We start from the raw sequence: 72,089 nt of genomic DNA, 5'->3' as shown, positions 1-72,089 counted from the left end.
CATCTCTAGATTACCTATAATAACTAATATAAATACTATGTAAATAGTTGCTGGCATAGGACAAATTCAAGTTTTCTTTTTTGGAACTTTCTGGAATATTTTTTCAGTATTTTCAATGCACCGTTGGTAGAATCTGTGGATGTGGAACCCACAGATATGGAGGGTGGACTGTGCTAAGACATGGAATTGCCCACTCTTCCCTTTCACACACTTAGGTTTACACTGAACAAACCACCTACCAGTCCTTGAACATGACTCGTGATTTCCTGTTCCCAGAGCCCCGTATATACTGATCTCTCCACCTAGAACACCTTTCTTCTCTCCTCCACATCGCGAAGTCCTCTCCATCCATGTTTGGTAGAAAAATCCACCCCCCACCCCGCCAAAGATATAGTCATTTCCTAATCTCCAGAACGTTGAATATTACCTTATATGGCAAAAGAAGTGATGAATAATAATCTTGAGAGGAGCACTTTATCCTGGATTGTCTGGGTGGGCCCTGAATGCAATTACATGTATCCTTGCAAGAGGGAGGCAGAGAAATATTAGACAGACAAGCACAGAGGAGAAGGTGATGTAAAGACAGAGGCAGAGATCAGAGAGATGCAGCCACAAGCCAGGAAATGTCAAGGCATCCACAAGCAGCTAGAAGAGCGATGAGTGGGGTCTCCCGGAGCCTTTGGAGAAAGCACAGCCCTGTCAACACCTTGATGTGGGTTTTCTGGCCTCCAGAACTGCAAGAAAATTAATTTCTATTGTTTTAAGCTCCAAGTTTGTAGTAATTTGTATGACAGACCCGGGAACTATGCTATCATCTTTCAAGTCCTTCTCAGACCTCACCTTCTCCATGAAGCCTGCTCTGATTACCTCTGCTGGAAACTGCAGCTCCCTTTTCTGAGCCCATTTACTCTTTGCCTGTACCTCTTTATGAGACTCGTCATAATCTGTTTCGTAACGTGCTTATAAACGTGGATGTCTGGATTTTAAAATCTCTAAGAGCAGGCACCAAGCCTTCTATACCAAAGTGTTTAATTTAAATTCACACATTAATTACTTAGCATGAGCCAGGCTCTGTTCCAGAGACTTAAGCCCTCCATTTGGAGCACATATGTTTTTTGAATTTTTTTATTTTATAAATAATTCATTCATTTAATCAATAAATATATATTTAACACTTACTGTGCACCAGAAACTGTTTGGGGTTCTGGGGGTTCAAAGGTAAACAAAATAGATGTTTCTGGTCCTTCACATCCCCTAAATAGTTTTCATGTCTTCATGAGGGAGACAGAAAATAAACAAATATGTATACATTTGTAAGTATTTAATGACAAGAAATGAAAAATGTCTTGGAGAATTTCAGAAGTGATGTATAAATACATGCTCATTGTGAAAAGAAGTAGAGAAGATGATTATAAAGTAAAAGTATAATTTAGTATCACCTCTAACTCCACTCTGCTCCCAGAAGTAACCATCATTAATAATGTACGTCCTTCCTTTCTCCATGCATTTACCTATACCATATAAGCCCATACACAGTTATTTTTTCATAAATAGAATAGTACTTTATGCATCATCCTGTTACTTGGCGTAGAATTTCACAGAGAGTGAACGTCTGTTCTACATATAGTGGCTGTTTGATGAGTATTAAATTTCTTAAACTTCTCCAAAGGCCCCCCTAAGGCTGAGCATCAGGGCTAGGTCTTTCTGGCCCCTCTGTTAACGGGCATGTGCTCTGGCGAGCCCCTTGGGTACAAAGAAGGGGTGTTGAACAAGGCAGCAGTCAGCTGCCTAGGAGAGGTCTGGGTGGCTCCTCCTGAAAGGGCACCCGGACTTCACTGTGTAGAGTCTTTTCTGCCCACCCCCCACAGCTCTGCCCTGGCTCCAGCACTCCATCACTCAGTACTCCCTGGAGATGCAGAAGACTGTGTTCAAGATTTGGGATGGCCCCAGACCAGCTCTCAACCCTGTTCTGAGAAGTGTCATTTATTCCCTTAACAGACATTTGCACAGTAGGTTATATATTGGGTTGGCCAAAAAGTTTGTTTGGGTTTTTCCATAAAATGTTACAGAAAAACCCGAACGAACTTTCTGGCCACTTGGCACTAGCAGAGTGCCAAGCTCTGGTCGTGTCTGCTTACAGAATATTCCTAAGAACGGAGCAGAGTGGCATACGAGACAGATAAAGATCCAGGAGTCTGCATCCTACTTGTTACATGGTTTCATCTGCCCTGCACAGACTCAGACAGAAAACAGTGGCTGCGACGTCTGCAGTTGCTACAAATGATGCACTCCTACATGGTTGGAAAACCCGAGCCAGGCCTGCTCCACGCTGTGGGAAATGTTCCTATTTCCACCGAAGCCTCTCGTTCTCTCTTCTACTGCATCCTGCGGCACTGCCTAAATGATTACATTCTGCGTGTGCCTGTGTACGTGTGAGTGAGTGCTTGTGCACAGACTCTCCACACGCTCCATGCTGTGGCACCCATGAGAAGGTGGAAAGGCCCTGAAGAATCATTGAGTTGGAAGGGACACCCCAAAAAGCATTCCTCTGCTTCCAGGAAGACTGTGTCTAGGTCATGGACAATAGCTGGGTGTTTTCCAGTTTTTAAAGCTCTTTGAGGAAATGGAAACATGCCTGATCCCATCCTGGACCAGATTTTAACATACATTTTTGCAGACAAATCAACATCCTAGTGTGTCACCTGACTTTCTCCTAAACCCCGCCGCCTCCCTGCACTGACCATGTGCCCCCAATAGAAGATTTTGCCTTCTCGTCATTACTGAAAAATTTTCAACTTTGCTTCCAGCTCATTCCTCATATAGGACTAATTTACTCTAGACATTCGACAATTCAATTTTGAAAGGAGAGCTGCAAGTCACTTTAAAAATATATAGGAAATATTGGTTCATTTTTGTTCAACTTTCATCTTTGCACATTTCCACACTTTTTCTCTTTCTTTTTTTCGTATGTGAATTGGTGCTCTGCAACCCAACTGATGCGCTCCTGAGTCAGCGTCCCTGTTTCTAATTATTGAACATCTAGAAGCAGTTCCAGACAACTGCTCGGCATTACGTTCCCACCACCAAAACCTGAGGGACAGAATTCTTGGTTACAAAATGTCGGAGTTAAGGGTTGAAAGACAACATCCATTATAACCTTCTGTTTTCACTCACTCATAACTGTCCCCAAATTGTCCTTTTGCTCCAAATCATTCTATGCTCTGTCTCCACCCCAGGGATGAAATTGCTTGGAAAGGCTGAACAAAAGTGGTTTAGCCAGTTTGGAACCAGGCAGCTTGGGGGGAGAATATTTTTCTTCAGCCTTAAAACAAAGTGTGTCTCCGGCCACGGACAACCCCCAAACAGCTGTCCCCTTATAACATCGGCTCTCCCACGTGGGTGGTCAGTTTTTCCAAGGGAGGAAGTGTCTGTGAGTGGAGAGGAAATCCAGAATTTCAAGACAGAAATCATAGGCAATGAAAGTATGGATTTGTGCTTTCTGTTCTACAATTTGGCAATGGTGGGGCGGGGGGAGGCCTTATGTTATATTATCCGCCGAATGCAGGCAGTCCTCTTTCCCTGGGATCAGCTGTCTTATTTCAACAGTGTCTACGTAGCGGTGAATGGTATGTAATTTAAGTGAAGGCGTTCCTGAGTTTGAGTTTGGGTTCTGTCCCTTACTAGCTATGTGACCTTGAGTTAGTAATATAGCTTCCCTGAGCTTTGCTATCCTCATCATTAAAATGAGGCTCATGGTGGTACCCACCTCACAGGAGTGCATGGAGGATAGAGTGAGGTCATGTATGTAAAACCCTGAGCCCAGTGTCTTGCATGCCGTGTGTGTGCAGCATAGATGCCTGGGAGTACAACAGAGGCAGTCACAGAGAAATAACATAGGTGACTGCAGTTTGCATTTGCCAGTTTTGTTGACGTCTTGCTCTTTTGGCCTCTCAGCATCCATTCCCACCTCTTCTGGTGACCATACCTCATTTTCCATTTCAGCTTAGAAAACCACCACTGTACATTCTCAACCCCTGTGATTCAGGTGTCGCTGTTCCTACCGCCCTCCCCATGTGTTGTTCTGGAACTCGATCCCAACCAATTAGAGGTTGTGAACGCCTGCTCCAGGATTTCTGCTGGAATAGGGGAAGAGAGAAATACTCTTCTCTTTCTGCCAGGGTCGCTGGTCTGCCAGGATGCCCACTTAGAGCTCCTGGTGAGTCCTCTTCGGTCAAACTTACCAAGAATGGCTCTAACAGAGCGAAAGGCAGACCCAAGAGATGGCACGTGAAATTCAAAAGACACCATCCAGGTGCATGGATCCTGCTGTGCCTAGAGCTGGACCTGCCTTTAGACTTTTCTGTTTGGGGAGATGATACATTCCATTTCTTTGCTTAAGTCAGTTTGAGTTGGGTCTCTGTTGTTTACATTGGTTTCATTGGAACGGAAGCTCAAGGCTAAAAGCATCCAGCAATTAGGCAGAATGCTTCATGACATGTTTGGAAGACACACATCCTCTGCCTCTGATTTGCTGGCAGCTTCAGACAAGTCCCTTTACTCTCTAGGTTCTCAGCAGTAAGATCAGGCCACTGTGACAAGTGACCACCGAGGCTCCAGTATCCAGGGAGGCAATGTTTTGAGGAAGATAGAGCATGGAGGGGATCAGAGTCCATCCCTCTGTTTGGGGTCACGGAAGGGAAATTAAGAGCTAGTTTTGAATTCTGGCTGTACTATTACTGTGTGACCATGGACAAGTTATCAACCTCTCTGAGCCTCATTCTCTTCAACTGTAATATGAAGATATTCAGACTACCTAATGAGAGGAATTGTTACACTTCCCTTCTCTTCCTAATCTCACGTTGCCATCTCAGCCCAAAGCTGAAAGGCATCTGCTTCTCGACTGGAGATAGAAGTACTGGAAAAGCCATTCAGCTTCCCTCTCTGTCCTGTCACTTGTTCCTACTCATGGAAGGGAAGGCGACTAGTCTGACTGGTGGGAATGGAGCGAGCAGGCAATCGCTCAGCCATGTTACCCTTCCGGCAAAGTGGGTCAGCACAGCCCTGACTTGCTGCCCAGTCCTGTGTGTGTTCAAGTGCGTGAGCCACGTGCTCCAGGGACCCATGGGATGAACCCTCGAGCAGGGCCACTCACGCCACTTCAGGTGCCCATTCTCCAGCTTCTCCACCCGGGAAGGGGCTGGGGTGAATCAAGTTAGCCTGCACTGCAGATCTGGACATCTTTAATTCAGGAAGAAAGGCCTGTCATGTCTCCAGTCTAAATCTACCCCTTACAAAGCAGACACTTGGACCCTCGCTTGACTCCTGGAGTCTGTGGTGAGGTTAATTTACTACATACTTTAGAATGAGAACATGTTTCTAAAACTTTGGGACAAAAGAGATTTCTCCCACAAGACTCCAGATTTGCACACCATAAAATGGGAAATGGATGGATTTGACTGCATCAAAATTAAAGATTCTATTCAAGATAATAAATGATATTAGATTGGGAGAACACACTTGTAACATCTACAGTTTTCAAAGGTATAACACATAAATTATTTAAGGAACTCCTGCCACTCTGTAAGTAAAGGTCAAGAAACACAATAGAAAGCTGGACGAGGGACGTATATATTGGGCACTTGCCAAAACAGAGCAACACGCCCCCCACAGGCCAGGCCTAATTTTTTTTTTTTTTTTTTTGCGGTACGCGGGCCTCTCACTGTTGTGGCCTCTCCCGTTGCAGAGCACCGGCTCCGGACGCGCAGGCTCAGCGGCCATGGCTCACGGGCCCAGCCGCTCCGCGGCATGTGGGATCTTCCCGGACTGGGGCACGAACCCGCGTCCCCTCCATCGGCAGGCGGACTCTCAACCCCTGCGCCACCAGGGAAGCCCCAGGCCTAATTTTTAATTAAGATAGGCAACAAAGTGGAAACTTCGAGATCCTTTTAAATTTTAATTGAGTTTCCTCTTTAGTCACTACCCAACACATTATCATTCAACCCAGAGATTTACCATTTGTATTTCAGTCCTCGTCTTGAGATTGACTTTTTCTTGTGCCCAAGCAAACCTGGACCCTTCCCCCAAACAGTTTTAGGGGCCTTACCTGTACCTATGTGTCTGCTTCAGAATGTGAGAGATGGTTATTCCAGCACCCTCTTAGGCTGGCAATGACTGGCAGTGGTAACAATTAGTCAGAATGCAATTGGTCACCTGAGGCTCCTTAAACAGGCAGCCTCCTCTCTGTTCTTTAGCAGCTGCAATGAACAGCAAGCTGGCCCACATTCTGAACAAAATTTCTCATAGGATCTTTGCATGCGTGATGTATTCCGTTTGTTGCCAAGACGCGAAATTTATCTCTTGGAGGAAGCATATAAATCTTGCTGTAGTCTATTTAAGTAAAGAGATAACAGGGACAGCTTACTGAGCCCATTGGTTTCCAGTGAGAAAGAAAAAAATCATTTGGGGAATGTTGGGGGGCTTTGGGTCACTAAAGAGCATTTGGTTGAGTCCCTTAGAACACTGTAAATAGGAAATTCGTGGAAGAGGAAATCTGAATGGCTAAGAAGAACACTGAATGAAGCCCAACTTTTTCAGTAGTTAGAGAAAGGAAATTCAGAGAATTAAGACGAAATTAAGAATTTGACCAAATGCAAGGAAGGATGTGTAGAAATGGGCCGCTCAAGCACCGGTGGTAGCATATATTGGTGAAATTCTTAGAGAGCAGTGTGGAAGTATGAGTGAAATGAACGTGTGACTACTCTACAATTAGGCAAGTACTGCCCCTGGAATACGCCCCAGAGAAACTCCCATACAGGTAAACAAGGAAACTCTAAGCAAGAGTGCCTGTCATAGGGCTTCCCTGGTGGTGCAGTGGTTGGGAGTCCGCCCGCCGATGCAGGGGACACTGTTCCGTGCCCCGGTCTGGGAGATCCCATATGCCGTGGAGCGGCTGGGCCCGTGAGCCATGGCCGCTGAGCCTGCGCGTCCAGAGCCTGTGCTCCGCAACGGGAGAGGCCACAATAGTGAGAGGCCCGCGTACCGCAAAAAAAAAAAAAAAGTGCCTGTCATGGGAAAGGATTCTAGACCACTGAGGACTCTACTGGAATAGTGTGCAGCAATCAGAAGGAATTGGCTAGAGTTACATAGAGCATCATTGATGGGTCTCAAAGCATAATGCTGAGTAAAACAAAGAAGAAGGAATCTAAAGGAGATTGATAGCAAAAACATCATTCATGTACATTTAAAAAAACTTTATTGAAGTATAGTTGATTTTCAATGTTGCATTAATTTCTGCTGTACAGCAAAGTGACTCAGTTATACATATATATATATTCTTTTCCATTATGGTTTATCACAGGATATTGAATATATTTCTCTGTGCTATACAGTAGGGACTTGTTGTTTATCCATGTACATTTTTAAAACATACAAAACAATACTATATATTTCCCATAGACGTCATATATAGACATAACAACTGGAAGGTGGATTTTCAAGGACCTACTATAAATACATAAGAAGAGGGTACCTTTGGGAGGATTTCGATTTGAGATAGCAGATGAAGGGGAAAAAGAAACAAAAGAAGGGCCTTGAGTGGTCTTCTTTGCCATCTATTGAGAAGGATAAACTCATTTATGTCCACTGGGGTTAGAAACCAGCTATATAGCTCTACCATTTGACAGAACACTAACCCATAGCACAGTAGGTGCAGGTGCTCAAAAAACAATTTTTAATCTATTTGTTTTATCCTTTAAATTCGGGACTTTCTAATATATAGGATCTTTCAGGATTTTCTCTGGAATCAGTGCTGAGAGCTCAGGGTGATCCCCTGGTCCTTATAAGGTCATGGAATAAAACATCAATCAATTTCTAAAAGACATTATTGATTCAGTGAGGTAGAGAGAACCTTAGAGATCTTCTTGTCAGAATCTTTGACCCTGCCGAGGAGGGATATTAAGTCCTGAGGGGTCCAGTAACTGCCCAAGGTCAGACATGGAGCCTGCTGCCTGTGACCAGAGGGGGACCCCAGTCTTCTGACTCCTTTTCCTTTGCTTTTTCCACCAGGTAGCCTGACATTAGCATTGCTACCTCCAAGTGTGCCACGACTTCCGCTTGCTCTGAACGTCCATATCTGTCTCTGCACATTTGGGAAGGGTCGATCTAGCACTTTAACACTCTACACTGCAATTGGCACGTGGCCTCTACAGGAAAAGAGCAACAGACCCTATAACACAGTCCCATTGAAAACTCACATTCAGTCACTCTCAAAAGTCCCCAGTTCTACCTCTGAGAAAGAAGTCTAATTGTCAGTGTTGCCATGGAAACGTCCCTTGTTGCACTGAACCAGTCCTGATGTGGCCTTTTCCTTGGACTCCATATGTAATATTGGTGGTTTAACAGTTACAGGTCTGTGTTTCCTTTACCCAGAAGATTGTTCCTTCCCAGCTTAGATGGACTCCTGTTTCTAAGCATCCTCCATGAGATTCTCCATTCTTTCTTCTCTGAGATTCCTCTTCTGAGCCCATTTCTCCGGAAGCTAAACCTCCATTGAGTGAGTACCTATTTGATCTTCTGAGTCTATTTGAGGTTCATTTTTCAAACTATTATTTGTTTTCCATTTTAAAAATCCCGCCCCTCCTGGAAGCCGCTTTCTCCGGAAAGTGACTGTGATGCTCCGAGCCGGCAGCAGAGGGCGCCCATGCCTAACAATCTTGGCACTGAACGTCCAGCTGGGGCTGAGCGGGTTACAAGCATCCCGCAGCTGCGCTGACCGAGAAGATCCTCCCCTGGGGGCCTGGACCTGGGCCAGCTCAGTGTGGTTAGAGATGGCTGTGCGCTCCAAAACTGTCACGAGAGACATTTCCATGGAGTTTTCCATGGAGAGGGATGAGGGTCCTTTCCCAGATTCTCCTTCCCTGCCTGCCTTGGGGAAAGGGGGAGGGGAGTGCTTTCTATTCTCTTCCCTGCTCAGTCCCTCCCAGGAACGTCCTAAATTAATCCTGTATCAGGGGCCCCAATCTTTCTCCATGGGGGGAAGGCATTATTGGTTTTTTGCCTGAAGCCTTGAGATCATTTAGGGGAAGCATCCTCCAGGGCCTGAGTCCCAGTCTTTTGAATTACATCAGTGGTGACAAATTAGTACTCACATAGGGTATATTTGATTTTTTTGGAAGCAGCCAAATCTATTAAATAAGGGATGAAATAAAGCTGGAGGTACAAAAGTACAGAGCCCAGAACCTAGTGTAGAGTGGGTTCTGGGTAGATGGGGGTGATGTGAATCTGGGTCCGCTGGTAGTTATTGCAGTTGTCATTTAATGAGTTTTTGATTTAGAACCATGAGACCATTTTTCTTAGGTGACCTCTAAACCAGTTCTGAAGACAAATGTAAAAGAGAAATACCCAAAGGATATATCATTGCAGCAAAAGTTTCGCAGATTTCAAACATAAATGTGATTTGTTAGCCCAAGTTCCACATTTATTTTTAAAAAAACCTTATTATTTTATATTTGCTTATTGTATGTATCAATCCCTTAATCTACGTGTATTTCTTGGGCAGCAGATACAAAGGTAGTGCTGAAGATATAGGACCAGAGAGCTTGGAGTTCAGTGGCACTTGCTCTGCATTGGCAGTGAGGGTGGCTGAGGTCCTTATACTGCCCACCTGGAGGTCCTGGGGCAAGTCATGTATCTCTAGGGTCTCAGTTTCTTCATCGTTAAGATGGAGATAACAAGAGCTCCCCTGCCTGTTTCTCCAAGGCCAGATTACAACTGTAGACCTTTACGTGCTTTGTGAACTCCAGAAAGCTACAGACATTTCATTCCTTAGTATCCCGTGATCCTTGTGCTTTCTATTTTCTCAATTATAAGTTCCTGGAAGGCAAAGAATGTGCCTCAACTTCCTGGTCACTGCCCACCATGCCATGAAGAGTAACTCGGAAGACAGTGGGGACCTTATACCTTCTGTTAACAGTCTACCCAAGGCTGGTTTTCTGACTCGTGGCTCCAGTGGGGAGGCTCCTGGGCTTGCTACAGGACTTCTACTTGCAACGGGCTGCCATCTATTGGGAATGAAGCCAAAGGTACCAATCTCACTAAACATGCTTTGAACACCACCTTGCACTCTGCTCAGAGTTGTTGTGGATACACAGTTGAATCAGACATGATCTCTGCTCTCAAAGAGTTTACAAGTAAAGTAGATAGTACCTACAAATGGCCAATAATGCAGAACGCCATGTTATTATAATCAAAATGGAGGCCCCAAATAACAGTAAAATTACAAAGACAGAGAGACCAGGACAAGCTTCCTAGGGATGTTGCGTTTGAGCTGGCCTTAGAGGATGAGTAGGCCTTGGATAAGTGCAACTGGTGCAGAAGTCGTGCCAGGCAGAGAAGACAGTCTGAGCAAAGACATAGTCAGCAGGTTGTTGGAGAAAGATTACACTGGGGGGAAGTGAGCGCTGGGCGACGTGTAAGAAAGAGAAAGCTGGCAAGTTTTGCCTTGGGACCTAGCCTTGGGGAGCCTTGATTGTCCTGCCAGAAAGCCTGGGCTCATCTCAGAAGCGAAATGGCATCATTACAGCTGATGCACTCGGCCGAAGGGCTCAGATGGGCCATCTGGGCTGACTCCGAGGGGAAAGTGGGCATGGCATTGCCAAGGCAACCAAAGAAGGCAGAGTCAAGGTGGTGCAGGCCTGGCCCCAGTTTTGACCAGTGCAGTGGTACTGTGAAGCCTCTAACGTCAGTGGGATATAGACAGGAAAGGGCCTTCTTTCTTCCAGCCACAGCCTCCAAACTGCCCTGTGGTATCTCCTTTCTTTGCCCATTGATGGTGCCTCAGGCAATGCTTAGAATATTTCACTTTGGTCGTTAAAACATCCAGTCGAATCTGAACTTCAGTCTTACACTGAATTCAAAGTCCCTTCCCATTGGCCCGGCCGCTGGCCCAGGGACCTGCTCTGGGAGCAAGGTGAGGACTATTCCTTCACTCTTCCTCCACCTTTCTCCCTCCTTCCTCTCCTGAGTCTTCCTTCCCTCTCTCCACCAGGGACTCGGGGCCCTGGAGGAAGGATGGGAAGACAGGGCAAGTTCTTAAGAAAGTTCTTAAGGATGGAGTGCTATCAGTGCCTTCGTGTAGCAAGTCCCCGCCAGATGTCTCTTGTTAGGGGCATATGTGAGTTCTTCAAGAGCCCCCACTGGGATGTTACGCTGCCCAGTAACCAGGTATGGCCAATGCATGCTCAGCTTGACCTCCAGTTTGAGACAATGTCAATCTCTGTTTGACCCCTAGTCACTGCCCATAGGAGTTCAACCAGTGGCCTCTTACTAAGGGGGGTCCCTTGAAATTGACTGGCCATTCCCTTGAACTTGGTACCTTTAGGGTATTCTAAGCATGACTTTCTTCCAGGATATTCACTTGACTGAAAGAAAATAACGCATCCTGACCATACTAAGTATGGGGGGTAAGGCATGCACTGCTGCCCTCTCTCTCTACCCCACCATCATCCTCCAGATGGACTCCTGTCTTCAGAGTGCTCTAGTCAAGAAGAAGGCATCAGTCTGTATGTTCACAGGTATCTCCTCTCCAAGCACTCTCTCATCCCCATCAAGGTGGCTCTGTGTTTCTGCCACTCAGCAACCATCCAGCCAGGAGCGAGGGACCAGCCTCCCCTTCTCGTAGGTACCTGCATCCAGTCTCAGTGAAGGGGTTCTTTTCTGTCCTCTTCACTTGGCTTGGATATGAGTGTCCCTTCCCTCTCCTGGGCACCCTGAAGTGGTGGGGCAAAGCCACAGCATTGCCCCCGAGTACCCCTTATTCTTACATTTCAATCCTCTATGAATATTGGCTCAAGAAGTATAGGGTAAAAGTCACAGAATCAGCTCAACATTTTTTTTCTTTTATGAAAGTATAGTTGCTGTACAATATTATGTAAGTTACATGTGTAAAATATAGTGTTTCACGAATTTTAAAGGTTATACTCCATTTATAGTTATTAGAAAATATTGGCTCTATTCCCTGTGCTGTACAATTAATATTTGTAGCTTATTTTATACCTGATGGTTTGCATCTCTTAATCCCTTACCCCTGTATTGCCCCGCTCCCTGCCACAGCCACTGGTAGCCACTAGTTTGTTCCCTATAGCTGTGAGTCTGCTCCTTTTTTGTTATATCCACTAGTTTGTTTTATTTTAGATTCCACATGTAAGTGATATCATACAATATTTGTCTTTTTCTGTCTGACTTATTTCACTTAGCATAGTGCCCTCCAAGTCCATCCATGTTGCTTCATATGCAAAATTTCATTCCTTTGTATGGCCAGTAGTATTCCATTGTATATATACCACACCTTCTTTAACCATTCATCCGTTCATGGACACTTGGGTTGCTTCCATACCTTGGCTGTTGTAAATAATGCTGCCATGAACACTGGGGTGCATATATCTTTTCAAATTAGTGTTTTTGTTTTTTACGGATATATACCCAGGAGTGGAATTGCTGGGTCATATGGTAGTTCTATCTTTAAATTTTTGAGGAACCTCCATACTGTTTTCCACAGTGGCTGCACCAATTTGCATTCCCACAAATAGCATACATCAGCTCATCTATCTTAATAAGTCCTGTGTGGAAGCATCTAGTAGTTCCTCTTTAGACTCTGAGGGGACCTCCTGGCCTCACCTTGGGGCTTGAGCCAAAATTGTAAAACAATAGGAAAATTCCATTCAGTTTTCTGTTCCATTAGTGATACCTGAGGGCAGAGTCCCACTGTCAGCACGACTGACATTTTGGGGCTGATAGTTCTTTGTTGTAGGGGGCTGCCCGGTGTGTCATAGATGTTTAGCAGCATCCCTGGCATCTACCCAATAGATCTCCCCCCCACCACCGTTGTGACAATCTCTTCAGACATTGTTAAACCTCCCATCCCCTGGGGGGCAGGGAGGTAGCAAAATTGCCTCCTGATGAGAACTAGTGCCTAACAGAAAAAAAGAAGTCATTGAAAGTTTTTGAGCAAGGAAGTAACATAAGATTATCATCAAATATCATTTGATTAGTTTCACTGAATGATATGAACAGGAGTGGCCAAGGCCAAGAAATGCTTGCTGTGCAAGTAACACCTTTTTAATAATCCCTCATAATGTACAACATTACATACATTACATTATCTCACTCGTTTCCACAGCCTCCATCTGAGGAAGGTAGGGGACTGTGTTTCACTGATGAAGTGTAAACACAGAGAAGGAGGCTAATATGGAGGGCCATCAGGCTGAAGAATAAGTGTGCGGAGGAGAGACGTGGAGAGGGGGTTTTCCATGGGGTCTAGGACTTTCTTTTCAGAGCAGGAATCCTGTAGAAAATATCTGGATCGGTCATAATAGGTACTGTAGCTGAAATTAATTGAGAGCCGACCATGTGCTGTGTGTCTCATAGATCCCCTCACTTAAGTCTCTCAATAAGCCCCATGAGGAGGTAATATTATTATTCCCAGTTTCCAAAGTCTAAGTTTGCAAAGACTAAGTTCCAGGAGGTTAAGTCATGTGCCGAAGGTCACTCAGTGATCAGAGATGGGATTTTAACGGAAGCCGCTGGGCTGACTCCAGAGCCCTTGTTTATAACCACGGCAACATCCTAAACTAGTTTCCAGCGTGTAACTCAGAACATAGTCTCTACAGTTTCCAAACCTCTTCCACTTGTGTCGCCTTCGCAGCTCACACAAGGCTCTCCCATGTGATGTGTAGTGTCAGCACTGATAGGTAAGTGGAACTTTAGTCCCATTTTGCTGATGAAGATACAAACTAGAATACAGGTGTTAAACCAAAACTAGAAACCAGAAGGGTTTGATTCTTTGCCCAGTACGTTGGATGATACTGACCAGAATGTGGAATAGAATGTTCTGTAATCTCAGAACCAGAGATTAAGTTTTAACTACACTTCAGAAGAAAATTCACTAATACTTTTGCCCATCTTCTATGGCAGATACTGTGATAAAAGCTTTGCACACATTATCTGTATCATCTTGGCAAGAATCCTAGGGCAAAGAGTATAATTATCCCAATTTACAGATCAGGTCATTGAAGCCTGGCAAGACTGATGTCTACGACGAATGGCAAAGTCAGGACTCCAACTCAAGTATGTCTCGTGCCAAGGCACATACATGCTCTTACACTGGGCTTCCTGCATCTTTTTACCTTTTATCCTTATGAGGTGGGTATTATTATCTGATGTTTGCAAATAAGGGAAAGAAAGAAGAGCCAGAAAGGTGAAACAACTTCCCCCCAAACACAAGACCTCCAGCAGGTGGATCCAGGAGCCAGGCTCTGGCTGGCTGTGTCCAGAATCCATACTCTTCACCCTGGAGCCTTGGGTCCCGGCTCCATGAGAACTCTTGGGAACACAAGACTGACTCCCCTGCTTTTGTTATCTGTGTAAGTCAGCCTGGGGAGTATGGGGCTGTGAGTCTCAGGGAACATTAATCAGCATTGTTGGGACAATCTGTTCTCTCCACGAGCTGACTCCTCTAGTTGGTGACGTGAGCTGAATGAGGAGGTTCTCTCTTCAGGGGTGTAGGCTCTAGAAGCTTCTCATGGCCGCTGTGGATCAGAGCCTTCAAGGATATTGAACATTCACTCAGTTTGCTCATCCTGGGATGTGAGGGGGACCAGGTCAGGAAGGAGGTGGCCTTAGGGACCCCGAATGTCATGGGACCAGCCTGGGGAGAGATGCCTGCCCAGCTCCTGCCTAGCTCAGCGGGTTCTGTGGCAACAATTCCAGGAGACACCACATAATCTATGTTCAGACGCCCTGCTGGGCATTCATCAGCCTGAATTTTGCTCCAGGCAAGAGCTAGGGTTCAGTGAGGAAGGGATCAAATATTGGAATGGAACTCGGTTTACCATACCTGGGGCATGATGGGTTTCCATGGAAGCCCCATGTTACCTATAAGGCAGCTGAAGGTGTCCAGTGAGTTATGCTGGCAGAGGGAAGAGGTCAGGGAGCCCAGCATTAAATTCTAGTCTCCTCCCACCCCAATCATTTTCATCATGGTTCACAAATAAATGCAGATGAAAAACAAAAGAAAAAAACAGCATAATTGATTTTAATTCCATTGCTTAATGTCCAAGTCTAAAGGATCCCTAAACTTTTCTTTCCCAGGAATAATGCAATTTTTATTTCTTAAAAATTGCATGATCACTGTTGAATATATTTGGACTGGAGAGTTAGCCCTGGGGTTTTTCTGAGAGGAGAAATTGCTGCCGCGGAATGACGCATCTGCCATCACAAAAACCTTTAGGGAATTCCTTCCAGTTGTGTGGAACCCAATTCAACAACACGCTTTTACTATGTGCCTACTGCATGCCAGACCCCAGGTCAGGTTCTGGTGGTATGAAGAAGGTAAGCCATGTGCAGCTGTTCAGGTTGTATACTCTACCCTAAGGGGCATAGGATTGTGTATCCATTAAGTCCTGTTTCTGCAGATGGCAGGAAGGTGACTTGAACAAGATGGGCTGTATAGGCTGGTTGTGATGTCACTTAGACACCGTTTCTACCCTCAAGGAGCTCACTGTCCAGCAGACAGCAGGGCTCTAAGACACTAGGTGATCATAGGCTAGAAGCTGGAAGAGCTTTTCTCTCTTCCCCCCACCTTTTTTTTTTTTTTTTTTGCGGTACGCGAGCCTCTCACCGTTGCGGCCTCTCCCGTTGCGGAGCACAGGCTCCGGAGGCTCAGGCTCAGCGGCCATGGCTCACGGGCCCAGCCGCTCCGCGGCATGTGGGATCTTCCCGGACCGGAGAACGAACCCACGTCCCCTGCATCGGCAGGCGGACTCCCAACCACTGTGCCAACAGGGAAGCCCTCTCTCTTCCCCTTTTAACACATTATTGATCGGGGGATTTTTGCAGAAACTAATGCCTGTGGCCAGCAATTTGTTATGTAAGTGAATATTGAAACACTCCAGTCAACAACGTTTGGGTAACAAAAGACATATTAATACATCTCTGGTCAGTAAGTTGTTAAGAACAGGCTACATACAGTCAGATAATGATGGAAAACAAATTTGGTGCACTCTGGTCTTTTTGTTATTGTTGCTAGTTAAGGACAGAAAATCCATTTCTTTACCATTACCAAAATCCATTACCACCTCCCACCAACTCCCAGGACCCGTGTCTTCCCCCATCAAGAGCACATCTTCTCTAACTTAAATAGGAAAAGAATTTGAAGAATAGATACATGTGTATGTATAACTGAATCACTTTGCTGTACACCTGAAACTAACACAACATTGTTAATCAACTATGCTCCAAAATAAAATAAAAATTAAAAAAAAAAGAGCATCTACTCTTGCCCTTATACTCCATTACCCCCAGTCAGGACAAGGCTGTTAGTACTCATTATTCTTAGGAGGAAAAGAGCAAAAAACAAACAAAAAAACAAAAATCCAGGCTGGCTCTGAAAGACAATGTTTCTTCCCAATCTCTCCAGGGGCTACCCTGGGGCAAAGCTAGCTGTGCCCAGCTTAGACATGGGGTATCTAACTGTGGGATTTATTGGTGCAGGACCCCAGCCTCATCCCCCATTCCTAACCCCCCATACCTTTCCTCCTACATCTGAGATAACTGCCCTGCTGCACAATAATTCACCCCATGCTCCATGCAGTGCCAATATCACATATATTACTTTATTATTTGGTCATTGGCTTTCCAATGCAAGTGAAAAAATAATTTAAACTAATTATATGTACAGAGGCTTGGTTAGTTTTCCCAAGGACTTCCAGAAAGATCCCCAGCCCCTTAAATAGCAAAGAAGGGTTACCGTCAACATCTATACAAAACTCCACCTATAAAAGTCGCATGTGTAGAAAGGTTTCTTTATTATAAGCATCACGTTTGGGGAACAGGAAGGGTTGGGGGTGGGGGGCGGAGGAACGTGTGCAGGGGGGTGGTCCACACACACCTGCCCTGACTAGTCCTGTGTAGGAGGCTGTGGCTGGTGAGGCTCAGGTGATCTGCAGTGGGGTCTCCAGCATCTCCATTAGGAAGGTGTCAATGGGTGTGTCCCCGATGAGCTTGAAGAAGAAGAGGTGCTCCAGGCACTTCAAGCCGATGGAGCGCAAGGCTGGGAGGCGCAGCAAGAGCTTGGCAAACCTGTGGAGAAGCAAGGAGACATTAAGGACTGGGGAGCCAGCATGCACGGGGCAGCTGCTGGCCTGAGGCAGCTCATTTGGTCTTCCTGACCAATCTGTGATTAGAAGAAAGAGCCTCGTTGGGGAGACTAAGGCAGTTGGAGAACCTCTAATTCTGGAGAGCTTCAGAAATAGGCTAGAGGTCTTGCTATGCTTCTTAAAGGTGGAAGTTGGATCCTGTGACCTCTTGAGAATCTCTTGAATTCTGTGACCACATCCCAGAATTGCCCTCAGCACCCCCATTCGTGGTGGGCAAGAGGAAGAGCTAGCCTGCTGATGCTGACTCACATCTCCAACCCTAACCAGCTGGTGCTCCTTACACTCTCTGTGCCTGGGGATTCCTGGGAAGATTTGCCAAAGCATTTAGAACAGCACAGCGCGGCGGATGTGCAGAATCCACAGGGGCTCTCGCCACTGGCTGAACGTGTTTGTGTACAAACCACGCACCAGGCAGTGAGATAGGTTCTGGGATCCAAGAAGAGCCCCCCACTCTCAGGACCAGCAGTTCTCAGCTCCTCGCCAGACTCTGCTTTCCCTCATACCACACTTACTTTAAGCAATGCGACCTCAATGTGCCTCAGTTACCACATTTCTGTTACCCGTTTATAACCACTTCGTACATCAGCTTCGTAGTCTGTGCTTACTTTTATTTTGTTTTGTTTTTTAATTTTTTTTGCCTAAGTGTGACTTTCTTTTTTAAATTTTTTGAAAATTTTTATTGAAATATAGTTGATTTACAATGTTGTGTTAGTTTCAGGTGTATAGCAAAGTGACTCCTATATATATATATATACATATATATATATGCTTTTTTAGATCCTTTTCCATTATAGGTTATTACAAGATATTGAATATAGTTCCCTGTGCTATATAGTGGTCCTTGTTGGTTGTATATTTTATATATAGTAGTGTGTATATTTGAATCCCAAACTCCTAATTTATCCCTCCGCCCCCTTCCCCCTTTGGTAACCATAATTTCTTTTCTATGTCTGTGAGTCTATTTCTGTTTTGTAAATAAGTTCATTTATATCAATTTTTTAGATTCCACATATAATCAGTGTCATATATTTGTCTTTCTCTGTCTGATTTACTTCACTTAGTATGATAATCTCTAGCCACTGTGGAGACTAGTACGCAGGTTCCTTAAAAAACTAAAAATAGAGCTACCATACGATCCAGCAATCCCACTCCTGGGCGTATATCTGGAGGAAATTCTAATTCAAAAAGATTCATGCACCCCAGTGTTCACTGCAGCACTGTTTACAATAGCCAGGTCATGGAAGCAACCTAAATGTCCATCAGCAGACGAATGGATAAAAAAGATGTGGGGAGGTTTCCCTGGTGGTGCAGTGGTTGAGAGTCTGCCTGCCGATGCAGGGGACGCGGGTTCTGTCCTGGTCCAGGAAGATCCCACATGCCGCGGAGCGGCTGGGCCCGTGAGCCATGGCCACTGAGCCTGCGCGTCCGGAGCCTGTGCTCCGCAACGGGAGAGGCCGCAACAGTGAGAGGCCCGCGTACCGCAAAAAAAAAAAAAAAAAAAAAGATGTGGAGGGTGTGTGTATACACACACACACACACACACACACACACACACACACACACTGGAATATTACTCAGCCATAAACAATAATGAAATAATGCCATTTGCAGCAACGTGGACGTGCTTACCTTTCAGTTAGGAAGAGAGAGAGACAGAAAATAGTAGCCTTCACCCCTGAGGGGCCCCCAGTCTGGAGAGAGAATACACACACCCATGCATACACACACACTCACATATGCCTCCCACACATGTGCACACAGACCCCCTCACCACTCTCACACATACACACACTTGTGCACACACATTCACTCACACTCTTATACACCCTCACACACATGAGCTTGCACATATTCACACGTGTAAAAGTATACACACACATTCTCCTCCATTCTCACCTGCCCTCACACACTGGTACACCCACACACACAAATGCATGTGTACACACACACACACACGCACACCTATAATTAAGGACCTTAGTTGTAAGGCTCATCAAAGGGAAAGAGACTAGTGTGTGAAGGAATTAGCCTCACACATACAGGGTCCTTTTCAGGCTCCTCAATCTGCCACATTTCCAACATGCTTCTGTGGTCTTTCTTCACCTCTCAAAATTCTTTTTGCCAGTGAAGCTTATTTTTAATGTTATTACTGATAATGACTGGAAATCAAATAACTCTACTCACAATTTCCAATAAAAAGTACAGGAATCGAAATCTTGTTAGTCACGGTGGCCTTAAATCAGCAACCTCCAGTTGGGCCGGATCTTCACTGGACGTCACAACATTATTTCACGAGAAGTTTTCAAATTGGAGTTTTAATACTCCTTGAAAATGCGTCTAGGTCTATATGCATGCCGAGAGGAGTTTTAAGGAAATGTGGCAATATAAGAAGAACAGAGTGGCACCATCTAAAAAGGTAAGAATTACCTCCCTACATGGAAAAATTAAAGGTCTATACCAAGGCCAACACACACCTTCAAAACATTTGATTAGAAAGCCTCTGAGTGGGACTTCCCTGGCGGTCCAGTGGTTAGGGTTGTGCGTTTTCACTGCAGGGAGCACAGGTTTGATCCCTGGTCAGGGAACTAAGATCCCACAGGCCTCTCGATGTGGCAAAAAAAAAAAAAAAGGAAGCCTCTGAGTGCATCTGAATGGTATCACCGTTAGATAAGAACAAGGAGGCTGAGCTCCTGGTCAAGGCTCTGCCACGAAAGAGGTTTCTGTAATTAGGCAAAGAAAACGGCTTCTTTATAAAGTGTGAAGTTAGGCTGACGTTAGCTCTGAAAATGTATTTTTTTACTCTAAAAATGCCAAAGTTTTACAATGTGTAAAATGCTAACCGTTCTAGACACAAAGTATTATATATAGTATGGATAAACAACAAGGGCCTACCGTATAGCACAGGAAACTATATTCAACACCCTGTGATAAACTATAATAAAAAGAATGTGAAAAAGAATGTATATATATATATATATATATATATATATATATATATATATATAACAATCACTGTGCTTCACAGCAGAAAGTGACACATTGTAAATCAACTATACTTCAATAAAATGATTTTTTAAAAAATGTTAACCATAAGCCTGCTGTCTTTGCTGTCTGTCCCAGGTTTGGGAGCTAAGATCAGGATGTAGAAATAAACACACCCCCTAATAGCCACAGCCACAGGGTCGCATTCCTCGCTCACATGTTTGGCAACAAGGGGCATTCACAGCCTTTGAAGGCACCTGCTGTGTGAGAGAAAGAAGGTTCCTGCAAACTCTGCCCCCTCCTGAGTTTTGATGTCTGCTTCTGGCTAGAGGAAGCAGAACTCGCCCCTGTGAGGTGTACTTCTGAAAAGTCTCCACGGAGTGGCAGCCCTCCACCACCAAGAAAACGGCCTTGACAGGGCTTGTGTGCCACCAGGGACCCCCTCAACCACTTTCTGCAAACCAGAGGTGACCAGCCTTCGGCACACTTGCCCACCTGGTTGAGCCAAGTGACACCCCTGATGGACCTGCTCAGCATCTGGGTGGTCACCCACTGTCCAGGCTGTACCGGATGCACCCAAGGGACATGCGGGGACCTAGTCCCTGCACTCCCTCCCTGAACGCCCAGGCCCTGCCCTGGGCCAGGCAACAAGTGTTGGCATCTCTGCCTAGTGCCTGGGGGCCGCCCAGGCCCCTGGCTGTCCCCTTCCTGGGAAAACAGGCAAGTTCCAAAGTTTTTAAAGTGTTATTCATTAGAAACAATCTAAATGTCAACCACAGAACGATGACTAGATACATTAGGATACACCCATCCTGTGAAATATTACAGACTCATTGAAAATAAGAATTTTGTACTTTTCAATATCTGATAAAATGTCTAAAATAGCTAATGGAGCAAAATAATACGGCAAACCATATGATTTCAGATCTGTAAATATACATTTCTCTGTATACATACATTGATACACAAAGCTGCTGGAAAGAAATATACCTCCCAAATTTACAGGCAGTTTATATTACCCTATTTATTTAAAAACACTTTCCTTATTTCCTACCAAAGCATGCTTGGTTTTTATAATAAGATAGAAAAGAGTTCTGGTTTTGTTTTTTTTTTGGGGGGTACGCAGGCCTCTCACTATTGCGGCCTCTCCCGTTGCGGAGCACAGGCTCCGGACGCGCAGGCTCAGCGGCCATGGCTCACGGGCCCAGCCGCTCCGCGGCATGCGGGATCTTCCCGGGCCGGGGCACGAACCCGTGTCCCCTGCATCGGCAGGCGGACTCTCAACCACTGCACCACCAGGGAAGCCCTAGGAGTCTTGTTTTTTAAAGAGGTAAACAGCACTACCTAGAGCCAAGTCCAGGAAAAGGATGAATGTGAGCCTTCCTAGTCCTAATGCCCTGTACACGATATGTGCACACAGACACACACACACACACACACACACACACACACACACACACACACGAGTAATGCTGCCTTACAGCTGGGAGATTCAGTGGATGTCATCCAGCACAGGGCTTTCAGTCAGCTCTCACTGGCCAGAAGCTGAGCTGATGCTGGCAGCCAGGCCCTGCTGGTTGGGTAGGGCTCTTTCCACCTCACCCACTTCAGATGTAGGAGAGACTGCCAGGTGCCTATCAAAATCCATTCTTCCCTTCTTCCTTGGCATCCAGCTGCACACATTCTCCAGTCTCCTTCTTGGCTAGCTGGTCCATGTGACCAAGTTTTAGCCAATGGAAGTGAGTAAAGGGAGGGGGTACCCTGTCCAGATCAATGTGTTGTCCATATAGCCTCACCTCTGTGCTCCCTCTCCTCTTTCCCTTCCACCATCAGCATACAAAACACAATGAGAGGGCTTCCCTGGTGACACAGTGGTTGAGAGTCCGCCTGCCAATGCAGGGGTTTGTGCCCCAGTCCGGGAAGATCCCACATGCCGCGGAGCGGCTGGGCCCGTGAGCCATGGCCGCTGAGCCTGCGCGTCCGGAGCCTGTGCTCCGCAACGGGAGAGGCCACAGCAGTGAGAGGCCCGTGTACCAAAAAAAAAAAAAAAAAAAAAAAAACACAATGAGACTCGGCGACATGGTGGAACCCCAGGAAGGAAGGAGCCTGGGTCCCCGAGCGATGGTGTGGAAGAAAGTCACCACACTAGACTGATTACCCATCCAGGACTGATTTGTGAGGAAGAAATAAACTTGTGTTCAACCATTGACATTTGGGAAGTCTGTTGTCGCAGCTTAGTCTCCATAAGACACAAGGCCTGCACATTTATTGTATCAACTGGCTGGACCCCACTCACACAGATGCACTCATTGCCTGTGATAAGAAATGAGCTCAGCCTCTTCCAGACAACTGAGAGATAGTGGCTTATGATCCAGGAAAAATGGGCTAATGGAAATGAGACTCCACAGAGGAATAAAAGTCATCAGTGAGAATTGGGAGCATAGGTAATTAATCCTAAACACAAACTCATGCCTTTAAAGAAGTTTCTTTCAAGTTTCATTTTCCATTTTCTGTGAGGTTTGAGGATCATATTCTCTCTTTTTAACTAGAGTTAGTGGAGGAGGAAAATTTTATTCAGCTGTACCTGGGGGAAACATTTGGGAAAAGAATTTTTTTAACCACTCAGGAATACGGGTAGATGGCCTCAGAGATCCTCTGACCGATATCTTCCTTTTCAGACAAGAAGCCCAGACCCAGGACCTTGCCAGAGGCTACAGACGGCACCCTCGGGGCTAGCGGTCACCTCTCCTGGCTACCAAAGCCTGTACCTTTTTCTGCAGGGGGGCTTCCATGAGGGCAAAGCAGAAAGCAATGCAGTCACACTGAAAAGCACAAGCTCTTCGAAATCAGACAAACTTGGGTTCCCAACCTGCCCCACCTGCCCTTCCCAACCTGCCCTTGCCCGGCTCTGTGACCCTGGGCAAGTTTCCTTTCTGAGCCTTGGGGCCTCTTTAGAAATTGGAGCTAAGGATTCCCACCATCGTTCGTTCACTGGGGTGTTCATTCAACATTTAAAGATGAATACTAATTGTTAGGCTCTGATGCCAAAGTGGTGAACAGTGGGTGAACAAGACGGGCGAGACCTCCGGTTTCACGGAGCCAGTGTCTGAGTAGCTTTGAGACGGTTGTGAAAAAATCTAGACAGTGCCTGCTGCATGTCGCCATTCATTAATGGCAGATCAGAAGAGTTGCTGCAGTTGTTACCATTCTTCCAGGACTCCCTCACCTGCCTGGTTGTTCCGGGTACTTCTGCTTGGTGTAGGCCTCGAGGGTGGCATAAACCTTCTCTCGCAGAGTCTCCACCTCAGAGGGGTTGGACAGACCCTTGGCATCTGAAAAAGACAGTTGATTCAACCTCTCCTTACACACCTCTGCGGGACACCCTTCTACAGAGTCTGTCCCCATTCACACAGGCCACGTCCTGCAGAGTTACGAGAGACACGCTGGATGGGGGACACTGTGAAATACACAAAGCCAGCCCTTTGTGCCCTCACACCTCCTTCCTGTGCCCAATCTACCCAATAAACTCTTGGAGCAAAGGTACGCACGGCTGACTGCAAGGAGGAGAGTTTTCTTTTATCCGGGCCATTCTAGGAATACTACCTTCACACATTTATTGAGTGCTTACTGTGTGCTAAGCATGGACTGAATAAAGAGATGGGGTACAAAAACCGGACAGACCCACATCCTGTGTCAATTAACAGACCACCTAATTCAGGAGACGAAGCATGTGCGTCAATTACTATGCAATTCTGAATACTCATCTTTCTTGACCCACAGCAGCATCTGAAGAAGCTGATCACTTCCTCCTTCTTGAAATGCTTTTCCTCCCTGGGCCCCCCAGGACACTACTCTTTGGCTCTTCCCTGTCTCACTCACTGCCCCCTCTCAGGCTTCTTTGCTGGCTCGTCCTTTTCTCTGCAACCTCTAAATATCACCATGCCCCAGGGCTTAGCCCTCAGCCCTCTGCTCTGCAATGCCTCTACTTTTCTCTCGGTCTCAGAGCCTTGCACGCCAGGTCTAGGCTGATAGCTCTCAAATGTACATCTCCGGTCCTGCCTCTTCTCTGAACTCCAGACTCACATAAACAATTGCTTCCGGGAGAGCCACTCTTGGACGTTTACTATCCATCTCAGATTCTCACGTCCAAAGTCCTGATTCCTAGCCACCCACCCTTTGAACCGCCATTTCAGTAAATGAAACCTCTGTTTTCCCAAGTGTTCAAGAAAACAAAATGAAAAATTCTAAGAATTATATTTAATACCTCTCTTTCTTTCACACCCTATCAGCAAATCCCATTGGCTCTGTCTAAAAATATATGTAGAACCCGACCACTTTTTACCGCCTTCTTTGCTACTACCCTAGCCCTCTGGCATCTCTCGTCCTCCCCACTTGCCCCCAAACATGCACACTCCACGTCCATTTGAGACCCTTTTCAAGATGGCTCGAGGAGCAGAGGCCATGAAGAGTTGACTCCTTGTCCTCCCCAGGATAGGTCTCCTGGCCCTCCCTTATCTGTCTCTGCTGAGCTAGAAGACTAGAGAACATCAGAGCACTGGGGGCCGACCATGGAGGAGAGCTAAGCACGACGCACTCACCTGGGTTAAAGAGCACAATGGCTCGTAGGCACCCCAGCTCCGACTTATCCATCTGCATGTCTTTCATTTTGGAGACCAGCTCAGTCAGAACTCTGCTCACAGGAAACAATGGCAGGTGATGAGAAAATCATGAATACCAGGCCAAGGGCTGATAAAATGAATGCAACCAATATTTATTGTGTACCCACCCCATTTTCCAGTAGATGCGCCAGGTACTAGGGGCACAGAGATGAATAAGATACAGTCCCTGATCTCAAAGAGCTCACAGTTTCATTAAAGAAACAGACACAGAAGCAATACATAGCAGCAACACAAAGCCAATAACTGGCATGATCAAAGTCCCAGGGAACACCGAGGATGAGGCAGTGAACACAGAGAGGGAGCTGGAAAGGCAGCCTAGAGGATTTGGGAATTGGCAGAAATGCAACGGGCAAAGCAGGGAGAGGGCATCGCATGTCTGGAAGAACACCGCAAAGGACGGCGTTCCGTGACAGGGCAGAAATTTCTAGACACCATCAAGAGGGCTGAGTCAACTGAAGACCATGATAGTCTCCATGTGGAACATATTGTGGGAAAAGGCAGGGAAGGAGTAGGGACATCTTAGATGGATATGCGCACGGCCCTGGAAGACCATTTATGGTGGGGTTCGGAAGGGACCACAGGGCCCTGGCATTGGACAGAGAGGCTATTTTCAATCTTACTCTTCCTTTCCCAGTTCTCCGTCCTTTCACCCGCCCATTCATCTCTCATCTCTTTAAATCACCTGGCTTAATTTTCCTTTAGAACCATTTAAGGCACAGAACCCCAGACTCAGGCTGTTGCTCTTATAGCAGAATTCCCCCAGAGAGCCTGATGCAGAGACCAGCAAAAACCTCAGCTCATCTTTCCCAGATTCCTAAAGTCAGATCCTAAACCCTCATTCCCATCCAGGCCCCCTTGGATAAGCAGTTCAAACTCCCCACTCCCACCTTACTAGGTAATGTCAACAATACAGTCTCTTCCCTGGAAACCTTTAGGGATAATAGGGTCTTTCATCTGCCAGCAACTCTGTTGGCCTCTGATTGACCCCATCTCCTTGGATAACCGTTTCTTTTAATCCCTTTCTCATTCCCCAGGTTTATGTTTTCATGTGCTGAACGGTCTCTGCTTCCAGCCAGTACAGCTGATTGGGCTGTCCATCCTACATCCCAGCACTACCCACAGGTACACACACACACATGCACACATGTGTACACACACACACATACAAGCGCCGGAAGTAGAATAGAGCCACCTGTCAAAGATGGAGCCAACCCCAGCACTGTGGGCACTGCTCCGGTGGACGTGTAAACCCGTGGCCAGAAGGATGCCATCCTGCACAGAAACGGAGCGGTGGGAAAAGGAGGCGATCAGCAATTCATTCCACCCTGCAAGAATAAGAAGGAGGCCTTGAGGGAAACCTGACCACACCCTTGCTTCATTGATAATCACCCAAGGCATGTACTGTTATCCTTTGGAATAAAAGCAGAACCAGAAATCCAGGGAGGTCAAAAACTAGTTCCAGACGACACCACTAATTAGTGAGGGAACAAAGGGTAAGACTGGGGTCCCCTGACTCGTGGGTCTGCTCCTCCCCCACAGTCTCTCCAATGCAGCGCAGAATGGCAGCTTGAGGGCAAGGACTCTTTTTTCCCTCCAGTCCATCAACAAATATGGATTGAACACTTAACGGTAACGGTCACTGTGTTAGCTGCCATGGTAGATAAAGCGAGTATACCCTGCAGTGTCTGCCCCCAGGACATGACAAGCTGGTTTTACTTCTTAGGCGTTGTTTAGTAGCACCCAGCACGGCATGTAGCTTTCCATCGACACTCAGGGATCGCTCATTATCTAATAGGGATGAAATAAGTGGACTGGCTCCCCAGGCTCAGCGAATCTTCATGAAATGTCCCTGCTGGCTCCATGACAAAGAGGAGATTTGGCCTGTGTCAACTGCACAGTGTCCCAGAAATGGGAGGCTAGAGAGATGATAGCATGTAGAATCTTAAAATAGGAAGGGACCCTGGAATCTTTCTAGTAAAAGCCTGAGCAAAAATCTTTGGCTTCCCCTATTTCACCTGTGAAATGGGAATATCTATTTTCCAATTTCATAATAGTTAATGAGGCACAGCTTCAGATTGTCTTGAATAACAATTGTTTAACTGTCTTTGAAGATTAAATGCAAATTATAAAGGCTGCATAAAATTTGCATGGAAAAAGAGCCTTTCTTGGTCACTAAAAGGATTCTAGGAAGCAGTTTAAGAGAACCAATGGACAGAAAAATCTCATTAAATAGAAAATTCTCACCTTCTTGTAAACCTGCCTTGTTTTTTTAATTATGTGTGTGTTTAAAAGTTATTTTTCTCTGATAATAAAATGCATGTAGGAACTTATAAAAATTTCATTAAGTATAAAAGAGAAAATTTAAATATTTAAAAAAAGAAAAAGAGTCTTACTCCTCCATTAACAGTGTTTCATTTGGAAATGAAAGTTTTGGGGGCGGGCCATCCAAATTTCAGAGCTTACCAATAATATAAAAAAGAACAACCTCGGATAGGGTTATCCTGTCTCAGCAATGTGCACAGGTTGGATGGGTTACGGCTCCATCAGGTCACTTGTTTTAGGATCCCAAGGGTAATTTCAAAATGGCAACCCAAGAAGAAAGGAGCCCTGGTATCCCTTACCTGCCCGGAGCAGAATGACCTGGTCCTCCAAGGTGAGGTCAGAGAAGTGGGGAATACGCTTGGCCCATTCAACGAGAGTAAAGAGCTGCTTGTCAGCAGCATGGCATATGTTGGTGACAGGGTCATTTGTCTAAAAAAGGAACAAAGTACTCTGAACGGACAGGTTCTAGGACTCAAACATACTCCTGCCCCATCTCCAGCCCCCTCCAAGAAATAGGATATGGATGGAGATCTAAGACCACCTACCGAATTCTCCATGTTCATGTCACCGTAGGATTCTGTCTTTGGTTCAACAGCAAGTTCAGCCTCCAGAATCCTCTCCACGGGCATATCTTCATGGCCACCACTGGCACATTCTGCCTCACTCTCAGCCCGCTCCCGGCTTCTCTGCCTTTCTTCTTGCACAGCTGGCAGGGACAAGGACGTGCAGACGTTACCATATGCCCAGGACAACTGTGGGAAGGTTAATTACATCCCTAAGCCTCATTTTCCTCCTCTGTAAAATGGGCATCATGGTGGCAATGAATCAGAGATGCTGTCATGTTAACAGATGAAACCAAGAAAGCAGAGCTGAGCTGTTTTCTTATGCCTGTGCCAAACTATGGGTTTTTTCAGTCCACAGTCTTTCCAGTTCATTATGGTGGCCACTCTAAATGTGCCTTTTAAGCTTTAATAACCTCCAATTCTGCCCTTTCTTTTAATGAGCCACTGTCTCCTTGCATGCTGTCTCCCCTATCCTTCCTCCACCTGCTACCTCTAATAAACCGGGAGCATGCAGTAGTTAAGTAACGAGCACATTACTCTAAAAATTCCCTCTGTCAGATCCTGCGCATCACTCTTGGCATTCGCGTCCCATTAGGTCTGCCCCTAGTGCACCGGCCTGAACACAGCATCACCTGATCTGACTTGTCAGGGAAGATCTTCAGGGAGCCGTGTGGGTATTTAGTAAGAGAAAGGGTGGAATAATGTCACCTAGATGACATTTCAGAATCAGCAGCTGATTTGGGGGGTGGGGAAGGGTACACAGGCAAAGGTGGAGGCTAGAATTTTCTCAGATTCCCCAAGTTTAGGGTTTTCATCAAAGAACCCTCTGGGTCTATACATTAGAATGTCAGGCAGACTCCTTTCCCAATTCTGTGCTCTTCACTGGGAAGAGGGTTAGTTTCTCTATGGCGTTAGTTTCCATCCTCTCGAAAGCTTCAGTTTCCATCTTCTTATTCCCAGTAGCGATAAGCAGAATTCAGTATTGGCACACATTTTCTAAATCCCAAGAATCGAGAAAATTTTCCTCTAAGGAGTGGCCCAGAGGGACCTCAGTGACAGCTATTCCACGAGCAACTTCTACGTCTCATCTCCTCTCCTTTCCTCCCCTTTGTCCACTTTCCAAGGCTCCTCCTACTCTCTGAGCCACAAGGCTGCGGAATGAACTGGGACTGGATGCTGGACATCTAGTTTGTCACGCAAGTGATATTATTGATCTCTCAAAGTAGGTCAGAGAAGGGTCTGACAGCACAAATCTGGCTGATACATCACTGTCTCTAATAGAGACACACCAAGAAACCTCAAGATGAGAATGATATTCAGGGGTTGAGAGGGAGGGAGGGTAGGAAGGAAGGAGTAAAGGAAGAAAGGAAAGAGAGATTAAAGCAGGAGAGTAAGAAAAAGAAGAAATGGACGAGAAAAAGAGCAGAGAGGACAAAATACGAGAAGAGCAAAAATCATGTACCTTGGAGTCAAAGAAATCTTTTTCAAAATGGGCCCGACCGCTTCCTAGATAGTAACGTCGGACATGGTACTCAGCTTACAAAGCCTCGGTTTCCTTATATGTACAGTGGGGATTATAGTACTTACCTGAGATTGTTTGATGAAGATTAAACGAAACAATTATTTTAAAGTTTTTTGAAAAGTAGCATTTCCCCTCCCCTTGGCCTCTCTTTACACTCTCGGGCTCTGCTCTGGTCCTGTCTCTATCCCTGCTCTTGGCCTCTTCCTCCCTCTCCCTGTTTCTCTTTTCCCCTCATCCTTTCTTTCTGTCCATTTGGTTAGCCTTCATTCACCGACAACATACAGAAACTCTCATATGTGTTTTTATCATCAGTTGGATTTGCTGGTTAAAGTTGAATGCTTCTTGTATTAATTTTTTTTAAAGGTAGGTTAACGGGCATCTATTTGTCTTGATTTGAAAAGATGGGGGAAAGCAAACCAAATTCCTCTTGTGGCCCTCAATTGATTTCTTCTACAGATTTGTAGAGGAAAATAACCTTCACGCTCCAAAGAAAATAATCTTGACTTCAGGGAATTAGATTCTAATTCCAATTTTGCAATTCACTGAGTGATCCTTTGCTATTCAGTTCTCCTTTTTGTGACATAAATCTTACTGTCGTCAATGAGGAGTCACGTATCTGTTGTTGAAGCAAATCTTCTATGGCGCATTTTGAGCTACTGCTACTCAGTACATCAGGGTACATTGAGGGGCCAGTGGGACCTAAAACAGGATTTTCCATTAGTCCAACATACATTTATTGTGATGTATTAAAATAGTCAAAATGTATGGAGCCCTTTCTCTGTGTCAGAATTATGCTCAACACTTTTCATAATTAACGCCCACAAGAACCCTCTGAAGTGCTATGAACCACAGAGAAGTTAGGTAACCTGCCTGAGGTCACAGAGCTAGGAAGTGGTGAAGCCAGCATGTAGACCCAGGCTGGCTGCCTCCTGAGCTTACCCCTGACTCCAAGGCTCTGGGCTGGTTGGATTAATAGACCCAAGGAATGTCAAGTGCCGACCACAAATTGCCTCAAAAATAATCCATTCTCTTACTACCCAAACCACATTATATGATCCAAAATTATGGAAATAGACTCTCCCAGAACCCCTGAGGATCGTTTGGTGGCCTGGAAGTCAGAGGGTCCCAGTGCTACACCCACTCTGCCATTAGCTTGCCATGTAAGCTTAGGCAAGACCCCTAGCCTCTCAGAACCTCTGCTTCTTCTTTCAGGAAATGACTGTGTTACATCAGACACTCCAGCTTTATGTCCACTCCAGCTTCACCATTATGTACCCTGGTTTTAGGCAGGTGAATTCTGAGCCCACCCCAATTTCATCTCTCTCTGTCTGTCCAACTCTCTAGGAATGTAAATTCCATAGTATCACTCAGTTATCTGTTCCAGGATTTTATTAGTCTTGTCCTCAAGAAAGTGCCTGAACTGAGCCCCAAATTCTGTAAATGAAGGCCAGAAATGATAGTGGCGAATGAAAGGCTGTCCAGTAACTTTTTAAAAGTGACCCTCGATATAGTGAGATGAAGAACTGATTCGCTTTTTGCCTTCTCTTTGTCAGGGCGAATAGTATCAATTCCTTTAGCAATTTCTCAGAGAGCCCCTTTCCCCTTCCTAATCTTTATTCCTCAGCTTTTCATCATTCCTGTTGCTCCACATTATTTGTTTTTTTTAATGCAGGAACCAAAACCGGACCCTACTTGCTATGAAAGAATCATAAATAATACTAGGTTTAAAAGAAGCACTGCCCATGCTCTTACAATCCACATGTCCCTGTTTGACTTAAAATAAAGAACCACGCTTCCCATCATTTGCTCTGTGAACCACTCTGACCCTAACTGAGCCAGAAATATTCAGGTTGAGTGGTTTGTTTTGTTTTGTTTTGTTTTTTTGCGGTACGCGGCCCCTCACTCTCGTGGCCTCTGCCGTTGCGGAGTGCACGCTCCGGACGCGCAGGCTCAGTGGCCACGACTCACGGGCGCAGCCGCTGCACGGCATGTGGGATCCTCCCGGACTGGGGCATGAACCCGTGTCCCCTGCATCGGCAGGTGGACTCTCAACCACTGCGCCACCAGGGAAGCCCTCAGGTTGAGTTTTGAGAATCAGAATTAGACTGTGAGGCAGGAGAATCGAGTATAGGTGATTTGCAATCTGCAGCAATCATGCTCTATGCTGATGAGAGACACACTTTGGGGGCATTAATTTTATGTTTTGACTATCACAGTGGTGGAAGCTACAAAGAGTATCAATTCTATCCCAGGGAAGAGGAGACAGTCTCCACCAGCTGATTTTTCACATCACATGCTCCAGTCTAGAAAATTGTTGACCCCTCTACAGCAAGTATGACACAAGCACGAAGTAGTCACTCAAGTCATACTTGATGAATGAATGACTGAGTGAATGAATCCTTTTTAGAAGCTCCTGCATTACTAAAACTTATGATTCCGATATTTAGTTTAAATCACTCATCCATTCTCTCAACAGTTTTTTCTTAAATGTCTACTATGTGCTAGTCACTGGTGATATAGCCTTGGGGGAACAAAAGGCAGGAAAAATATCCCTGCGTTCTTGGAGACAGACAGCAGACAAAAGTTTAAAGTACGTTAGATAGTGGTAAGTGCTGTGGGAAAGAGACTGGGAAGTATGAGGGTGTTTGGGGCAATCTGAGACAGTGTAGTCAGGCAAAGCTTTATCAAGAAGTTGACAATCAGGTAAAGGTACGAAGGAGGAGAAGTGAGTCATGCAGGTACCTGGGAAGAGGGCAGTCCAAGCAGACAGAACAGTAAGTGCAAAGGCCCTAAAGTGGGAGGACCCCTGATGGCCCAGCAAAGACACTAGGAAGGCTGGAGCAGAGAGACATGGGGCAGCCAGACTATGTATGACCTTGAAGTCATGACCAGAATTTTGCCTTTCTTTTCTGAGTAAGAAGGGAAGGCATCAGAGGGTTTTGGTGAAGGAAAGGCTTCACCTGACCCACTTGTTCAAAGCCTTACTCAGGTTGCTTTGATAAGGAGAGACCGAAGGAAGATGAAGACGGAAGCAGAGAAACTTCTCAGGAGGCTATTTGTATTATTACTAAAAAGAGTGGTGGCTTGGTGATAACAGTAAAAATAGTGAGACATGGAAAGATTCTGAACATCTTTTGAGAAAGAGAGAAGATTTCCTCACCCATTGAATGTGGTGTATGAAAGAAAAAGAGGTGTCCAATGGCTTTTGGTCTGAGCAACTGAAAAATGGCTATTTCCTAAAATGGGGAGGACCGTGTGATGAACAGGTTAGGAGGACAGATTTGGGGGTCTGTCCATTTGAGATTCTGATCTGGGAGTAAGCGGTCCTAGTCTCTGTTCATCACCTACCTGGGGACCTTGGAAAACTCACTCCATCAGTCCAAGCCTGTTTCCTTGGCTGTAGAATGGTTAGGGTTATTAAGTTATTCTCAAGGGCCACCTCCATCTCAAACATGCTAGGAATATCATTTTTTTTCCTTCTTGGTAGCATTCTCTCTTAGAAGGGGCTCAAACTTTTTCTTCATTGGTCCTTTCAGTCAGCCTCCCCCCTCCTCACAGAAAAGAAGTTCTTCAAGAATAAGAAGCCACCTGGGAGTGACTAAACGCCTTGTTCCCATTTCCTAGAGAGAGAGGCAGGACCTCCTTACTCTGAAATCTATTAAGATTCACCATTTACTACACCCTGTACTTGCTTGAGTTCACCAGCTAATTAACTGCCCAATTCAGGTTATTTGTATTACTTAACAGAAAGACTTTTTGATCTGTACATAAACACAAAGCACTTTCAGATTTTTTTCTTCTACAGCAACCCAGCTAACCCACACTGTAAGTTTGAAAGATGTAACATTTAAAAACGCATGATGACGATCTCTCTGAATGAGAAGGCAAAGTCTGATGATTGGTAATGCCAATAATCCCCAAAGACTTTGGAATACACCAATCTCAGAGGATTTGTAGCAGACCAAGCTTATAAAAGCCCAGAGAGATTCATCAAACCAGCAAGCTTCCCCAGAGTGAGGATTAGAGGGGAGAAGTCAGCTCTGCCCAGAAGGTCAGACTGATGTCCCATTACAGGGCAGCACAGAGCGATCCCGAGACCTCAGTTCTGATGCTGTCTGGCTATTGGAAGGGCAAGGGAGAGGGTCCAGTTTGGACCATCATCTGAGGTCCAGGAGAGGATAGGTGAACATGGAGGAGGAAGATGCTCTTGCTATCTTTGCTCGGGGGTACACACTTACCAGGGCAGGAAGCATTCAACTGAAATACTCGAGAAATCATGGTACCCAAAGTCATTCCCCCCTCCGCTTCAAACTTCTTCCACATAGTCCAGCCTAGCAGGACTCTTTCCTATGTCCTGCACTTGTTTCCATCATTTATATGCAAACTGCTCTCCCCCGAGTGGAGGGAGGGGTAGTGGGGAACCTCACCTTCCCTCTTCATGCCCATGACAAGGCACTTCTGATAGCGACAGTACTGGCAGCGGTTGCGCTGACGCTTGTCAATGAGGCAGTCTTTATTATCTCGACACGTGTAGATGAGGTCTTTCCTTATGGTTCTCTTGAAGAACCCTTTGCAGCCTTCACAACTGTACACACCGTAGTGCTTTCCTGGTCACAAGAAAAGGACATTCCATAAGTTATTCTTGTGTTTATTTGGGTCTTTCATGCAAAAGAACCCCTTGGCTCTCGCCTAGGAAACTGGCGCATCACCTAGGCAATGGGACAGAAAGCAAAGCAGGGAATGCAGGCTTGATGACAGGAACCAAACCAAGGCAGAGTAAATATGCCCTTCCTCGTGTCTACCCTCTGGAAGCGACTCTCTGGAGTCACCAATTCCAGAGAGCATTATTAGAAAAGTCCTGACCTAAGATTTTGCTTACATTTATTGAATAGGGCAACTCTTATGTTTAGTTAAGCAAAATGTTCTGCCTTCATTTAAGACATCAGTATACATAAGAAATAAAACTATTTATGCTTGTTACGTGTTATCTAGCAGGAAAAGAACCTCAGCTTCACACATATTTCCCCATAATTGAAGCCCAAGGACTTAGGAATCTCACTTAAAAGTATTATCCTCTATCATAAACTATGAACAAGAACCTGAGTTATAAATTTTTTTATATACTACTGCCTATTGGAGGAGTAAACTGGCTATGATCTTTATGGCATAATATGACATATAATCTTGAGATGTGACATAAAGATCTGATGGAAGGTAGTTTTGCTTGATCCAGAATAATCTGTTACATGTTTCATTGCCCTTATTACCTGTTCCACGCATCCAGTTTTCCAGGACTCCAGCCAGAGATGGCTAATTTGGTCAGGAGAGCCACCATACCCATGCCCACATAGGCATCAAGAATCAATCACCATACTCTTTCTAAGTAGAAGTCTTCCCAATACTACACACCATGCAGCTATGCTCAATGGACTGGAATTGTGGGACTTGAAAAATACAATGAAACAGATCATTCACAACATATTTATGTCTGATTCTTGAGTATGACATGTGATACTGTTTAGTTATAGACCTGACATGACGTTCTAATTTGGTTGTATTTAGGCTGATATCGAAGTGAACTTGAAGTCCCTGAGAACTAGCCAGTGTAAATATGTGCATCCCAGGAGCTTACATTTCAGAGGAAGCCACTCTAAGATGCAATGGTGGCTAGAGATAGCCTGCTTGATGAAGTTAGTCTGTGCCTAATCAGTTGACTATACTAATTTCCTGAACTCATAATAAATACAGGCTTTTATCTTGGGCTCAAAAAACCTAATGCTCTCAGCTCTGAAGTATTTGTCTTTAAGAAACATGGGACCAATTTGTCATTCCCGTGGTTCTTCCATATACGAAAGAACTGCCCAACTTTCAATTAAACCATAGCAGAAAAAACTCTCTATCAGCGTGGCTGGAATTAGGTTGCTATGGCAATGGTCAAGTCTGCATGATTTGGAAACAACTTTTTGAGAACAAGCAAACATCAGCTGTGTAGCTAAGTTCCAGGCACCTGGAACTTTCAGTGGAGTCACATTTTGCAGGGACTTTGGTGACACTAAAAAGATGAGAAAATATTGTCAGTCGTCATAGACAACTATAGAAAAGAATCTTCCTCATTCATCAAATCAGAGATTCAAATGTCATCAAAATTGTTGAGATGGGGAGTGGGGAGGCAGGAATGATGGAGAGGTAGGGAAACAAGTCAGAAAGGAAAAAATCTGGGCAAAAATGGAAAAGGATCAAAGAAGATAAAATCAGTGAAAACACACTTATTTCCACCTATGGAAACATGTTAAAAACCTAGAATGTTGTAGAAGGAAATTCACTAAAATATCAAAGGGTTTATTTTGTTAGGAACACTATAGATAGCTCTTTGTTTTCACTGGTACTTTTCTAGTTCTCCCACATTTCCTATGTTGGGATATTATGTTTAGAATTATAAAAAAATATTTTTTTTTAAATTAAAGAGACTCTAACTTGAGATACTTGCTCATTACAACAGCTTCTCTATCCCAGATACACACGCAACACAGTAACTCCAGGGAAGGGCTCCTGAAATGTTTTCTATAAATCTAATCTCACCACATGAAATTATGCTTTAAATTCATTAAGGCTGTGGTGACAGAAATTTACAGCCTGGGCCCCAAGCTGGACCATCCTCAAAGACCCTTTTTCTCTCGCTGGGTACAAAGGAGCCAAGTGGGCAGTGGAAGAGGTGTCTTCTCTGGTATCCCCATTGCATGGGGCACTTGGGAGGAGCGTATGCTTCTGTACATACCTGAGGATCTGTCCCCACAGATGGCACAGATGTGTTTAACCAGAGATCCAGGGCTAGTGGATGGGTAGTTCATGTTTCCAATGCCAGGAAGCCCTGGTAAGGGTTTGATGTCCTCTGAAATGCTGACACTGTTGACCACATTTAGCTGCAAGAGAAAAAAATACAATAAAACACAGAGCCAGGGTAAACCCAATCCCTGAGGCAGAAAGCAATAAGGCCATCCTTGAGGGAAAAAAAGTGGGTTCTATTTCGAGAAGTAGTTTCCAAGTACAGAGTATCTAAAATTGCCTATGAGGGATGTGAATTTAAGGGAGAAAAAGAGTAGCATAGAGGAACGAAGTCATTTCTAAATGCCAAAACCTAAACCGAAAATCACAACACATCTACATCAGAGCTCTCAGCTTTTACTCATTTTACTCATGTTTTATTTGAGCTAGAAATCCACGCTGAACAGCATACTTAGGACAAGTCCTCTGTGTATTTTTTAATTTTTTATTAACTACATCCTGCCTATTCAGCAGTACTCCAAGGGGAGCTATGGCCCTCAGGCAAAAGACTTAGACTAGGAGAGAACCAAGGAAAATATGCAAATCCATCCGTTTAGTGAATCAACAGTCATTTACAAGCACTCACCACGTCAGGCACTGTGCCAGGCTCTGGGATACAAAGGTAAATAAAATGCACACTCTTAAGACGTTCACAGTAAAGTGGAAGAGACGATACGTGTAGTGGTCATCTCAACAAGCCTACCGAGGATGGTAAGCCAAATGCCCAAATCATTGCAATAGCACCAAAAATTAGGTTAAAAGTCCCGGATCATGTTCTTGAACTTGTCTCTAAGGAACAAATATCTTTCCATGAAAATATAAAATCTTTAGAGCCAGAGACCATCTGCCTTGTCTTCCGGGTGCCTGACGTGAACCCAGCATGTGGTAGGAAGTTGGTAGAACTGAATGGCTGAATAAACGAACGTGTGTGTATCCCTTTCTCCACCCCTTATCACAAGTTAACATTAACTCCTCACCGCCACCCCTTCCTTGTCTCCCGGTGCTCTTAGGGACATGACTGAGAAGCTGCCTCTACGTGTCTTGTATTCCTCAAAGAAAAGTTAAATAAATACAAGCCAGTTATCCAATCAGCAGTGTTTCTGTACCCATGGGTACAGGTCAACGTTCTAGGCACTGTGAAGGGAGATATGAAACGGAGGTCTGTGTGTCATTCCTCAAAAATGATGAAAATCTCACTGAGGAGTCGGAACGTGCCCCCAAACAAAGAACACTTCCAAGTAAGTTCAAACAAAGGTGGTGCTGAGTAAGTGGGAGTTAAGTGCCCGGTAGAGGCACCTGGTGAATATCTGGGGGTTTAAGGGAAGGTCCACTGGCTTCTGCATGGTCTATGTGACTTTTGCCTAACTGAAGTGACTGTAATTCCCAAACTGAACCAAGGGTAGGATTTTCTTCTCTATTCAAGGCCTTTGGGACAGAAGGAATGATCAATAAAAGCTAAAATACAACAGAGCCTGAGTTAGGTTCCTTCTAAATTTACTAGCTTTTCAATTCACTAAGCAAATATTTATTGAGCATAGGAGGTGGGCAAAGGCTCTGGGTTAAATGCTGCAAGGGATGCGAAAAAGAAAAGACAGCTTTCAAGGCCTTGCTTTGAAATCAAAGTCACCAGGAATTTTTAAAAATTCATTCATAGGAGGCATGAAAACACGTCCATGGTGGGAGAATTCTCCCTCCTCTTCCTCTTTCTCCTCCCCCCTCCCCCTGCTCCCTCCTTTTTATACAAGGCTAAGGCAAGACTTCTAAGTCTTATATTCAGTATTTTGTTTTGTTTTGGTGTAATACAGTGGTACTCAACCCCAGATGTACACCTGGGAGCTTTGGAAAAAATTAATTCCAGAGCCCCACATGCAAAAGTGGCCTGAGGGCCAGTATGGGCTAGGAATTCTGAGTGCCTCAAGGAAATAGTTATTAGCACTTAGTTCCACCCCATGAAAGAGATGACCCCCCAAAAAAGAGCCCTCTAGCTAACCATGACTTTGTCTGCAAATCCTCAGATGGATAAGAAAGGTCATGGGAATAAGGAGGAGGACACCGTCACCTCGGGCTCAGGAGGCCCTCACCCACCTTCCTCTCCCACTCCCATCTCCAACAGGACCAGATCCACCACCTCCAGCCCACAGCAATCACAGAACAGTAATTATTGTTCTTGCTACTGTAGGTGCTACCGTCCAAGGAAAGTTTGCTCAGCGCTAATTAGCTATTTTAATCCTTACGACAACCCTATGAGGTTTTCCTATTTTTCAGATGAGGAAATTCAGCTGTAAAGTGGTTTATTCTTAAGTTCATTCAGAAATCCTGGGATACAAAAAGGAAGAAGACACAGGCACTAACTCAAGAAACTGACCATTCCTGAGATTAAAAGCTGGTTGGGATAATTTAAGAAAGCAAGTGAGATTAGGGAAGATGTCCTGAAGGAAGGAGCATTTGAGCTGGGACTTGACAGCTTTAAAAAACGGGGAGCACAGGGAGATCAGCATGGTGCTTTGTGACCACCTAGCGGGGTGGGATGGGGAGGGAGGGAGGGAGAGGCAAGAGGGAGGGGATATGGGGATATATGTATACGTATAGCTGATTCACTTTGTTATAAAGCAGAAACTAACACACCATTGTAAAGCAATTATACTCCAATAAAGATGTTAAAAAAGTTAAAAAACAGGTAGGATTTGGATGGGCCAGTGATGGACAAAAAGTTTTGACCAACAAAGGCCTGAAGGGAAGCCCAGGTATTTGTGTCCGGTGGATGGATGGGAGACAAGGCTGGAAGGTGGGCTGTACTTGATTGCCTGGCTAAGGAGAGTGGATCTAATCTGAGAGGCAATGAGGAGCCATGAGGTTTACAGCAGAGAAAAAAGGTCCTCAAAGTATGAGGCAGCAGCATGGGGAAAGACTGAAGGAGAGAGACACCAAGCCTATTGCCCCTGCCCAGGTACCATGTTAGGTGCCTTCCCAGATCTAACAGGTGGGAGCTGGAACCCCGGGCTCTTGGATCTCAGGTCATCATTCCTCCTTCCCCACATTGTCTGTCTTGTGTGGCAGGAGCTTCCCAGACCGCCCCTGCCCTGACTGCTTCCTGCCCCACCTCATTGGCAATGAGCACCCAGAGGAACCAACTTGCTTCTGGCCACTCTCTCCTGGAAGCCTCTCTCCGACACCCCCTCTCTTCCTGAGTTGGGCTGGCATTAGGAGGCAGTGGCTGGGACAGGTGGGTTGATGCCCTCATCTCCATCAGCCTCTTTGCTGGCTTGGGGTTTGCGTGGGATCTGAGCAATGGTAGATGAGATCGAAGGTGGCCCCCGGAGCTCAAACCCATTAGCTGCATGGTCCCCAGTGCTGCGGCCCCAGCTGTCTTGTTCCATTAGAAGCAGCTCTGCTGAAGTGAGCACTTTAGAGCTGGGATGTACCAGGCGGCCGGCTGCTCCTGAGAGGAACACACTTGGCTGGCCTGTCTTCCATTTGCAGTCCTCTCAGCCACGGACTGAATGCATCCTAGATGCCCTGGAGCCATCACAGAACATTGGGAGCCACATTTCTGAGCGGCTTTCAGCCCAAGTTATTCCACTCAAGGCAGATACGTGGCCAGACAAGCAGGCTGCAGGCAGGCGCACCTCTTCCAATGAGTGGTCTCCTTAGAGTGGCCTTTCTTTAACCGAGTGAGGGTCTTTGTCTAAAAGAGTACAGAGCCTGGACCTGCCACTTCCTTGCTGTGTGATCTTGACTGGGTGACTTCATTTAGAGAAGCTGTTTCCTCATCCACAGACTACAGCAGTGGTTTTTGAGCTCAGAGAGTGTGTATGGCGGGGGGTGGCAAGGTTGAGTAAGAAGGCTTCATATCTCCCACCTCTAGTTCACCAGACCTGTTTTTATTTGACATGTAATGGCTTCCAAACATACTTTCACTTGAAAGAAAGACTTTATGGCTTTTTAAAAAATCATTAAACAGATGATCTTTAAGGTCTGTTCTAGCTCTAACATTTGCAATTCTTATTATCAAAGTATTCTCTGTAAAAATGCAAGCATCTTAAAGGATAATAATTTGGTTATCAAGCACTACCTGGGCAGGAATTATCAGGGACAGAACCCAGGTCAGGCAGCTGGGTCAGGAGAGGAGAAAGAGGCGGGAGCCTTCCAAAGGTAGGGCCTGCTTCGGGGTCGAGCCAACAGATATCACACTTAAAAAATGCAGCATTAAACACACACACAGACACACACACACACTCAGAAAAACATGATCTAGATCATTCTGTCTGAAAGCTGCATAAATATCTTCTCAATTATATATTTGGTGTTTTGGGAAATTGTTCACTCCACTTAGATACTCCCCAGGGAAGGGACTGAGTCTTAAACATTTTTTAGATCTCCAGTGCTTAGTGCAATGAATGATTGTTGAAATGAACTTCTCTAGAACCTTTCAACAACAAAGTACACACACCTGAACCAATGATCACACAGTTGCATAATATATATCACCTAGGTGTATGATATAGCACCTAGGTATAATAATAATATTAATAACACCACCTTATTGCCATAGAGTATCATAAGTGCTTAAGCAGTGATTTTTCAAATCCACATCTCCTTTGATATTCATAAAAAATCCCTGTAGGGTAATCAGGGCAAAATGTGTTACCCCACAATAGAGGAAAGGGAACTGAGATAAATATAAGTTAAAGTGGTTTGCAAAAGTTTACCCAGTTCCTGCCTCCAGAGTATCAGTTCATTTCTCTTTATTCCTCAAGACTGAAAATCCAACAAGAGTTAAAAAAAAAAAGAAGCTCAAACAACGGGAAGACAGAGCACAGAACGAGACACCCCCCCCGCCCCGCTGCCCCCACACTGAGCGCTTCCCTTCACCCTCAAATTGCACTTACCCTAGACCCAGGTCACACAAGGCACATGTTTCCCGGACAAGTCCCACTCAGCCTCAATCCTGGGCAAGAAAGGCAGGATGCATAGGAATCGTCTATCCAGAGTGTCCAGAGTCCAGCTCACCGTGGCTAACACTAAGAGCACTAGATATCATGTGTTATCTAGTTAATTGGGCAAAGTGTCACTGCCGTGTGGCTCCAGAACCCAAGCCCCAACGCCGCTCAGCTTCACCAGTGCTGGCAAGCTTAATATAGCTCCCAAAGCCAAACTTGGCCTTGGCCTCTGCACACAGCCCAGTTGGCCAGGACCAAAGCTTTCAGCTGACCTTTCAACCCCAATCCCTCTGTACAGACATATGGTCCAGGAATAGCGGCCCTGCCACTCACATGGCTGTGAAGCTGAATTTATTGGCCAGGTTTGGCTCAATTAGACTGGAGCGTGGTGGCTAAAAGCAGGCTTGGAGGGCCGGTGCCCTGCCCCTTCCCCACCCACAAGCCCTGACACTGGTCATTACCTCACCCTGTCTTATTTCTTCCTGATACAATGATTGCCATTTGAAACTACCTGGTGTATTCATTTCGTTTTTGTCTGTCTTGCCTGCTCCAGTGTAATTGCCATGAAAGTACAGGCTTATTTAGTGCTTTGCCCCAGAACCTAGGACGGTATCAAATAGTGCCTGATATGGAGTAGATCCTGCTAAATAGTTATTTGAATGAATGAGAATGTCCTTTGCAAAATTTCACTTTTGTCCCAGAACTTCCACTTCTCTTTCTGTCTCTAACCTATTGACTTTGACCTGCCTTCCTGGCATCTGTTCACATGAATGAAAATGAATAAACCAATCTCTTCAAGTCCCACATTCTAAAGGGTATGGCATCAGCCGCTCTGCCGATGACAGTGGGTGAGGGTGGCATAGAGCCATGTCCCTCCCCACCACTGTCTGGTCCCCACTCATCCGAGTGGTTGACATCTGGAACACACAACCGGAAGTTCACAGGGCCCTTTCCTATGCTCCCTTCGGTTCTGCCCCTACACCTTCGACAGCACGTACAACGTGGCAATTTATCTGCGTGATGTGGCACATCCCCCACAAGACTCCTTGGGAGCACCGATTATTCATCTTTTAATCCTTGGCAGCCAACAGGAAGATCCTGGGGTCACTGGTTAAGTCAGAATACAAGACAGCAGTGGGCAAACGCAGCATCATAAAGATTGAGTGGGGATGTGGAGATCTGGGGTGTAACCCTGGCTCTGCTGTGACTGGTGGTGTGAGGTTGGACACATCACCTGAGCCCACTGAGTCTATGTGGGCTGAAGGACTTAGAACTAGTGGTTCTCAGCTGGGCAGGGGTGGGGCAGTTAGAATCCTCTGTGGGAGTTTTACAACCCACACAAGGGCCAAAATATGGGATAAGGGAGAAATGTGTACCCTGAAAAAGATCCTACAGGTGAGAGCCATTAGATTACAAATTGGGGTTCAAAGGGCTGGCCAAATGGGACCCACAGAAGTACTCTGCTTGGCCCATGGAGTACTTAAAGTCTTTGAATTTGAACGGCTTCAGGGTATGAGGGCAGCTTTGTACAGACCGCTCCAGGCTCATTTACCTACCTGTGTTACCTGCCTGGCCCCTGGCTCCTGCAATCCCTACACTAGATGATCGCTAAGGTCTTCTCCAGATTCTCTAATCCATAGATGAAAAAATTACTGAAGTCCTTACCGGCTGTAAAATTCTATGACTCCACATGGCTTTGCTTTCAGACTCTGAGCACATGAAATGTCTTGGAAGGCACTCTAGGGATAGTCTCTGAAGTTCTCTTTGTAGCAGTAAGAAATGCTAACACAGTGGGAGTCCTGCCTCTTCTTAGAACTACAAATTCAAAGGAGGCTACAGGACCTACTAATTCTGCTGCTAGATGTCTTGAGGGACCCTGGCCCAATAGTGAGATACCAGAATAGGGAGAGAGGAGAGTCTGGTAGATAAGATCATTGCTCCTAATTCTTCATACCCTTTGCATTGTGTCTTTGCAGTTCCTCCCAATGAAACAGGCACAGACTATTCCCCTGTCCCACCAATGTTGGAGTTGGTCACACAATTTTCATAGGCCAACGGGATATTAATGGACATGATGTGAGCAGAGACTTCACTGTATTTTCCTGATTTGGTTTAGACTTTCGCATTCCTGGGAGATACCTTGAGAAAAGCATGTCCCAAGAAGCTGCCGCTTCTTTAGTCTGGGACATGAGGAGCTGACCTGCACCCAGGCTGCAGCCTAGCCCAGCTCACCCACCATCTGAAACAGAGCCTTCCTAGCCAACACATAAACTTGTGAGTAAGAAAAAAATGTGTGTTTTTGTAAACCGTGGCAATATGGGGATTGTTTGTCATGCAGCATCATTACAGCAATAGCTGACCACTACAAGAAGGGAAGGTTCATAATCTCAGTGTGACATTGCTAGAAGGAAGTACACAGCATCTGGCCATCCTGTAGCTTCCTCAGAGCAACAATGTAGTATCTACCATGTATATACATCCTTGCCTCTCTTGTAGCAAAAGGCACTAGGAATTAAAGTGAGGGTTGTTTTTTTTCTCCCGAGTCTCCATAATCTTTACCTCTATCTCAGAGATAGCATGTAGGTAACACAGTCTGCCTATTTGCCTATTTATCCGTGTGCCACATCTGCCTATTTGCCCTCTCAACCGTAAGCTCCTGGAGAGCAAAGACCACAGCCTGATCATTTCGGTATCCCCTATAGCAGGGGTCCTCATCCAGTGGGGCCCCAGACTGGTACCAGTCCACTGCCTGTTAGGAACCTGGCCGCACAGCAGGAGGTGAGCGGTGGGCGAGTGAGTAAAGCTTCATCTGCCACTCCCTACTGCTCGCATTACCGCTGAAGCATCCCCCCGTTCCCCACCCCTCCCTCCCCCCGATCCGTGTAAAAACTGTCTTCCACGAAACCTGTCCCTAGTGCCAAAAAGGTTGGGGACTGCTGCCCTATAGCATGTCATAGAGCACTGGGCACTTCACTGACTCGAAAAGTACCCAGTATTGAGAAGAATCAAGGGGGTCCACCCCATGGAAGACAAACAGGCCTGAGAGACACTGAAATCACAGCCAGGGCTGAACCATTGAAACCACAGGGGTGGCTCCCTTTCAGCCACAGTTTTCTGGACCATGAGGCATCATCAGTTCTCTGGGGCTGCTCTGCCTGAGGGCACACTCAATGAAGGCCCTGCAGGAGAGAAGTCTGCAGAGACAACCCAATCCCTTTGCAAGCATGCACTAAGCACCTGCCGGGTGCTGCCTCTGTGCCAGGATGAAACTATTTAGGATGTCTGGAAAGACGTTGGAGAGGACAGACGGACACCTACCTGAGAGCTAGGCGGGGCAACCAAATTGATTCCTGGAGGGGCTGCAAGAGCTCCTGAGGGTGGGCCCATGGCAGAAGTGATGACTCGATATGGAGAGCCCAGGGCATTGAGGGGGGTCCCCACTGCACTCAGAGTCCGTGGGGCACTCACTGGGGTGTCAGTGTAGCTGGGGTGGCTGTCCATGGGCTTCCCTGTGGACAAGGCTGCCGACGGGCTCATGGACGTGGAGCCAGAGTGGCCGGGGGAGCCTGTAAGGAGAAGATCAAAGGTGATGAGAGGCTATGAGAACACAGGGATGGCACACTAGGACAGAGCCCCCTCCTTTTGTTTCCTATATCCTTCCCCTCCTTCCAGCCACACCTGCACACCTGTGAACTCCCGCAGCTGGTAGAATAAAGGCAAGCAAAGAGCAGAGAGGGGAAAGGGCCTGCTGAAATACCCATTGATGTGCCAGTCCTCTGGTGCACCACATGACATTCATCTTGAATTGTGTCAGATCAACAGCCAGGGCCACAGGGGCATAGCCCACATGTCCCCGGGCCTGGGTGACTGTGACCTGAGCCAGTCAGACAGGGAAGGTGAGTCAATACCAAACCCCCAGGTGGGGGATGGAGTGAGCAGGTGTCCAGGCTGCTCCAGAATTCCCTGCCTCAAATTCCTATTGCTCTGAGAACTGGGGCAGGGCTGAACCTATAAAGTCGGGAGAAATTCATTCATTCATATGTAATGAGCATCTATTAAGGTGCAGGAACTACACCAGGTGCTAGGGATTCAGAACCGAAGGGAACACAGCTCCTGCCGTCGGGAACACATTCCGTAATGACCACGGGGAAGGCAGAGACTGTTATCATGCCCTTGACGGCCAGTAGCTTTTGCAGCTTTATGCCCATAAGGTTCCTGTCCTGCCAATCTCTTGGAAGGTTAATCAGTGCTCAGGGACGAAGACTCAGGATGCTTGGGCATGGCTCAATGGCCACAGAGGCCCAGGAAGCACAGCCAGGACTGCCCAGAGTGTTTCTGCCTCCGGGGATAGGGAGCTGCGGCCACAAGTGTCTATGAAATGGGCTCTGGGCAGATGGTACCTGGTACCATTTTCCCCAGATAAGTTGAGCCCAAGTTTAGCTGCAACTCAAGATGAAAGAAAAGAAGGGTGCCCCACTGTCATCTCAGGAGCTTGGCATGGAACATTCTCTCCAGAAGAGAGGAGCTGTGAGCCTGAGCGTCTGCAACAGCAGAGGAGAGACTGGGAAAATAACAGAGAAGCCCACCCTAAATCACAGCGCCACTGCCCTGTGTGGCTGGCATTGCAAGAACAGATTCAAAGGAACCATGTGTTAGGCCCCACCACAGCACCCATGCTGTCCTCGTGGATGGGACATGAGAGGATTAAGGGGAGAGATGGTCAGTAAGCATGGTTTGCTGGAGAAACCATCCAATTCTCTCCCCTTCCTACTGGAGCCCAACACCACGCCAGGCAGATAGGATGCTGAAGGGAGTAAGTCACGTGCCTGACCTTAGGTGGTTCACTGTTGGTTCAAGGAATATCTCTTGAGTGCCTTCTACATGCAGAGAAGGCACTGCATGTCTTAAGCCTTTCGGAGACCTCAGTAGCACTGAGCATAGTATTAGGAACAGAATTTAGGGAGGGAGGTACTCTCTTCACATTCTGGAGGGAAGCGTGGGGCATCAGAGGTATAACTGTGCAGCTATTCTTAACCATAAATGTCCCACTAGAAAAATGTCAACCTGGAGTTGCCCTTGGAGCATCTGCTAACTTAGTTAAGGTCTACTTATGGAGAGGACGGTCACTCCCATGTCTGAGGAGCCTGTGCCCTTCTAGTGATTCCACCTAAGAGTTTCAGCCTATCGGGTGTCTTGTCTCATAAACAGATGAATCCCAATCATGATCTTTTAAGTACCACAACTGAGGTGAACCAAATGCTCTGGGTCCACAGAGTAGTGGTAAAGGGGTTTAAATGAACAAGTGAAACACTTCTTATGTGTCCTGAATAGGCAATTTCCATACATTAACTCATTTTATCCTGATAATAGGCCTATGAGTATCATCTGAGCCTTTTTTTGTTTTTTTTTTGTGTGTGTGTTGTTTTGTTTTTGCGGTATGCGGGCCTCTCACTGTTGTGGCCTCTCCCATTGCGGAGCACAGGCTCCGGACGCGCAGGCTCAGCGGCCATGGCTCACGGGCCCAGCCGCTCCGCGGCATGTGGGATCCTCCCAGACTGTGGCACGAACCCATGTCCCCTGCATCAGCAGGCGGACTCTCAACCACTGCGCCACCAGGGAAGCCCCTCATCTCAACCTTTTACAGATGAGACCACTTAGGCTCAGTCTCACCCCCATGCTGCTCCCAGTTCCGGGATGACTTACCCCCACTTCCTTTGTCTAGCAAGTTCTGATTCATCTTTCAAGGTCTAACTCAAGTATCACCTCCTCCAGGAAGTCTTCCCTGGTATTCCTACTCTGGTTTAACGCCCTTTTCTGTTTTGTAAGTAACAGCTTGTGTATTTCCTTGTATTTTCCACTAAATTGAGAGGGGAGAAAAGTGTCTGTTTATGTATCCTCACCACTAGCACTGTACCGGCATTAGCCGGGAAATAAGCGGCAGAGCCTGGATTCAAACTGTCAATCTGAAGCCCGTGCTCTCTCCTGTGTGCTCTGTCAAGGATAGCAGAGATGATTCAGAGAGCCATCATATCACAAAGTACAAGGTAACTCAATTATGAAATGATCTCATGCTGAAAGTTCATCTGAAGAAGAGAGAAGGGGGCACCTTCCAAGAACTCAAGACAGAAAAAACAAAAATCTTCCCAGACGGTCACTGATTAGAAAGAACAATTTTAGACTCTTCTGAGGCGCTGGAAGTCTGTGACATTTAAAGAGGCCAATGTACACCTTGAGCCTGTTACTAAGATAACATGTGACAGGTGAGTTAGGAGCCAGCCCGACTTGATGGGCAAGGAGCCGTGAACTCGGCAGGGATGACAGCTGTCCTTCCCCACAGCCAAGCCATCTGAGGGAAACCGACTTTCCCTTCCAGCGTCGGCTTTCCAAAAATGGACCAAAGGGCCCTGCATATTCTGTTTTAATTGGATCTCAGAAACTATGCCTTTCATTTCTATATCCCCCAGGTAAAGCCCAGTACCTTACACCAGGCTCAGAGCTATGGGACAGACGGGAACAAGATTTTCCTTCACACATTCATCAACCTGAGAGTTCCCAAGGTGTGGAAACTGCAACACCAGTGGTAAGGGACATTTTAGGTCGTGTTTTAAGCGGTATGTAGGCAAACCTTTTGAAAATATTAATAGTTTTATATTCATTTTCACTGTCTCCTATTTACAGCAAGTGACTCTGCTTCCGTTTTTTATATAAAATGATGTTCCTCAAAATTGCTATTTAAGTTTTCAAAAGAAAAGTAAATTGACCTCAGAACACTTCTGAGTACAAGAACACATGTTCGATATCATGAAAATAGTATGCAAAGGTATGATGTTTAAGAAACATGAACTGTGCAAAATATAAAAATATGGACTTGGGGAAATTCACAAATTGCTTCCAGAATAAAATGGTATGTGAGAGAGATTTAAAAGTACATTGTTTTTATTATATTTAATAATAATATAAATTAAGACAATCAGAATATGGCTTGACTACTCAGTGATGACAATGGTATATTGCTGAGATAGAATTAAACACAGTTAAAGTTTGATTTACAATGGCCTTTAAAATGTGGTTTGTTTCTGTTGAGTCAATGACCCAGAAGAGATGGGCTACGTTATAACCGTATTTTTTAAAGTAAAATTCCAAAAGACAAATACATCTTACACAAATGCATTTTGGTTCTTTGCCTCTCACAATGACCCAGCGTTTCTTAGAAATAACAGCCTTGCTTTTAGAAAAGGTGGAAAACAATGCCTACAATGACAAAAGTGTTTCTCAATGGAAAATTAATCCATTCTCCCAAATAGACTCTAAAACATACCTGTCCGTGACATTTTTATCAGTCTCTTTCACTCTCACTCCTTTTTTTTTCATAGCCATGTGGGAATTACAGCTAGCACAAGTTTTCCAGAAACCTGGGTTCTAGTCCAAATCCGAAGTCAAGTTTTTCTCTAATGCTTCTCCCTGGCTCCTCTGCAGAGGCTGGGAGCCCAGTTCTCCAGCCTCTGCAGCCCATCAGCCTTGCTCGCTCCCTGACCACACACCCTCCTGATCCCTGTCAGCCTCTCACACCATGCCCACTGTCAGATGCCCAGGAAATACACAAAATCCGTACTCTGCAGAGTTCACTCTCTTAGCATAGCCATGATTTTTATAGAAATTAACTTATCTGATGGGAGAGGACTTTCTCAGGGGCTTCTCTTCTCTCCTGGTGACTGAAGAAGCGCCTTTCGTATTCCCGGGCCTTATTCTCCCTGGTAAGGAGTCAGCACACAATGGCTTCTAAGATCCCTTCCAATGCTGCTCCATGCACATTGAGGTAGGTAGCACATGGCTCACTGGCGTCTAAAAGAAGTGCAGGTGGTGGTCTGCAATGGTCTGAGTCTGGACCACTTGCCAAGGGGCCCCTGTCATCATCAGCTGGACCATGTTAGCCCTTCAGGCTGTTTGGGATTCCAGATTGCACTTTGAGATGCTGCTGGTGTCACCAGGAAGCAAAGCTCTTTGGGAATCTGCAGGGTGCATACACTCTATTGATTTCCGAAGTCTGTGTGTGCATTGTATGGGCATTAGGGGTGCAGTCTATGTGGATTACAAGCCTCTGAAGCCCAAAAGTCCTAGGTTGGATTGAGGTTGTACCACTTTCCAGTCACATAAAGTTGAGCCAGGAACTGGACCTCTCTCATCCACAGTTTCCTCAGCCATAAATGGAGACATGCATACCTATCTCAGGGCTGCTAAGAGCATCTGAGACGACTGGCCCAGTGGTAGCAGCTGCAATTACTTACCATACTGTAAAAGTGGTGAGGGAGACCTGAGTCTGGCTTGAATACCATTGTAGAAGATTATGTAAGTAAAGGGTTTAACCCAAGCCATGTCAATAGTAAGTGCTGTGTTAAGGATTGTCTCTACCATACACTAGTACGTACATACCAGTTGTTTATAGTATTAGTCACTCCTCTGAGCACAGAGTGCCCCTCCATTATCCCAGCCACCCCAACCCTTCCCCTAGGACCCTCGAGATCTCCCCAGAATCCATCCCAGCACAAAGATATCCTCCATGCTAACTTCCATTCTGAGTACCTGGTGACCTACTGCCTGTCACATATTTTAAATTTCACCACGATTATCATTGTGGTATCTAGCACCGTGCCTGGAACATGCTAGATGCTCAAAAAATATTTGTTGCCTAATCAATGAATGGAATAGATTTTTTGGTTAATTAGTGTATACAACTATATATAGAGTTCATCGATAGAAATTATTTGCATAAGAAATCTATGTCCCTGATGGTTTACCAAATCCAAAATCCCTGCAATCTCTAGACAACAAATTGCATGTGTGTGTTGAGGGGGTACTTATTGAGAAAGAGAAGCCCAGGTACTTAGAACTACAGAATTCTTACCAAGGCAAGGAAGTTGCTTGGCAACATTATCCTCAGCCAATAAACGTAAAATGTTAAGCATGAGTCTTTCTAATTGGCTAGACAAGAGAACAAATGGCTTGGTGCTCCACCCCTTTCCTGCTGTACCTGGGTAGAGAATTCACTGTCCCAGCTTCAGGATGGAATGGAAACTTATGATGAATCATTGATAATGGTTAATACCCATCCACAGGGAAGGGGACAGAGGCAAAAACTTGCTATTTCTAAGAGTCAGAACTCTCCATTTGAAGTCCAGGGAACATCACAGGGCCCTACCCCACTCTACTCTCTGTCACGGTGGGCACAATCTCACACCCCATCTGCCTCCTTTTCTCCAATGGAGGAATGTAGTACATAAGCCTAAGAATCATAGAATATTCAGAAACCTGGCCTGTTCTTCCTAGTTGAAGGGAAACTTGCTCACACAGCCTTTCCCAGCTTGGCTTGTAATACACAGACAGGCTGCAAGAGAGGTAGGCCAGGGTCTGCCGTATGAAGACACTTAACTGACACTTAAATTTTATCTCCTCTACTAAGTAACAACAACAGATAATATTTATTAAGCAATTGCCATGAGCCAGACATGGTTCTAAACACTTTACAGATATTGACTCATCTCATCCCTACAAATTCCTTTGAGGTTACCAACTCTCACTCCTATTGTACAAATGCAAAAACTGGGGGACAGAGAAATTAAATAACTTGCCCAAGAGAACATGGCTAGTAAATTATACAAGTGGCATTCGATTCTAGGGGAAAAGCAGCAGACCTGGATTTTAATCCCAGCCCCACCTTATACTATACTAGCTGTGCAGCTACTTATAGCAGTTACTCAGGACCACTCTTCCATCAAGCCTCCCTGGACCCAATTTCTGTCCCCAACTCTGCCCTTCCTAACCCGACTCATGGCCTCTCTCAGGACTTTGACCTGGTACTTTCTTTTTTTTTTTTTTTTTTTAATTTTTATTGGAGTATAGTTGACTTACAATGTTGTGTTAGTTTCAGGTGTATAGCAAAGTGAATCCGTTGTACATATACATATATCCCCTCTTTTTTCGATCCTTTTCCCATACAGGTCAGTACAGAGTATTGACTAGAGTTCCCTGTGCTATACAGTAGGTCCTTATTAGTTATCTATTTTATACATAATGGTGTGTAGATGACCTGGCACTTTCTGACTAGAACACTTCCCATCTGCCTCCAGCCTCTCACATCAAACACAAGCTCTGGTTTCCTTCATCAGGGGTCCCAGCTCAGCCTAACCTTTTCCTCCCTCTTTCTTCCACAGAAGGGATACTCAGATGCCAGGGGCTGTCTAATATGCGTTTCTTATATTTAAACTGCTGTGGCATTTTCAAAACCCTTTCACACACACATCAGAGCCGCACGGCCACCCTGAGACCGGATGGGAAGGTATTTTACAGGCACTGAGCTCCACATTTTAACAGATGTGGACACCAAGATATTAGTTCTCAGGGAGTGAGAAGAAGTAGAGGCTGTATCTCTTAACAGGAAGCTTTCTCTGCTACCAATGTCCTTTCTGGCTTTCTTGATGGGGAAAATGAAGAAACGTGATGGAAGTGGCTAGCGAGCTGTGGGAGAAGAGGCACTCCTTCTGCCCCCGAGGCTCAGCCCCCTTGGCCTCTCAGCAGGAATAAGAGAACACAGCAGCTGATAGGCTGACACGGCTGTGTGCAGCCCTGGCCAACTGGCCAGCCTTTCTGGGCTCACACAGGGTAGCTCTGCCTGATTCCTGCAGTCCCCAAAGGAGAGCTGGCTGGCTGTTCAGGGTAGGGGCTGGAGGTTCCTTCTTCTAGTGCCTGGAGAAGGGGGAGGGGGAGATTGGCATCCTCCACTCCCCCCTCCATCCCTCCCTTCTCCCTCCACCCCACCCCATCCCCTAAAACCTGTAATGATGGAGGTAGTGAAAAGCAGGCAAAGATTAATAATCAGCCTCATTATTACCAGCATTATATATAATTATAGCAAAACCTCACTCATTTGGATCAATTGAGAGAAAAATCAGTCTAAATTCATGACAAGTTGGCAGATTACTTTTAAATTACGATTTTAATACTTCTAAGTAACACACGTGAAGAGTTTGTTCTTCACGTACCACAAGCTAATGGTTATTAAGTGGGGATTTTATAAAATCTGCTTTAAAAGACTCTTTTGTAATTAACACTCCGTTAATATGCTAATGGGGTTCCTACTATGCTTGCTTTTTAAATTGCTCGAAAAACGATGTAACGTAAAGAGGCTCAACACTTCTACAATCTTAGTTGCTTAACAAACCTTTTTTGTTCTTTTTTCATGAATGAGCAAATACAAACTAGCTCCTGCCATGATCAGTTTAATCACCATTCCAAATTAATTCTGTCCTAAATTAATAAGGCCATATTGTTTTGGGGTAGAAACCAGACTTTCAGGACTTGAAGAACCACCTTATTTTATAGAAGAGAAACTAATCCCAGAGAAGTTGCATGACTAGGTCGAGGCCACACAGGACAAAAACACTGGGTCTTCTGCTCCCAGGTCCAAGCCTATTCCATCCACTACATACTGCCTTACATTCATAAAACTCTTTATAATTATCCGCTGTGTATTTCCCTATCAGTTATTGGTTCCATCAGTCAAAAAATATTTGTTGAGCGCCTACTGTGTGCCAGGCTCTGTGCTAGGCACTACGGATATAGCAGTCCTTTGGAGGCCACTGTCTGTTCCATTCAAGCTTCAAACTGACTCAGAAGAGTTGGAAGGGCAGAAATTATCCCCATTAGGCAGATTAGAAAACTGAGGTTCAGAATGATAAAGTGACATTTTCAAGTGCTTATTGTGAATTACTAGAGACCTAGAATCTGAGTCTAGCATTATTTCTGTCAACCTTCCTACACGTAATTAATGGCATTTGGCCTGCAAACCAGCCTTCCCACCCAGGACCAAATTTGAACTTCTCTGGTACAGATGGATATTGTGCCATCCCTAACACATTCGAGGCACCAGGGGGTACTGGAGCAGGGTCTCCACCAACCAGGACAGGCTGTCTGACCCTTTAAACAAGTTCCATGCACTGATACACCATGTACCAGCCCATCCACCAAGACAAATGCCAGGAAGTACTCCAGGCATTTGCTGAGGGTGCCCCCCTCTCACTCCTTGTTCCGGAAGTCCTTGAACACCAGTTCTGCCCACACCCAGCTCTTGAATCCATGACCTCAATCCCTTTCTCTGTCTATATAGGCTTCTTGTACATATATGCTCTCCCTAGCCTCTCAATATGGACTGTCTTCTAAAGACAGCAGTTGTCTTAAAATACAGCAAACCATATCCCTAGTGCAATGTTACCATTGGGTAATGGACATGGTATTATTTGTTCTCAGATTCCAGGTACCTAAATTCCTTGAATCTATTCACTTAACTTCAGCCCCAAGAAACGTTTCCAGGAATAATTCATCTCTAACTGTTCTGCAGACTTCAGAGCTTGTAACTGGTTTATATACTCCTTCAGGGCAGAGGATGGGTCTTAGTTCTTGGTGTCCCACACAATTCTTGCACAAGCCAGATGCTGAGACAAGGTGTGCTAAATGAATGATTGACAGGCATTCCCGGAGCAGTCTGGATATACTTTCCCTCCTGAAGATCTCTAACCTTTGCTCTGCTCCCCATGTCACTGGGGCTGAGAAAACATAGGTACCGTGAGCCCCAAGCCTTCCAAGGGACTGCTTCCTCATGACACTAGTGACCAGCCAAAGGAGGGACAAAAGAGATACTGAGTCACAGAAATGAAACTCAGGCAACCAGCCTAGAAGAAACAGCCCAACATATTTATTAAACACTTTCTTTGCCGCTCCTCTTTTAGTAAATGCTTTTTTAACCAAAGATCACAAGCTTTTCCATTTTTTAGGTTCAGATGCTGAATTCTGAAATCCCATCAGGAATTTGAGTTTGGTCTTCAACCTAGAATTGCTTGCTCTCTCCCTCACCCCTTTCTCAGTTACAGTATCTGATAAGGGAGCCAAGGGCCCCAGGGTACGCAAACTGAAATTGGGGAAACTCAGGGGAACATGACTCGTTAAGAACACTGGCCTGGGGCGAAGGTATCCTGAAGATTATAGGGATGGGAGGTCCCAGGTCACTGCTCTGTTTCTGCCGGATCTCATGAGTGTCTGCCCTGGAATAACTCGTTAAAATACAATTTTCTGTAACTGGCACAGAATCGATGTCTTCTTTACTTCATTTTGTCAGCCTCTCCTACTGCACAGTCTGACACTTTAAGAACAGGCATACCTCCTCTAAGAAAAACCTACATACAAAATTTCAGCTGAACTTACTACCATAGTCTCCAACTTTTCTGAAGTAGGAAAGAGAAATGAACTTTTACTGTGTGTTTACAATTATCCAGGCTTTATTTTATTGAACCCCTATACTGTGGAAAGTTAACCCTGACCCTGTGTAGTTGGTAGTACTGTTATTTTACAAAAGTGTTGGAGGAGGGCTCTCTGTGGCTTAGCCACCCTCTACTCTTCTTTCTGCCACCCCAGCTGGCTCCCGAGGGGGCTCAGGGGAACCCAGTTTGAAGACCGTAAACAGCCACAGGTCCTGGGCAAGCCCCACCTTCTTTCCCAAGTGTCCTCATCTGTAACTGAGGGGTCAGAACGGAGGAGCAGGAAGTCCTTTTTCTAGCTTTAAAGATTGACCCAGCAATCCCACTACTGGGCATATACCCTGAGAAAACCATGATTCAAAAAGAGTCATGTACCAAAATGTTCATTGCAGCTCTATTTACAATAGCCCGGAGATGGAAACAACCTAAGTGCCCATCATCGGATGAATGGATAAAGAAGATGTGGCACATATATACAATGGAATATTACTCAGCCATAAAAGTAAACGAAACTGAGCTATTTGTAATGAGGTGGATAGACCTAGAGTCTGTCATACAGAGTGAAGTAAGTCAGAAAGAAAAAGACAAATACCGTATGCTAACACATATATATAGAATTTAAGGGAAAAAATGTCATGAAGAACATAGGGGTAAGACAGGAATAAAGACACAGACCTACTGGAGAATGGACTTGAGGATATGGGGAGGGGGAAGGGTGAGCTGTGACAAAGTGAGAGAGTGACATGGACATATATACACTACCAAACGTAAAATAGATAGCTAGTGGGAAGCAGCCGCATAGCACAGGGATATCAGCTCCGTGCTTTGTGACCGCCTGGAGGGGTGGGATAGGGAGGGTGGGAGGGTGGCAGATGCAAGAGGGAAGAGATATGGGAACATATGTATATGTAAAACTGATTCACTTTGTTATACAGCAGAAACTAACACACCATTGTAAAGCAATTATACCCCAATAAAGATGTTAAAAAAAAAAAGATTCAGCTCTTGCAGGGAAGGGAAGGGGTGCAGGGAAGTTATTTAGAGGTAGTGCTGTTAATCACGCTAACTGGGGGACAATCAGAAACAGTAATGAAACTTCTCTGGAATGATCCCCTAGGGGTTGGCAAACATACTCAACAGGGCACATCCCTGTGCATTAGCTTATGCGTTTGACCACAGCTGCTTCCCCATCACAACAGATCTGAGCAGTTGTGGAAGACACTATAGCCAGCCAAGACTAAAATGTTTACCATCTGGCCCTGTAGAGGAGAAGTTTGCCAACCTCCACCCTAAAATACAAAATCAAGTTCCATGTATTAAAATCAAGTGAGGTTCACCTGGAAATTGCACAGGCTCCGGATGCGCAGGCTCAGAGGCCATGGCTCACGGGCCAGCCGCTCCGTGGCATGTGGGATCTTCCCGGACCGGGGAATGAACCCGTGTCCCCTGCATCGGCAGGCAGACTCTCAACCACTGCGCCACCAGGGAAGCCCTGGAAATTTTTTTGACCTTTGTCTTATTAGCACCTTTGATGGCTCAGTCCCCTGCCCCCACCCCTGTCATTTTATTCATTTGCTGCAAGTATGCATATTCAAGAAAAAGCATTATGATCCCTAAATAAGTTGTGAAGAGCACAGAGTAAGAACTGAATATGTTAATTGTTGTTCTTATACATAATTCACCCATTTGGGGTGGATCTGGGACTCCACACACCCGCTCCCCTCCACCTCCTCTCCACCCTTCCCAGCCCCTCTGCCTTCCCCAGCAAGCAGCCAGCGATATGCACAGTGTAGGGTTAAGCGCAACACTCCTGACATCTGCCCGGATTTGGGTCCTGGGTCCACTCCTTACCAGCTGGGTGATCTTGGGCAGGTTACCCAACTTCCTTGTGGCTCGATGTTTCTGTCAGTAAAAATGGGGACAGGGATAACAATGGTACCTTGCCTCCTAGGGTCCTTGAGAATATTAAATGAGACGGGGCATGTAATGCCCTTGGAAGAGGGCTTGGCACATGGAAGGTGTCTAATAAACGTCAGCTATTATTTTCACTCTTTTGAGAAAATCACTGAACCAAGACCTGGGTCAATCTCATGAAAGCCACCCAAACCCAGGCATTCTAGAACATTCACTTCTTAGATTCCCTGGGCCTCTGTGTTTTCTACTTTCAAATAAGAGGAGAAAATAGCAGCTTCCTCTGGGAGCCCTGGCATCCCAGCCACCCAACTCTGGTGGTTAAATTCTCTGCAGATACAGAAGCTACATAATGAAGGGAAGGAAGAGGTGGAGAAGTTTGATTACCCTTTGCATAATTTCTTCCCCCAGTTGCTATTCAGCTCTCTATCTCTTGGTAAGATTGTAAATGTTTCAGAAGATAGTTTATACTGAATATGTTCCTTCCTAAATCTCGTAAACAGTTATTCCTTCCTACATAAACCCTAACCACTTACATCCATCGTAGGTCCCTATTAGCCACCCACACATTTGTTGGAGGGGAAAAATATGTTCTGGCGCGCGCACACACATACACACCCTCCTCCCACATCCTCATATTGCCCTCCACACACACACACACACACACACACACACACACACACACACACACACACATACACACGCACCTCCAACTCAACCCCTCCTCTATGGCTATTCTTAGGTGAGAAGGGGAGTATTCTACACAGATGGTCAGAGTCTGTAGGGCAGGACTCTTGCAAATCAGTAGGGCCCCAGAAGAAGCCAGCAGTTAATTGTCCAGAGGCCACCATTGCTCTTGAGTGACTGCTAACCTATCCTGCGCTTTATTCCTCAAGGCCAGGCTACTGTGTCTGCAACCATTGGGCAGTACCGTGGCTGGCTTAGGGCTCTTCACCCCCTCAAGGCGGGCACTGCGGCCTTAGCTTCCTGCAGCAAGTCTGTGGCCCACAGAAGCCGTGAGAGGCAACTCAGCATGTCCTGGACTCTGGAGCCAGACTCCCTGCATTCAAAGCCTTGGCTGTGCCATTTTCCAGCTATGGGACCTTAAAAGAAGTTACTGCACCTTGAAATGCCTCAGTTTCCTCGCTGATAAAAGGAATGTGATACTATTAGTAATAGTACCTACTCACTGTGTTGTCATGAGGATTAAATAAAATAATACTAGTGAAGTGTTTACAATGGTAGCTGTAAGCGCTACTGCGTGCTTGTTAAATGAAACAAGAGAAGTCCCCTCTCCCCTGATCTCCTTCTCACCCTGAGGATTACCGCACAATTGGACGGGGGGGATTACAGGCTTTGTTTTGCCATCTTCTTAGAGGCAGCAACTGTCTCATCCAGGCAAACAAATCTCTTACTGGGCAGCTGGCAAAGCCAGGACTTGGCAGAAAAGGAGAAGAAAGGGGCTCTCACCTCATCACATGGCAGGGCCCAGAGTTGGGAGAGTGGGCACGCTGGTGGGGCTGCTGCAACCCAACTAGTCCCCATTCTGTGGCCACTTTGACCAGTGTCTTGTTCACGGATGGGGGGAAGGCCTGATATCTGGTAAGCACAGCCCAGATGCAAACCTCAGGTGTTGTTTCCCAAGGGTGACATTGCTTCCCTAGAGCTCCTCACAAAACCCAGGATCCCTCTGTGGTTCCATTTGCTAATATGTAAAAGGGCAGGGGTTATACACTAGATCACTTAATATGTGTGGCACAACTCGCTGCGTTTGGGCAAAGGTGGTGAGAGGCTGCAGGTAATTTCTGCTCTCATCCTCAGGTTTCCCCAGTGCCTATGGGTGGGTCCTCCTCCTTCCTTCCCTCCCTCCCTCACCACTGCAAGTTCTCATGAAGACCTCCATTTTTAAGGGGTCCCTGTCCTTTGCTCAGTGTTTCCGCCTCTTAGCTGGCAAAAGCAAACAAAATGGAAAACCTCAGCAGAACTATACAAAATAATTGTTCTCCTCCCTCAGGAATGGGGAGGAAAAGAAGCATCAGGGGGAGATGTTTCAACAGCCTAGATTATCCTTTCTCCTCCCACCCCTCATGTTATATCAGCCTACTTCTTCCATGGTCCAGCCAATTGTGTTTCCTTTTATCTGAAACCTAATTACACTAAATACCAGAGCTCTCACAATTATGAAAATTTAAACCAGCAACGTATGTGGGTCTTCATGGATTCAATTTTATTTCCCCAGATTCCTAATTCATTATTCTACAATAATGTTTGATTTTTAGATTAATTTGCATTTTAGTACTTGAACAAAATGGAGGGGATGAAAAGATTAACTTTTACTAAATACCACATATACAGGCAACACTCTATAGCTGCTTTTTCAAGCATTTGCACGTTTAATGCTCACATCCATGATCTGAGGATGGGATGTTAAACTCCGTTTTAGAGACGAGGCTTAGAGAGGTTCGATAACTTGCCTAAGGTCACACAGCTAGTAAGTGAAAACCTAGAAACCAAACTCAGTTCTCTCTCTCTCTCTCTCTCTCTCTTTCTGTGTGTGTGTGTGAGGGGCTTTTCCAGAAGGGCTCTCCCCCTCAACTCCACATAACCTTAAACTATTCCTGCCTTTGTTGAGGCCTCAGTTTACACATCTATAATATAAGAGGGCTAAGATGCTCTTTGAGGTCCCTTAGGAGGCTACCGTCCCAAGATTCCAGCCAGCAGCCCCCAGCGAATTCTGGACTAGATCTTCTTTCTCCAGATTTTCTCTCCCTACGTCTGTCCACCTTCAATCCTTTTATTCACCCCGACTGTCGCAGAGGGTCTCCTTGGCAGTCATGAAGCCATAACCTCACAGACCTCAGGGGTCCCAAGAATTTCATGGATAAGCACGTTCTTCAGACAACTGAACTCAGAGGGAAAAGGAAAAAGTACTTCTCGGCTGTGAATGGGACCAAGATGGGAGCTGAAAAGGCTTTTCACACCCAGGACCCAACTGTAAACTGGAGATCAGATGTCCAGGTCACAGCCTTGGCCACCACTCTCAACGGGTCATGTCACAAGACTGGCCCCAAGAGCTTCAGCATTACCACCTCCAGGATGTGTGTCCATGGCCCCCCACCCGCTGTGTCCAAGTGGCAACCTCCTCCTGCAACAGATAGGGCACATGCCATGCAGTATTACAATCTGTCTGGGTAATAACAAGCTTGCCCGGTCCAAACAGTAGAGACTACATCTCACGCACATCTGTATTACCAGCGCCTAACTCCATGCTTGGCCCACAAAACCACCCAATGTACCCCAAATGAATCAGCAAACCCCCTGGCTTAATGACTCCAGGACAGGGACCCCATCCACTGGCCATGTCCCACCACACCTTATAGAGGGGACTGCCCAGAGGGGTAGGCGAGCTTTGCCCCCAAGCCTTCAGATGAATGGCCTATGACCCACAGGAGGTGGGGAGAGCAGGGACTTTTCAGTTCTCAAGACCTGACAAGAGTTTCTGCTTTGTCTTGCCTGCCAGCATCCGCGGGGCCAAAGCTCTCCCCTTTGGCTCCCAAGAACCCGACCTATACGCCACCAGCTGCCAAGTGAGAGGCCAGTTGGTCAGCTGTTGGTTCCATGTATCCAAAGTTGTGCGACTGTGCTGCTTCTGTCGCCGAATGGAAGGAGCCTTGGGACCGAAGTGCCTGGGTGTGAAGGCAGCCCCTGGGACGTGCCGCCCAGCTGCGCTGCCTGGCTTGGCGACTTGGAGCTCCAGCTCGCCTGTTTTCTGCTATGAGGACCTGGACCACCCAGCCCCTCCACCAACTCCCAGATTCCGACTGATGGCAGCGACCCTGGAAATGGAATCGGGGGCAGCGGCAGGGGAGGGGTCAAGAGGCTATTAGCAAATCAAAAGGGGAGAAAACAGAGGAAGGAGAACGGGGTGGCAAATTAAAGTGCTATGTTTTCTTTTTTTAAAAATGCAATTCTAAGGAAATCTGCTTTTAAATAAAACAATCAGTCCCTTGTTATGAAGTATCCCAGGGACCCTTAATATAGGCAAAACCTTTTTAGTCACATTTTTTTTTTCCGCATGGCAAGTTGGATAATAGGTACCTCCTAGTAATTTCCCCTACCTTTTCCACTCTTCACACCCACGCAAACACACCGGGTTATAACAATGCACTTAGTCTACCTTTGTCTCAGACATATTCCCAAGCATGTGGGTTGAGGATCTCCTTAGAATATCCCCATATCCTCCCATCCGTTCACTCATTCTGATGTACAAACAGATCCTCACCTACGGACCATTCTCTCCCCCTCTCTCGCTCCCTCCCTCTCCCGGCCCCTGTCCCTCTCTCATGCACACACACACACTCACACACTCGCACGGAAACACACTATATATGCCTATAAACATATATGCTCTCCTACTTCAACCCTAATCCAGTTATCCGGATCTCCCCATCTCCGCTCCGTCTCTCCAGACGGTCCCCACGGTGAAGCCATGTGAAATACCCACCTCCGAAGCCTGTGGGAAACTTCATGAAGTGAGAATAATTTCCGTACATGTTGACTCTTCAGTTCATAATCCTCCCGGGCGCGTCTGCTCAATCGCTCGGCCTCTCCCGGCTCCCGAGCGCAGCCGGGCTCCCTTCAACTTGGGCTAGCAAGAGTGGTCATCGCTTCCTACCAGCCCGGGCAGCTCGGGCTGGGCCAGCCCTCTGGGATTAGTCAGGAATCTGCCTCTCGATCTGAGAGTCCACATCGTGCGTTGAGCCGGCGGTGGCGGCAGCAGCTGGCGCCTGTCAGTAATCACGCATAATGCCGCCGCCGCTGCCGCCACTGCCACACTGCCACCGCCGCGCTGCCGCTGGAGATCCTGTTGCTAGTTTGATTAAGTCGGGGCTGGGCTGCTGCGTGCGACTCTTCCACCTTCCGGCTGGTCCCCAGAGGTCCCCACCGGTGGTGGCACAATCTATTATCTGGGAAGCCAATCGATGTGTGACCGCCCCAGAGTAGGTCAGGACAGAGGAGGGGGAAGTGGCCGGGCGGGGGAGTGTGGGGGGGTGTGACTCTTTAGGTGCCTTTTCTTTACTTGCAGCCCCCAAAATCAATGGGGTTTTATTAAAATGCATTTTCTCACTGCGGCTTCTATCTATCCAATGCACTTGGTATTTGATCTGGGAAAGGCGGTGGGGATAGGGGCCAAGAGAGAACAGAGCCCTTTCATAAACACAAGATTGGCCAAGTGTGAGAGGCCATCCTCAGCTTTGGAAAACTAAACGAGAGTGGCCCTTAGATCTGGGGTGGGCCCCTCCTGTTCTGGTGGCCGGAAGCATTTGTCTGTGCTCTAAAGGTAGAAGCTTGACAAAGGCAGTTAGAAGCCAGAGCTCGCTGACACAGAAAATATACAGGTAGGAAGGACAAATGGGGTGGTCCTTCTCTGATATTTCACTGGACAGATGCTTTTACCTTACATACCACTGTTATCAGGCCACCTGTTCAAAAAGCACCATTGAGTCCTCAGTGGCACAGAGACTCTTGGGTGCAACCAACCCACAGATGAAAAAGCCTAAGCATCCCTTTGATGTTTGGATCTACTATACAGCTTTCCTGACAAGCCACTGCTCCACCTATACTTGAATACCTCCAATAATGGGGAGCTCACTACCATTTCATTCTTTTCCATTTCTGGACAGCTCTTACCATGAGAAAGTTTTTTTATTAAGCTGAAATCTGTCTCCTCCCCGCCACTTCTGCCCACAGGTTCTAGGCTACTCCCTGGAGCCACACAGAGAAACCTGTGCAGTCTTTCACAGTAGGATCTTCTGCAAAGTCAGAGATAACTCTCCCAAGCCCATAGTCTACCTTCTCCGGGCATTCTGGCCTCTTTTATTCATTCCACATATCACCAACTGTTCAAGACTATTCACAGCCTATCCTTTTTCTATGAATATACTTCAATTTACAGAGATTCCCTTATGGTAGGGAAGGGGGTAGGCCAGACTTGGATACAATACTCCAGATATGGTCCAAATCTTCTTGTGCTGTATGTACTGGCAGGGCAATGGGAGTGCTATCAGCACGCCCTCCAGGGGTCAGAGTCATGGACTAAGCTCTGAGAGGCTGAAACAAAGATGAGAGGTTTTCTCCTGATGCAGCATGGCTGATAGTCAGAGAGGCAGTCAAATCAGGTCCCCATGGGGAAAAATACCCCAAGATTCACATGCTAGGAGAACCCAGAACAAAAACTGAGAATAAAGGGCAAGAGGCAGGAACAAAGTCAGGAGGACAATGGGGGAAGAGGCCAAGATGAACGCCAGAGCAAAAGCAGGTCAGGAAGGAGGAAGAAAGATCAGGCCGTCACTGTGAAAAGTCTCGGTGACTGGAGCTCGCCTGGCTAGTCACTGGTCTCATAGCATCAGCTGAGAACCAGCATGGACGTGACCAGTGCAAAATACACACAGAATGTCATTTGCTTCCTTGCATTAGCTTCTGGTCAGCCCCCCATGCTTATTCATGTTGGAATTGATAAATCCCACACCCCAAGTTGTATTCTCTTTTATGCATATTCTCCAACCCATTCTTGGGCAATTGGTTTGGGAGTCAACACGCAATATCTTCCTATATTCCTCTGAAATGAAAACATTTAGATTCATTCATCAGCCCGTATTTTTTGAGATTCTGCTTCTTTTGTCCAGTGTATTTTTTATTCCTCTCCCCATATCACGACTTCTGAAGATCTGATGAACTGCTTTCCATATTTTACCCAACTTGTGGGTAAAAATGTTGAAAACGACATAGCAAGGACGTCTTATAGCATACCACCAGAAAGTCCATTCATTAGTACCAGTGACACTTTGTTCTCCCACTTTCTAGTTTTATGTCCTGGAGAGGGTGTACCTAAAGAGAAAGCCCCAACTCAGAAGCCAGCCTTGCTGGCAAATCCCAGGTCCATTGCTTATAACCTCGTGATATTGGCAAGTTACTGGATCTCCCTGAGCCTCTGTTACCACATAGGTTTGTTGTGAGGATTAAAGAAGCCAGTACATATTAATCACTTAGAATGTGCCAGATACATAGTAAGTGTTCAGTATGTGTAAGCTTTTGATGATGTTGATGATGATATAACTTAAAGCAAGTCGATTTACCCCGTGTTTCCTTTTTCTCATTTTTAAAAGGATGGAGTAGTTTAGATGAGTTCTAAAATCCCCTTCACCTTTAAAATTCACTGCAAATTACAACATATACACACTACTATACATAAAATAGATAACCAAAAAGGACCTACTGTATAGCACATGGAACTATACTCAATATCTTATAATAACCTATAATAGAAAAGAATCTAAAAAAGAATAAATGTATATATGTATATATATATACACATATATATATAACTGACTTACTTTACTGTACACTTGAACCTAACACAAAATTGTAGATCAACTATACTTCAATAAAAGAATAATAAATCAAAAAAATTAAAAGAAATAAAGTGGAAAAAAATTCAATGCAAATTAATCCACCACCCATCCTGTAATTGCCCATTTTCTCCAGAGTGGTATCTGAAACAAGTGTCTTATTGAAGTACAAACTAAATTTTCTATGGTACTCCTGTCAGAAGAGAAAATGAGATGCTCAAACATAATTGGCTTTCCGGTGAACCAGTGCTGGCAAGGGTTCTTCCAAGCACTCAAAAACCATCCTTTAGAAAGCTCTCTATAGAGCCTTGTCCAAGGTCCATGTCAAGATGACCTGTTGGTGGTTTGTGGTGAACTCTGCTTTCTTCTCCTTGTGCTAAATTAGGTGTACTGTCTACTTATTTTCCTCACAGAATAAAGACTAAATTCCTTAGCCTGGCGTGGAAAGGCTTCACCATCGCATCTCATCCTATCTTTTGAGCCCTACAGAGGAAAGTGCTCTGGGAGAATAATGTGAGGCGTCCCCCCTGCTGTTCAGCTGTGTGCCCTTGGGCAAGCTCATTTACTCTCTGGGGCAAACACCCATACCCCCGACCTCACTGAGGTTTCTGCATTTGGTTTTTGTTTGGTGGATCAAATGTGATGAGAATTGTGCATACATTTTGGGTTGGTTTGGGGTTAGGTCTGTTTGTTTGTTTCATATTATAAAGGTCTATACAAGCAAGGAAGTAATATTTTCTTGCTTTTCTTTCTTCCCTTTCTCCAATGGTCCCTTCTGCTCTTGCTAATTTGCTCATTCACTGTGGGAGCACAATATGTTCATTCCAACTTCTGGTTCGTCGTTCATGCCCGTTTACCTTCTCCCAACTGTTTCCCCACATAAAATTTTCTCACATAAACATTAGAACACACAATAGATGCTCAATAAATAGTTTTGCATTAAAAAATGCTTGATATGATTAGACCCAAAATATCCCAGCCTGCTGTCCTTGTGGGATACCTTCCATATGGTTTAACATTCCATAACAAGCCATAAAATACTAAGCCTAAAGTACAAAAAATACAAATGTGGCTTTTCTTTCTAATCCACATTTTTTGCTTGGCACCACTGTGCCTTGTTTAAGACCATTGTTGATATAACAACTTTATCCTAACTTAAGCCCTTCCCAGACAACCCTGTGTCTCAGTCCCTGCAGTGTCTCCAGCTGGTCCTCAATTTTCATTAGGATGTAAAATTAAAAACCAAATACTCAGTATCCATAGTGGGAATTGGCTAATTCATTCATAGAATCCTGAGCTTACTTCTTGTCAAGGCTAATTATTTATTCCCCTTAAATGATACATTCTGCTTTTATGAAAGCCATTAGTGCCTTTGAGTAAATGTAAAGGGCATGTGTTTTCACTAGTATGTTCAACACAGACTCGACATAATATCTCATAGTCACTCTGGTAATGATGTGATATAGCTTTACCACTGGTCTTAACTTTTTTTTTTTTTTACTTTTGACCAATGGTGATAGAAAATAATTTTTGCAGCAAACATGAATGAAAAACTGAAGTCACTTATTTGCGAATTGCCAATAGACATTAGATATACAATTTAGACGCAAATATCTCCACACTGATGCTGTGGATTAATATTTTTATATTTGTGTAGTACTTTACCTACATGACGGTATATTAAGTTCAAGTGCTTTTACCAAAATATTGAAGATAAATAGGGCAGGCTGTATTATCACAATTTTATAAATGAGGAATTTGAGACCAAGGCTGTGACCGCAGAGAAGGAAAAATAGCTACTCTAACAAATTGCATGTTGGATGTGGTCTCACAGTTAGGTAGTGGCAGAAATGAGCGTAAAAACCAGGCCCCCAACTCTAAGTCCTAGCCAATGTATCTTGCACCAGACCATGATCCTTCTCTTATTAATGACATGTTTTTGTTTTGTGTGTGTGTGTATGTAAGGGGGGTTTCTATTTATATTGTTTTCTCTCTTTGCTGTCACTCATTCATTCACTTATCATTTAGCCAACACTTCTCGAGATCTTTTTGCCTGTCAGTTACTGGGGATACTCTAAGGGACAAGATAGATAAAGTCCCTGACCTCATGGAGCTTATGCAGTCGGATGGAAGAGATGGATATCAAACAAATGGTCACAGACATAAATATATCATTATAACCCAAGTTAAGTACAAGGAAGGAAAATAATTAGATGAGATGAGAGACTATAGCAGGGGAATCTGATTTCAATTGAAAGGCCAGGGCAGACTTCTCTGAGAAAATGACAGTTATACTCAGATCTGAAGGATGAGTAGGATTCAGCCGAGGGGAGAAAAGAGAAGTTGGGGGGAAGGTGTACCAGACAGAGGGAACAGAGGCTCTAAGAACCCTGAGGAGGAAGTGAGCTTAGTGCATTCAGGAAGTTGAGGAATAAAAATGTTCAGGTCTCCCCTTTAGAAGAGTTCCATCGTTCCACTGTCTCACCCACAATTCAATGTCAACTGTGTACTGCTGACAACCTTCCTGGCTTTGTCTCTCCTTCACATGCTGGTCAAATTCAGATGACTTGCCATTTTCGCATGGTGCCACCCCAGCAATCCATCTTCGCTCTGCTCCTCTGCTCAGAATAGCCTTCCCCTCTTTCTGCTCTCTGTCCAAATAACACCCATTCCCCAAGGCCATTCTCATGAGGCCTTTTATGTGGCTCTCTGTCTGAACCACTCTCTCTCCTAGACTCCCGTGGTCTATGGTTGGGACCACTCTTGTGTCACTCGACATTATTATTAACTCCTTGTGTTATTATAATCATGAGTGCAACTGAAAACCTGTCTTACTAGACAGCAGAGCTTAAATAACTGTCAACTTGGTCTGAGTCATTTTTGTAGCCCCAGCTGTCTTTACAACAGAGTCTAACACATAATAGAAATCTGGTAAATGCATGATTAGCAAATGACTAAGTTCATTGACTAGGCTGAGATCTCCTGATGTCAACTCCAGGGCACTGGACGAGAGGAGATGAGTGTTCCTAAGTCCCAACAGTCTTTACAGCCCAAATGTCATTTTAATGAGCTCTTTTTTTCTGGAATCACAGACTCACATGTGGACAGGCTCCATACTGGCATTAGAACAGTACATCAGTCTTGGTGACTGAGATCCTCTGAAGACAGAAATGAAGTACCTAATTCAGAAAGAGTGCCGATTAGCTTTAAATTAGAACTGTCTCAGTTATCATAAAAAATTGGGACATTTCCATGATGTGTCCAAAAGCATGCACTATATCTACAAGGTGTCATCGTGGCTTTGCAACCAGTCACATTTGTATTGTAGCTAACTGCTCCAGTCACTGGCAAAACCAGCTGAGTTAAGTGTGCCTTAAGGAAGCGATTTCCAAACTTGTCTGTGCATTAGAATCAGCCAGGAAGCTTAAAAAATTACAGATACTTTTGTCTACCTCCAGGATTATTCACTTGGTCTGGGGCTGTGGTCTGTGTTTTGGAACCTTTCAAAGAATCCCAGGAGATTCTAACACGCGGATGAGTTTGGGAACTATTGACTTAAGGAAAGAGAAGCTTTCTACAACAAGAGGCTAAGAAGGACCCATCAGCAGAAAATGAGAAAGCACTTCCCAAGATAGTTCCAAGGAACCAATAAGATCCACTTTGCCCATCTGCTAGTATATCCAACTGGGGCTTATGAACCCAAGAAGCTCTTGCTTAGCAGGAGATGTGGTGGCTGAGGCCATCTGCTGCATAGACTTGCATATACTGACTTGAGGTTTGCTGGCACTGTGTTCTCAGCATGACATGCTCACACCCCACCCCGTCTGCTGTCAAAATCTTTCTCGTTAAAGACACTATCTAAAGGCCGGTTCCTCTGTCAATCTTCCTTTACAAATAGTACTTCCATTGCTTTCCCAAAAAAACTTGCTTAAATATTTATTACTGCACTAGTTGAATTTCCCTTTGTCATAACTAGTTGTTAAACTGGAATCTTCTTCCTCAGTATTGGGAGACCCTCTTATTCATCTTTATATTATCAAAGAATCTAGCATTTTGCTTTGTACACATTAAGGGCTCAATAAATGCTTATTGAATGGATGCTGAGATTGCAACTATGAACAGAACAGGCTTTGTCTCTGCTCTCATGGAGCTATGAGCCGAGAGTTTAAGGGTAACTTATAACGACCCTTAACTCCAAACTAAATAACATTGTCATAAAAATTTCAAGGTAGAAGGAACATTTATAGAGATGCCTCCATCTCTTGGTTCCCAGTCAAATGACGATCATAAAACCCTCCCTGTCATAAACAACTCAACCACAGCTGCAAAGCACATGGGAGCTCTCAGGATACAGAACAACTGTGATCATGCTGAGAGAAGAATAGGGCTGAGACCAGAGGGAAACATCTGGTCCCTTCCAGAGAGAGGCCGGCCATGCGAATATGGGACACTCTAATCCAGACTGGGTCCAGATCCAAGGAGTCCCAGCCAAAGAGGTGGATGTCAGCCCTAGACCTCAGAAAGGCCTGTTCAAGTCCCTGCGAGGGAGGAAAAGCACTGAGGCAGAGCCCAGCCCCCGAGACCAGGTCACTGTCGCTTGAATTCTATTGAACCCATGTGTGTGGACCTGGCTACGGCCTACATGTATTCAGGTGTAGAGCTGGAGGCTGCAACCCAATCGCACACAGGCCAAGCAGTCTATTTTCAGATCCCACTTACTCTTGGGGAAGAGGCTCTAAATATACCATCCAGTGACTGCTTGAGGCAGACGCTCATTGCTGGCAGCTGAGCAGGGCGGGGCAGACAGGGATGTTAGGAAGCTCACCATTAACCTCAGCGCAGCTCAAAGGCCCCACCACTTGTAGAGCTATATTTACAGAAGGGCAAGTGTCTGTTATATTTGACTGGGTTTTCAGTTAGGAGTGCTTGGGCATATGCTTTATATGGCAGTAAAAACCACTATTTTGCCCTCTCCAGAGATCCACTGAGCAAAGCATGTAGACGCAGCAAAGGAGGATTTAGGCGAAACTGACCTTGTTCTGATCTCAGGCATTTGTGTCATAGCAAGATCTTGCAATTATATAAGCAATAGTACTGAAATTTCCCATGTGTATAACACCTGAGAGTCTACAACATGCTTTTATAGCTTATTTACAAACAGGCAGGAAATACTGTTAAAAGCAAAACCCAAGGGGGTTGCAGCCAGAAAGAATGTTGGATATTAAGACATGAGAATGTATCTTGCCGTAATGATTTTCTCCATAATGGGGAAGGCCTTTTGACTTTGTGTCCAGCAGAGACATAGGCCTCTAACTGCCAAAAGCCAAACACTGTATAACCACCTCCATTTCCAGGCAGCTGTTCCCAAAAATCCAAAAGGAATTTAGTTTCAGAAGGAATTGTGTGAGAGCTGCCTTAACCACCAGCATTCAGGTAACTCTGTCCAGTAGCAAAAGCAAATAGAAATAGCTGAAGACAGAGAGACAGTTGATTGGGGGTGGGAGGCAGGGGGGATACTGGGGTGTGGCACAGGGAAGGTCTTGAAAGTCAGAACGTTTAGCAATATCAGACAGAGTTTGAGTGATTGGTGTATTCAGTGTATCATATTAGCCTTAGAGGAGACAGTAGTGCCAGGTTTTGCTAGTATAAACCGTGGGACACCCATGAAGCTGGGGTCTGAGACGTTCCGCCTGCAGCAGCGTTGCTCAGAGAGTCCAGGCACATCTGCATCAGACTCATGTGCGGCGCCTTTTAAACACTGAGGCTTCTGGGTCCTGCCTGGATCCTCTGAATCAGAATCTCTGTGGCCTGGACCTGCGTCTCTTTAACGAGATCCACAGGTGAGTCGTATGAGCAGTGAAATTGGAGAATCACAGCCTTACAGAGTGGTGTCTAGAGCAGGCCAAATCTTAACTGGGTGTGTATGCCACTTTTCAGTATTTGAGATTATTCACTGGCCCCTCCTGGTTACTCCGCAGGCCAGCATGGAGGCCTTGTCGCGACCTAACTGATTGCCTAAAGGCGCAGTTATTAAGTAGTGGAATCAAGCTCGGAAACCAATTCTTTTGACTCTAAGTTTTGTGCTTTTTCCACTACGTTTCACTTCACCTTGGAGATGCAATCCTTGAACTGTCCAAACTTCTATCCCTGGCAAACAGCAAGCCCAGCGTCTGGTCAGGTGAAGGTTCTGAAAAATGGGTTGAGTGTGGCGGTCAGGTGGGAATGAGATGGGGCTGGCCTGCAGCCACAGGTTTTGAAAAGACTTAGTTGGGAGAAATGAGCCCGAGAGACAAGAAATAGTTCGAAGCGTTTAGTATACCGAGGGCCGAGTAAAGAGGTACCGCCCGGCAAGGACAATCCCAGAAGATCTCCAGTTAGACAGACTGACCTAGAGGAACTGAAGGGTTGGCAGGGATTGGGGGCAGATCTAGAAGCAGTTTGCCGATGCAGTGGCATGCCGAGAGGAAGGCTTTGCTGGCCCCCTATGACTTCACCCATTAGCAGCTGTTAAGGGTGCAACGCTATTTCTGAAATCGCCCAAACATCAGTGACTCTCAAGGTGGAATTTCAGACACATCAGCAGACCGGGGCACAGATATTTAGGGACTGGAGCCTTTCTGACGCCGAGTCAAGAACTACGTGTGAGCTGCTATCGCCCCCTCCCCCCTCGGCCTGTGGTGATGCACTGGGCCTAGCCCTTCGCCGGCCTCAGCCAGCCAAGATTGGGAAGATTGTGAAATCAGAGATGGAGAAGGCAGCGGCGGCAGAGAGGACTTCCCCTTAACATCCTGGCAGGTAAAAATATCTCCCGAGGACTTCAGGCCACCACAAGTGAAATCAAAAAGGGAGGAAATTCAATAAATCCAACAAGTAGTTCTTGAACATCCATTATTTCCCCAGCTGTTTGAGGGGCAGGGATATACCCTTTCAATGCTTCAGGGAGGGATCCATCATGACTGGTAATTAAGAAAAGCAATCATGATGAGTGCTAAAAATGAATCACCGTCTTTCCATTGGAGGGCTGGCAGAGGACTGGTTTCAAACTTCCATTTATTGATCAGTTTGCCAGCGGTAGACCAGGAAGACGCCGTGAGTGAGGTGGAGGGGCAGCTGCCACCTTCCTCCCTCCCTGTCCATCCATCCTGTGCACTCCTGGCAGATTAATCCTCCTAATGCGCAATGCTGATGTGACTCCTCAAACCAAACACTCTTTTTTTTTTTTAAACCAAACACTCTTAATGGCTCCCCTTTGCCCACAGAGGTATCTGCACTGGGTCCCCTCCCACTTCCCCAAGCCCTCAGATTCCCCTTGACTGAGCACATTCCAGACTCTGGAAAAGTGCGCAGCTTACTCTTTCCCCAAACACGCCTTGCACGTTCCTTTGTTCCCCCTTCTGCTCTGGCTGCTTCACCGTCTGCAACGCCATCGTCCCTACTGCTTATCCCCTTTATCTGAATCCTACTTTATCCTAAATGCCACCTCTTTCTGATCCTCCCCAGCTCGTAGTCTCCCCCTCTCTTCTCTCTGTGTGTCTCTCTGCATCTCTTTCTCTCTCTCCCTGCCCTTGAAACTCCCACCCTTACCTCCCATCACTGAGAACCTCCCAGTTCTGATCCACAACCAGCTCGGTCCCTTTGGATTTTCTCAATGTGAAGCATTCCCACCGACTGATACCACTGAACGTGCTGCTACTGAAAACCCATCGCTCATGCCCTTTATTTCCACCTTTTTAATCCACACTGTCTCCTCGGCCTCCACCACAGACTTGGCCTAGCTGTGATGAGGCCAGGACCTCAGTTTCCTTCTGGGGCAGAGGGGGGCCAGGGGGCAAGGCATGTCACCCCACCTCTTTGGATCAAATTCTTTTCTTTAGGAAGCTTTCTGTGTTTCACCCCCCAATCCTTCCACCCAGCCAAGGTCAGAGCCTCGTTTCTATGCTCTTGTTGTGCACCCATTCTTCCTCCCCAGCACATATCACAGTTATTATTAAATAATTGTGTACTGGGGGCTTCCCTGGTGGCGCAGTGGTTGAGAGTCTGCCTGCCGATGCAGGGGACACGGGTTCGTGCCCCGGTCCGGGAAGATCCCACATGCCGCAGAGCGGCTGGGCCCGTGAGCCATGGCCGCTGAGCCTGCACGTCTGGAGCCTGTGCTCCACAACGGGAGAGGCCACAACAGTGAGAGGCCCGCGTACCGCAAAAAAAATAAATAAATAAAAATTGTGTACTGTTTGTTTAACACCTGCCTCCCTCCATGGACAGAAGCTCCATGAGGGCAAGGCCCACGTCTCTTTTATTCATCAGTGAATCCTGGGCCATAGGTGGTAGGCAATAAATAGATGAACGGCGATTATAACACGCCACGCTGGATGACAGCTTGTGTGTATAACACGTCTCATCCCCCCTTCACTGGCTAAGAATACAG

The 72,089-nt window shown here is 45.7% G+C and overlaps 1 protein-coding gene across 3 annotated transcripts; it reads right to left on the bottom strand.

The window, feature by feature from the left end:
• Positions 1-16,782: 16,782 nt before the first annotated feature.
• Positions 16,783-61,189, bottom strand: RXRG (retinoid X receptor gamma). Of its 3 annotated transcripts, XM_073804887.1 has the most exons (11): positions 60,760-61,187; positions 56,196-56,246; positions 44,359-44,606; positions 36,054-36,198; positions 33,706-33,885; positions 27,739-27,899; positions 27,493-27,622; positions 26,064-26,196; positions 24,791-24,882; positions 23,419-23,524; positions 16,784-17,133 (listed from the first exon to the last, which is right to left on the bottom strand). In XM_073804887.1, exons 3-11 carry the CDS (start codon positions 44,575-44,577, stop codon positions 16,986-16,988), a joined length of 1,314 nt encoding a protein of 437 aa, XP_073660988.1. In that variant the 5' UTR covers positions 44,578-44,606; positions 56,196-56,246; positions 60,760-61,187; the 3' UTR covers positions 16,784-16,985. The 3 variants fall into 3 exon arrangements, with proteins under 3 accessions (XP_073660986.1, XP_073660988.1, XP_004312873.1); XM_073804885.1 differs by lacking the exon at positions 56,196-56,246 and having other exon boundaries at positions 16,783-17,133; positions 60,760-61,189; XM_004312825.2 differs by lacking the exons at positions 44,359-44,606; positions 56,196-56,246; positions 60,760-61,187 and adding an exon at positions 40,990-41,202 and having other exon boundaries at positions 16,789-17,133.
• Between the last annotated feature and the right edge of the window lie 10,900 nt (positions 61,190-72,089).

Source organism: Tursiops truncatus, chromosome 1 (genome assembly GCF_011762595.2).
Source record: "Tursiops truncatus isolate mTurTru1 chromosome 1, mTurTru1.mat.Y, whole genome shotgun sequence".
NCBI lineage: Eukaryota > Metazoa > Chordata > Mammalia > Artiodactyla > Delphinidae > Tursiops > Tursiops truncatus.
The sequence above is the reverse complement of the archived record's forward strand: the minus strand, read 5'-3'. Positions and strand labels throughout refer to the sequence as shown.

Bases quoted from the DNA above. Each gene is read 5' to 3' on its own strand.
- RXRG (XM_073804885.1), bottom strand. From the start codon at position 60,808: ATGTACGGAAATTATTCTCACTTCATGAAGTTTCCCACAGGCTTCGGA. The intron at 44,607-60,759 runs GTGGGTATTTCA...TTCTCCTTACAG, and splicing joins GTTTCCCACAGGCTTCGGAG to GCTCCCCCGGCCACTCTGGC. The intron at 27,623-27,738 runs GTAGGTGGTCTT...TTCCTTTTTTAG, and splicing joins ACATGAACATGGAGAATTCG to ACAAATGACCCTGTCACCAA.